Consider the following 72,089-nt stretch of genomic DNA (forward strand, 5'->3'; position numbering starts at 1 on the left):
ATTAATCTACCCAGCAAGGATTTCATTCAGATTCGACAGAGAAATTAAAACCTTTACAGACAAGCAAATGCTAAGATAATTCAGCACCACCAAACCAGCTTTACAACAAATTCTAAAGGAACTTCTCTAGGCAGGAAACACAAGAGAGGGAAAAGACCTGCAATAACAAACCCAAAACAATTAAGAAAACGGCAATAGGAACATATATATTGATAATTACCTTAAATGTAAAATCGATTAAATGCTCCAACCGAAAGATATAGACTGGCTGAATGGATGCAAAAACAAGACCCATATATATGCTGTCTACAGGAGACCCACTTCAGACCTAAGGACACATACAGAATGAAAGTGAGGGGATGGAAAAAGATATTCCATGCAAATGGAAATCAAAAGAATTCTGGAGTAGCAATTTTCATATCAGGCAAAATAGACTTTAAAATAAAGACTATTACAAGAGACAAAGAAGGACACTACATAATGATCTAGGTATCAATCTAAGAAGAGGATATAACAATTGTAAATATTTATGCACCCAACATAGGAGCACCTCAATACATAAGGCAAACACAAACAGCCATAAAAGGGGAAAACAACAGCAACACAATCATAGTAGGGGACTTTACAACCCACTTTCACCAATGGACAGATTATCCAAAATGAAAATAAATAAGGAAACACAAGCTTTAAATGGTACATTAAACAAGATGGACTTAATTGATATTTATAGGACATTCCATCCAAAAACAACAGAATATACTTTCTTCTCAAGTGCTCATGGAACATTCTCCAGGATAGACCATATCTTGGGTCACAAATCAAGCCTTGGTAAAGTTAAGAAAATTGAAATCATATCAAGTATCTTTTCCGCCCACAATGCTATGAGACTAGATATCAATCACAGGCAAAAAATCTGTAAAAAATACAAACACATGGAGGCTAAACAATACACTACTTAATAAACGAGATCACTGAGGAAATCAAAGAGGAAATAAAAAATACCTACAAACAAATGACAATGACCACCCAAAACCTTGAGATGCAACAAAAGCAGTTCTCAGAGGGAAGTTTATACCAATACAATCCTACCTCAAGAAACAAGAAACAAGTCAAATAAACAACCTAACCTTATACCTAAAGCAATTAGAGAAAGAAGAACAAAAAAACCCCAAAGTTAGCAGAAGAAATGAAATCATAAAGATCAGATCAGAAATAAATGAAAAAGAAATGAAGGAAACAAGAGCAAAGATCAATAAAACTAAATGCTGGTTTTTTAAGAGGATAAACAAAATTGAAAAACGATTAGCCAGACTCATCAAGAAAAAAAGGGAGGAGACTCAAATCAATAGAATTAGAAATGAAAAAGGGGAAGTAACAACTGACCCTGTAGCAATGCAAAGAATCATGAGTGATTACTACAAGCAACTATATGCCAATAAAATGGACAACCTGGAAGAAATGACAAATTCTTAGAAAAGCACAACTTTCCAAGACTGAACCAGGAAGAAATAGAAAATATAAACAGACCAATCACAAGCACTAAAATTGAGACTGTGATAAAAGGTCTTCCAACAAACAAAAGCCCAGGACCAGATGGCTTCACAAGTGAATTCTATCAAGCATTTAGAGAAGAGCTAACACCTATCCTTCTCAAACTCTTCCAAAATACAGCAGAGGGAGGAACACTCCCCAACTCATTCTATGAGGCCACCATCACCCTGATACCAAAACCAGACAAAGATGTCACAAAGAAAGAAAACTACAGACCAATATCACTGATGAACATAGATGTAAAAATCCTCAACAAAATACTGGCAAACAGAATCCAACAGCACATTAAAAGGATCATGCACCATGATCAAGTGGGGTTTATCCCAGGAATGCAAGGATTCTTCATATATGCAAATCAATCAATGTTATACAACATATTAACAAATTGAAGGATAAAAACCATATGATCATCTCAATAGATGCAGAGAAAGCTTTTGACAAAATTCAACACCCATTTATGATAAAAACCCTCCAGAAAGTAGGCATAGAGTGACCTTACCTCAACATAATAAAGGCCATAAATGAAAAACCCACAGCCAACATTGTTCTCAACGGTGAAAAACTGAAACCACATCCACTAAGATCAGGAAAAAGACAACGTTGCCCACTCTCACAACTCCTATTCAGCATAGTTTTGGAAATTTTAGCCACAGCAATCAGAGAAGAAAAAGAAATAAAAGGAATACAAATTGGAAAAGAAGAGGTAAAACTGTCACTGTTTGCAGATGACATAGAGAATCCTAAAGACACTACCAGAAAACTACTAGAACTAATCAATGAATTTGGTAAAGTAGCAGGATACAAAATTACTGCACAGAAATCTATTGCATTCCTATATGCTAATAATGAAAAATCTTAAAGAGAAATTAAGGAAACATTCCCATTTACCACTGCAACAAAAAGAATAAAATACCTAGGAATAAACCTACCTAAAGAGACAAAAGACCTGTATGCAGATAACTATAAGACACTAATGAAAGAAATTAAAGATGATACAAACAGAGGGAGAGATATACCATGTTCTTGGATTGGAAGAATCAACATTGTGAAAATGACTTTTCTACCCAAAGCAATCTACAGATTTGGTGCAATCCCTATCAAACTACCACTGGCATTTTTCACAGAACTAGAACAAAAATTGCACAATTTGTATGGAAACACAAAAGACCCCGAATAGACAAAGCAATCTTGAGAAAGAAAAACGGAGCTGGAGGAATCAGGCTCCCTGACTTCAGACTATACTACAAAGCTACAGTAATCAAGACAGTATTGTACTGGCACAAAAACAGAAATATAGATCAATGGAACAGGATAGAAAGCCCAGAGATAAACCCACGCACATATGGTCACCTTATCTTTGATAAAGGAGGCAAGCATATACAATTTAGAAAAGACAGCCTCTTCAATGAGTGGTGCTGGGAAAACTGGACAGCTACATGAAAAAGAATGAAATTAGAACACTCGCTTACACCATACACAAAAATGAACTCAAAATGGCTTAAAGACCTAAATGTAAGGCAGGACACTATAAAACTCTTAGAGGAAAACATAGGCACAACACTCTATGACATAAATCACAGCGAGATGCTTTTTGACCCACCTCCTGGAGAAATGGAAATAAAAATGAAAATAAACAAATGGGACCTAATGAAACTTAAAAGCTTTTGTACAGCCAAGGAAACCATAAACAAGACTAAAAGAAAACCCTCAGAATGGTAGAAAATATTTGCAAATGAAGCAACTGACAAAGGATTAATCTCCAGAATTTACAAGCAACTCATGCAGCTCAACATCAAAAAAGCAAACAACCCAATCCAAACATGGACAGTAGACCTAAATAGACATTTCTCCAAAGAAGATATACAGATTGCCAACAAACACATGAAAGATTGCTCAACATCTCTAATCAGTAGAGAAATGTCAATCAAAAGTACAATGAGGTACCACCTCACACCAGTCAGAATGGCCATCATCAAAAAATCTATGAACAATAAATGCCGGAGAGGGTGTGGAGAAAAGGGAACCCTCTTGTACTGTTGGTGGGAATGTAAATTGATACAGCCACTCTGGAGAACAGTATGGACGTTCTTTAAAAAACTAAAAATAGAATTACCATACGACCCAGCAATCCCACTACTGGGCATATACCCTGAGTAGACCATAATTCAAAAAGTATCATGTACCACAATGTTTATTGCAGCTCTATTTACAGTAGCCAGGACAGGGAAGCAACCTAAGTGTCCATCGACAGATGAATGGATAATGAAGATGTGGCACATATATACAATGGAATGTTACTCAGCCATAAAAAGAAATGAAATTGAGTTATTTGTAGTGAGGTGGATGGACCTAGAGTCTGTCATGCAGAGTGAAGTAATTCAGAAAGAGAAAAACAAATACCATATGCTAACACATATATATGGAATCTAAAAAAAAAAAAAAAAATGGTTCTGATGAACCTAGGGGCAGGACAGGAATAAAGACGTAGATGTAGAGAATGGACTTGAGGACACAGAGAGGGGGAAGGGTAAGCTGGGACAAAGTGAGAGAGTGGCATGGACTTATATATACTACCAAATGTAAAATAGATAGCTAGTGGAAAGCAACCACATAGCACAGGGAGATCAGCTCGGTGCTTTGTGACCACCCAGAGGGGTGGGAGGGAGACGGAAGAGGGAGAAGATATGGGGGTATATGTATATGTATAGCTGATTCCCTTTGTTATAAAGCAGAAACTAACACACCATTGTAAAGCAATTATACTCCAATAATGATGTTAAAAATTGTTTTTTAAATAAAAAATAAATAAAAGCCATCTGATTTGGCCACTTCTTTGGTCTCATGTCTATGAGTACTCCATGTGCATAAATTAAAATTTTTTTCCTTCTGTTAATCTGTTTTGTGACAATTTTAGTATTAATCAGCCACAAGGAGTCGAGAGGGGTAGAAGGGAAAAATTTCCCCCTTCCTGACAATGAGATAACATCTGCCAAATACCCAAAGCCAAATAGTCATGTTTTGTCCATCGGTTGTGTTTTCCATAAAGAGCATTCCTTGAAAAAGGTGGCTAGTACAGCTTGCAGTACAATCACATAGTAATTTTCATTGAGTAAACAATGTACTTTGTTCGGCAGCAGAAGTGTTTTATATGTACTTCCCGTTTCATCACACAGAAATACGTTAGGGGTTGAGGTCTTATAAAATAACTTTTACTGCTTCAAAAAGAAAATTCTTAAGTGTAACTGGTGTCACTGCGTGTGCATGTGTGTGTGAGAGTGTGTGAGTATGTGTTTGTTTGTGCATGTGCCTGCCAGGATGCATTTCGGCAAGAACATAGCAATAAAGAACGTAGTGACTACTAGTAGAGTTTAGCACCACTGGTTTAGTATGTGCTAAGGAAACAGAAGTCTTAGCTACTAATTGTGTCTGTACCATCAGTGTAAATGTCAACACAAAGGTAAATAACATTAGTGCAATTATGAAAACAGTTTTGATGTCACCTTATATATCCTTTGAAGGGGCCTCAGGAGTCCCTAGACGTCAATGGACCATATTTAGAGAATCACTGCATAGACCCATAGCCCTTAGAGAAGATAAAATTAAAATCCACATCTCCTGCTTGTATTTATACATTTGCAATATTAAACTATACCTTATATTAAATCAATTATTTGTAAAATATATCTCTAGTTTAAATATTTTACTTTCCTCCTGCTGTTTCAATACACTTTAATTGAATTATTTCCCCCATTCAATATTTTGCAAATTCTAATAAGAAAAGGCAAAAATTAAAATTTTTTCCTAAACATTTCATGATATAAAGCACTCAGAACGTCTTTATTTGACAAGATTCAGTTTTGTATGTTCTTCTTTGCACATTATAATGATCACTATGTACTGGTAACAATTTAAAACTTCAACTTTTTACTCCTTGTTAATTGCAGAAATTCTCATTATGACTTTAACCCATGGAAGATCAGACACAAATTTTTCTTGACAGTTTGAACATCTATTAAAAAAAAAAAGTGTGGTCATTTTATAACCTGAACTGTCAGAAGACTTAATCTTTCCAAAAATTTAAATTAGATTGAAATTTTAAGTATCTATAACCTCAGCCCTTAATGGATATTATTTCAGGAGCAAATGTAGGCATACAAAAAAATTAATTTGTTTTCAAGAATTGAATAAATTTACGGTAATTTTAGAAAAGTATTCTTATATGATGATGTTAGATTATATACCAAAATTTTTTTATTTAAAAAATATCAAGATAAATGTACATATAAGCATATATATGTATGTGTATTATATTATATATGTACATATGTGTTTATCTATCTATATCTATGTCTCTATCTATCTACCTATCTATCGATAATCATTCTCTATTGGCTACTCCAACCACTCCATCATTAGAATCTGTTTTTAATTTGGCATAAACTCTTTTCTGGAACCAATTTTTAATTAGTCTTGGTTGTAGTAAAATGCAACATCGCCATAAATGAGATCTGTATCCTTTGATTACTATAACTATAATTTTAGTATATCTATTAGATAAAAATTTGATAGTGATATCCTACAAATTGTAATAAAATTCAGCCATTCATTCATTCAAATATGTGTGTCTGTCTGAGAAGTTACCCTTATAGAGACCAAGAAGGGAAAGTTTGAGGCAGCAGTTTGTGATTTTTAGTAAAACCAGAGCAGAGAAATGGTCATTACATACGGCAACATGAAGGTCATTTTTACCCTGATGTAAGATGACTAAGTGAAATGGTGGGGCTCAAATTCCATTTAAGAAGGGTTTAGTGGAGAATGGAGTTACAAGCCTTGAGAGAAAATACAGAATTTTTTCAAGTTAACATGGGAAAAGATGTAGAGAAATATGGAGTAAACTGGAGTAGAGTGTGGCATCAATAAACTTGTTAAGATAATTATGCTAGAGCACGTTTTATGCTTATAGGAATTGTGGTAGGCTGGAAATGTTCTCCCAAAAATATCCACATCTGGGATGGTTAATTTTATGTATACTTAACTGGGCCCAGATACTTGTTTAAACATTATTCTGGGTGTGTCTGTGAGGGTGTTTCTGAATGAGATTAACAAGTAAAGCAGATTGTCTTCCCCAATGTGGGAGAGCCTCATCCAATCTGCTGAAGGCCAGAAGAGAAAAAAAGATTGATTAAGGGAGAATTCCTTCTCTCTGTCTGACTGTCTTACAGCTGGGTCATGGGTCTTCTCCTGCCTTGAGATACAGATTCATACTGGATCTTATACCATCTGCTATCCTGGTTTTCAGGCCTTCAGACACTGACTGGAACTATACCATTGGCATTCCTCAGGCTCCAACTTGCTAGATCTTGGGACTTTTCAGTCTCCATAATTATGTGAGCCAATTCCTTATATACATATGCACACACACACACATACACACCACACACATCTTATTGGTTCTGTTTCTTTGGAGACCCTAATACAACACCCTGTAAATACGTTACTTAAATGACATAAAGAACTTTGCAGAAGTGATTAAATTATGGATCTTGAGAGGTAAGTCTGGATAATCTTGGTGTGCCCAATATAATGACAAGGGTACTTATAAGATGGAAGCAGTAGAGTTAGTGCTATAGACTGAATGTTTGTGCCTCCCCACAGATTCATATATCTTGTGTATATTACACCCAAGTGAAGAAGGAAACCCAAGAATAGCTTACAAACCTCATGGGCAAGAGAAGCTTTACAGAACAGATTTGCATCTCTGTAGGGTCTTGAAGATCAAGAATTGGAGGGGGATAAATAGGCCTGGGATAAGAGATTTCCAGGGCTTCCCTGGTGGCACAGTGGTTAAGAATCCACCTGCCAGAGTTTGAGCCCTGGTCCAGGAAGATCCCACATGCCGGGGAGCAACTAAGCCCATGAGCCCCTACTACTGAGCCTGTGCTCTAGAGCCCACAAGCCACAACTACTGAGCCCATGCGCCACAACTACTGAAACCTGCGTGCCTAGAGCCCATGCTCCACAACAAAAGAAGCCACCGCAATGAGAAGCCACAACTGGCCGCAGCTAGAGAATGCCCTCACGCAGCAACAAAGACCCAACACAAAAATAAATACATAAAAATAAATTTTTTAAAAAAGAGAGATTTCCGTATAATTATTATCTTTACAATGTTATTCTAATGTTTGTATTGTGGGATTCGAGGACTACTAATCCTATAAATTGTATTTACTATTTAGTTTTTTATAAGATATTATAACATAGTGTTTTTCTAGGCATTTTCAAAACATTTTATGTTTTAGCCTTAAAGAGATCATTTGCTTCCTGATTTCTCTGATTTAATAATTGAAGTAAACTTCTTTCTCCGAAACTTCTTTCTAAAAAATATTGCAGTTCTTTCTTTCATTTATTCATTTCACACTAACTTATTGAGTGTTCACTTTATTCCACCAGGATAAAGAGAAAAATATGAGAAAATTTAAGAGTTCAAGTTATAATTCATTGTGTTTATAATTTATCCTTTTGATTTGTAACATTTTCTAATCTATGAAAGGGAACCCTAATTCATAATGAAATTGCCTACAGTCAAAAATTCAAAACCAAAAATATTCACAATAAAGCACACAGAGATGTAGCAATTAAAATGGCATAGTAATAAAGTGTCACTTTGTGATACTTTCTTTTAAAGTAAAAAGACCACACATTATGACCCATCATTAATTTTACATGAAAAGATTCATAAATCCTTTCTCTTTGCTATATGCCTACAGTCAAATTTCTGCACATTAGAAAATAATTTGTGCCTGAATAGATATAATCAATTTGACAGCAATTTCTTTTGTTGCTATTGTTAAGGGTTTTTTTTAAATTTTATTTTTATTTTTTAATTAGAAAAAGAATACATTTGTAACAATTCATGGAATACAGATATAAATTGTGTCAATAGTCTTACCTTTCCCCTCCTTTCCTCTCCCTCTACCTTGAGGTATGCTAAGTAGTGTTAGCAGTTTGCATTTTTGCTTTCAAACTTATTTTTTAACCTTGTATAGATATAGTTATAGAGGTAGATATAGATAATATAGATTAGATCTGGATATAGATATAGATGCATACATATGGTTTGTTTTCCTTTTTTAATTTTTATATTTTGCAAAAACAGAATTATCCACTGCTGAATAATGTGTTATAGACATATTTCTAGGTCAATGTATGAGTAACAAACTAATTTATTTAATTAGTTTAAATAAACTAACTGCTTCATTTTCTAACTACAGATGTAGCACAATTTATTTAACAATTCCGTATCATTTGACATCCAGGTTATTTCCAGTGAAATAACATGCTTCAATAAATATCCTTGTATAAATACACTAATCTGGCAGTGTTACTGTTTGCTTGTTTTGTAGCAAAATGTACTTTTAGTGGATACTGGCATATTCTTTTCCCCAAAGTTTGTTCCAATATATACTTCTACCAGCAACGCATAACTGTTTTTCTTCCCTCATACACCTAAAAGCAGTGAATGATTTCAGTCTTTAAAATAGTCAGTAATATACGAGTTTTTTTAAAAAGTGGTAGTTTTTACTGTTTTAATTTTCATTTCTCTAAATACCAGTGATTTTGACCTGTTTTCTAATATGATTTTTTGACTATTTTTAAATTTTTTGTATGTGAACTACCAATTTGTAAACTATTTTTTTATTGGAATCTATATTTTTAATAAATTTTCAAACATTTTCTTTATGTTTGTGAATTTAACTCCTGGCTTGTTATGTCTATATTTCACTTTGTTTAGCATATGAACAATTTAATTTATATAATTTTATATGACCATTTTACCTAGATGTTCCCCAATATTTAGTTTTCACAACTCAAGAATATACAATTTTTCTTAATTTTCTATTTACCTGTTAATTTTTCCAACACTTCTTATGAAAAAAATTGTATACCTTAAATTTAAAAGTAATAATAATACAATGATCCCTCTTATACAAAAGGTCTACATTTAATAACTGTTAGTATTTTACTATATTTTCTTTATCCATCTTTATTGTACTTGCTGAACCATTTAAAATTGTTACATAAATCTTGACACTTTACCCCAAAATACTTTACATACATATCCTAAAAATACGAAAAATTTCAGTGGTTCATTCAATCAGTTGCTCCATTTAGAATATCAATAATTTTCCCCTAATACCATCTACATCAATCTATATTAAATTTCTCCTTTTATTCTCAAAATTCATAGTTTTTTTTCCTGAATCAGAATTCAGCTATTAGTGATGTGAAATTTGATCACTTTATTTCAAAGAAAATGGTAATCAGATCTTTCTAAGGAAAGGCCCATTTATTTTTCTCCTTTGCAATTCTCAGATAATCTATGGAGTGGCTTTGGCACTGTTCAAAGTTTTAGTTTCTGAAACACTTTAATCATTGGTTTTAGCATCCATTTCTCTCTCTGTCTCTCTTTCATACTCCCTCTTACATACACACAGACACACATACACACACACAAAGGACTCATGGGTTTTTATTTATTTCTTTACAATCAATTACAGAAATGATAATAACAACTTACTAATGTTGTTGTTACTTAAATGTTCCAGAACAAATTGTTCTTTGTTTGCTTGTTTGGATAATGTTAGAGATATTCCACTTTATATAATAAATAATTTATCTAACATTATATATATATGTGTATATATATTTGTCTTGTATATATAGATGGTTACAAATATCCATCTGTTTCTATACTTTATCCATTTGCACTAATCTAGTAGCCTGTTCTGCCAATTCTTATAATAGATTGTTGCTACTTCAATAATATGTTCTACTTGAGTCCTCTCTCCCTTGTCTTCTTTTCTTCAAAACAAACTTGACAGCTCTCAAATGACTATTTTTAACCATGTAAACACTTAAATTATTTTACCCAGTTTTATAAAGGAATTCTTATTGGAAATGCATTTAATGTATAGAGCTATTTGTGAAAGCTGAAGTATTCTGGTATTGTATTTCTTCCATTCTAAAACATTGTACATCGCTTCCTGATTAAACTTTATGTCCTTCAGTAAAATTTCATGGTGTGATTCATGCAAGTAACTTACTTTTCTTTTTGAGTTTACTTCTACACGCTTAGTGTTGTTTGATTATAATAAATAGGACATGTTCCTGATTACATTTATAAACAAGCAAGGTGTTTCAATAAAAAGCTATTCATTGTTACGTATTTTCCTTCTATTTAATTAAAATTATCTCCCATTAAAAGATGATTATTTGTTGTTAAATATCTTGGATTTCTTACGGTGCAATTATAAGTGATTTTTTACAACTCTTCTATTTTCATAATGTTTATTTAATTTTCCTACTGTCTAATTTTAAATAATAATGGTAAGAGGACATTCACATTCTGTTCCTAAAATCTGTTAATAGTTTCAATATTTAATGTAGGTAACTTTCCTTGTTATATTGCCTGCACACATTTAATTGTTAACTTCTATTCCCATTTTACTTAGATTTTTAAATTATTAGTGATTTACTAAAATGTATGAAATAGATCTTTAAAGTATATTTTTATAATTGCATTGATATTTTTCTCTCATAATTTTATGAGTATACTAATATATTTTGATTTATTTTGTAAAGACAGACTTATTTCATTCCTTGAATAAACTATATTTGGTGATTGGGCATTATTCTTGGAATTTACTGCTTTTCTTTTTGCTAATATTATATTTAGGTTTTTTTCAACTATAGTTATAAGTTAAATTGTTAGACTTTTGTTTTTTAGTATTTTATTATTGTTATGCTTGGTTCTTAATTCAGTTTAGTAGCTACTTATAATTTTCTATGATCTTTGTAATAGAAATAGAATAGAAATTATTCTACTGAAGATTAGCCACAATTCAATGGTAAAGTCACTCCCACTGGGACATTTTACAATATGGATTTCTAATGTATTTTCTGATGTTATTGATCTTCTCAGGTTTTCCACCTTTTACTGAGTCCAAATTTGATATTTATACTTCTCTAGATTAATCATCAATTTCCTCTAAAATTTTGCATTCATTGACATAATGTTATATGTTACATGTAATATTCTTTATTATTTCCTTATTATTGTATTTTTATTTTGTCGATTTATTTTATTGTTTTTTCTTTGTTATTTGTTTTTGTTTTTAACCAAGTTGATCAGTGGTTTATCTAGTTTATTTGACTATATTTTGGTTTTATTTATTCTTTTTATTATTTTTTGTGTTATTTTCTTAATGTACTCTTAAATTATTTTATTTTTTGTTTCAGCATTTGGATACGTGATGTCTACTGCTCCATTCATTAATTTTGATTTCATAGCTTTTTAAATTAAAAAAAATAGTTTATCTGCATTTTTTTTAAATAAAATTATTTAAGGCTCTTAATTTTCCTCCAAATGAAGCTTCAACTCTATTACATATTTAGTTTTCTTGAAATGTCAAACCTAAAATAAGTTAATTAAACTTATCCACTCTAGTTGTGGTTTTAATAAGTTATCATTGTATTTTTAGGTGTTTAAAAAATATACAGAGTATAGCACTGTGATTCAACATTCTCTTCTTACCTGTCTAATATGTTGTCCGTATGGGTAAATAAAAAAGATTTCAGGATGAGGAAACAATAGAAAACTCAAATTAAGGGACATTACAAAATAATTGTCTATTATCTTTCAAAGTGTCAAGGTCGAAGTTCCCAGAGAAAGGCTGAGGAAGTGTTCCAGATGAAAGGAGACCAAAAAGAGATGACAACTGAATGCACTGAAAGACCCTGGATTAGATCCTGGACAATGATAACCAACAGGTATAAAAGACATTATTATGACAATTGAAGAAATTTGAATATAAATATATGGAGAGAGAGAATGATAAAGCAAATTGGGCAAAATGTGAACAATGGTTGAATTTGGGCAGAGAGTATAAGAATTCCTTTTACTACTCCTGCACCTTTGGTATAAATTTTGAATTACATCAAAATTAAAAGTTACAGGAAGAGGTTTTAGGATTTGAAAATAAACACAAATAAACCAACCATCTACATTGTTTGAGGATATTACTTATGGAATACATATAACAAATAGCAAACAAATCAAAAAAGGAGATTCAAAGCAAATTTTTATTAAATATAAATAGGATTATGATAACATACCTGGTTCTATAAATTGATCCCACACAACTGAAAGATGTATTAATAGATGCACTCATATGCATGAATACAAAGGTTTTATACTTTTCTAAGTTGTCGTGCAGTTTGTTATAGTCAAAGGTTTATTTAATATTTATGACATGCTTAGATAAGGTAACTTTTCAAACAAATTATTTCACCATCAATAATCTTAAGTACATATCTGATGCTTTATATATAGCTATGGTTATATATATAATACATAAAATGAGACAGAGTTTATAAATAAGTTATGGCACTCACTATGCAAATATAGCTTTTGTACTGAGGGGGAAAATATTTTTCCTGGAAAATTTTTGTAGATAAAAGTCAATTATTGATGATAACATGCAGATTTTATTGATGATAATGCTAAGAATTCTTGACATGACAAGTGCAAGTTCTGAGAAATAAAAAGAATTGACCAATAACAGCACTGTTATAATGCACACATTTAATATTTTTAATGTTATATTTATTTATCTTTCAAAAACAACTTACATTTTATCTATTTTCACAAAACATTATTTGGACTTCGTAAATATTTATGTAGTGTATAAATGCAGAAGGAAGAAAAGAATCCCCAGATATATCATCAAATTTAATTGTAAAATTCAATTTAGTACTTTTTCATTTGACATGCATATATTCACACTCACACCTAATTTTTTCTTTAATTAAGTATTGGTGTTAAATGATAAAAGCTTTTATTTAAAATTGATAGAGAAAAAATAATGTAATATTTGACATTTTAAATGTATTTAAGACAAGCTTAAACATTTTATTTACTAGTTATTTATGCTTCTCCCTATAGGTATTCTCTTTGTTTTCTTTGTCCTCTTTTCTTTTTCTACTGTGATATTTACCTTTTTCTCAATGATATTTAAGAATTCTTAATCATTAGAGTCTATTGGGAAAACTTATAGAAATCTGTCTGTAACTGTAAAAATTAGAATATTTATAATTTCACCTAACAAGAGATACAGAGTATCACATATTCAGAGATTGTTCATCACATCGTATTTCTTGATTCCTTCCTTATTGTGTTATTTTTGTCCTTTGTCATCACTAGAAGGCTTCCAGAACCAACTGTAACAAAAAAGTCTCTTGTTCAGTAGAAAAGAATAAGAAAGACAGACAGCTATAGAGACAGAGAAGAAAAAACAGAGATAGGACACTCCTCAAATATTTAAGTTTTTCCTTCCATCTGATTTGATCATTTTAGGTCATATGCCCACCTCAGGATATACCATGTATTGTTCTTCCACCTATTTAGGAAAGTAAACTACAAGTTGAAAGAATAATCATTTTTGGCAGAAAAATGTGAAGCAGTTTTATATATTTAAAATCATTTGCCTTGTAGCTACATGTAAGAAAATGATAACTCTAACAAGTATTTAAAAATTTCAATGGAATTATGTGTGTAGCCAGAACTTTTTTTTTTGATACAATAAAATAGAACAAGGTGAAGGAGCAAAGAAGTAGATCAATTCTAATTGGTGAAGGAAATTTTGATAGCATTGTAAGAAAAAAAAGTATTATGAGATGTGTAAATAGAGGATATTTCTGATCCATGAGCTGAAGAATTACATGATCTTCATGTTAGACATAGAAGATCTTTTTGTCCCATTATCTTTTTCATTTAAATAAGCCAAATTCTAAAAAGAGAACATCTGCCCCTTTCAAACTGCCAAAATTATATCCCTGAGATAATTTCCTTATGCATATATTTGCATAAATTTTTGCTGAAGATTAAATTACTATTAAAAGCTAAATTCTTACCTATGTGAAAATATTTTCTAATTGTGGAAACCAGTGAAAAATTAGACAAATCATACCCTATGTTATTCAACACAGTAAAGATGTCAATTCTTCCCAAATTTATCTATAGATTTAAGGCAACTCATCAAAATATCAGCAAAGTTTTATGAAGACATAGACAACTTTATTCTAAAATTTATATGGAATTGTATAGACCCTAGAATAGCTAACACAGTCTTGAAAGAGGAGAATAAAATGGGAGTAATCATTCTAAGAATTAAATCCTGCTACACAGCTAAAGTAATCAAGACAATGTAGTATTAGCACAGAGACCTATACATAGATAAATGGAGAACAATAGAGAACCCCAAAATAGACCCATACAGATATGCTCTACTGATTTTTGACAAAGTTACAAAAGCAATTCAATTGAGCTCTGTGTTTTGTGACCACCTAGAGGGGTGGGATAGGGAGGGTGGGAGGGAGGGAGATGCAAGAGGGAAGAGATATGGGAACATATGTATATGTATAACTGATTCACTTTGTTATAAAGCAGAAACTAACACACCATTGTAAAGCAATTATACTCCAATAAAGATGTTAAAAAAAAATTGAGAAAGAACAGTCTTTTCAAAAAATGATGATGGAGAAATTGTACATCTATTAGCAAAACAAAACAAAACAAATCTAACCTCAGGTATCATACAAAAATTAAGTCCAAAGGATCACAGCCTTAAATATAAAGCTATTGCATTTTAGAGAAATTACATAGGAGAAAATCTTCAGAATCTAGAGTTGAGCATAGAGTTCTTAAACTTGTCATCAAATGCATGATCCATAAAAGGAAAGTTGATAAATTGAACTTTATCAAAATTAAACTATTTTGCTCTACAAAAGATCCTGGTAAGAATATTAGAAATAAAGTTAAAGACTAGGAAAGTATACTTGAAAACCACATTTCCAACAAAGGATTAGTATCTAGAATACATATTTTTAAACACCCAAAATTCAACTGTAGAAAAACAAATCAATACAATTAGAAAATGGGCCACAGACATAAACCGAAATTTTGCTGAATAGAATATACATATGACAAATAAATACATGAAGAGATGTGTCGTATCATTAGCTACTATGGAAATGTAAATTAAAGGAAACTGAGATATCACTACACATCTATTAGAATGGCTGAAAGATAAAACAGTGACAACACCAAATACTAGTGATGTAGAGAAATTCAATCACTTATTCATATTGATGTGAATGTAATATGGTACATCCACTCTGAAAAACAGTTTGGCAGTTTCTTATAAAGTTAAACCTGCAATTACCACACCATTCAGAAACTGAAGTCTTGAACACTTATCCCAGAATAACAAAAAATTAGGTTTATTTAAAAATCCATGCACAAATGTTCACAGCACTCTTATTTCAAATAGCCCCATTGTAGAACAATACAAAGTTCATTTGATGGGTGATTGGTTATAAAAATTATGGTACATCCAGTCCATAGACTATTACTCAACAATTAAAAGTAATGAACTATTGATATACAAAATAATACAAAATGATTGGATTAAAAACACCATGAATTTTACTATGTTAGGAACAGGATATTTTTGTATTCCTATACATTTGTTGAGTTTTGTTCCATGATTCACTTAGAACATGTTTGAGCAGTTAATTTACTTAGAGCATGTTTGATCCTTTTGAGACTTGTTTTTAAACTTTGTTAGATATGATCAGAGCAGACTTCAGTTCTTGGGCTGATTTTATCACATTACTGAGCCAGTACCCTTTTGACAGTTCTACTCAGTGGCCCATGAATTATGACATTTTCAACTCTGGCTAGTAGTAACATAAATTATTCTCAACCCTATGCAAGCTCCAGGATTTTATCTTTGCTCTACTTCAGTAGATTTTCCATGGCATTGGGTAGTTTCCTTAGACACATTCACTGATCAGTACTCAATTAAAGACTTGAAGTGGACTCTCTACAGGTCTCTAGGACTCTTTCTCCTTGGAGCTTTTTCCTGTCTGGTGCTGTCCCCTATAAATTATAGCTGCCTTGCCTTCCCTAGACTTCCATATCCAAATCCTCAGCACAGGGAAACTCTCAGGCTCTAACTCAATTCTTTTTCCCTGGTCCACTGCCAGAAACATCCCTCCAATTAGCAAGTTGAGGCAATTTTAGTGATCACCTCATTTCTTCCCCATGTCTAAATTGTCAGTATTCTACACTGTCTTAATAGCCAAAAAAATTGTGTATTTTATATTAAGTATTGGTTTTGTTTCAGGCAGGAAGTAAATTGCATCCTTGTTACACCAATTTTTCTGGGACCAGAGGTCACTTGAAATAGTCATGTTGCAGTGCTGTAATGAAGATCTGGGAGAAGAAAAACCAACCAGCAAAAATGTTCAGAGGTAGATATGGAATGTATATATTTGAGGAAGTGAAAATTAGTGTGACTGGAGAATGTTAAGCAATGGTTGAGAAGAGAATGAAATGAAATTAAACAGACAATGTTTCAAAAATATAGTAAGTAATGTGGGCCAGTGTACAATTAAAATTAAGCTGTAGCTTTCCTATAAGTAAACTCTAAAGCACTTATGACTGTCCCAGAGAGATTAGATTAAGTAGTTTATGAATTTTCTGGTTTGTTATTTTAAAAAATATACTATACATATCTTCTACTGGTAGTCTACTTGACAATGTGCCAAATGTAATTATAAATATACCACCAATAACTTTAATAGAAATTATGGAGATATAATTTATCAGAATTTCTGTTATCATAGAGCACAAAATTATACTATGTACTAGCAGTACTATGAAAAACGTATCATTGTATACTTCTCATATATGCAAAAAACTTGATAGAGAATTTTTCAAAATTTGATGACAATTTGAACTAGTTTCATGACAATATCAGTTGTTATGGGCTGAATTTTCTGCTCCCCAAATCCATAGGTCAAAGCTTAACCGTCAATGTGACTGTATTTGAAGATAAGGCCTTTAAGGAGGTAATTGAGATTAAATGAGTTCATAAGGGTGGATTGGTAATCCAACTGGACTTTCCTTAAAAAAAAAGGAAGAGACACCAGAAGTGTGTGTGTGCAGAGAAAATGCCATGTGAAGACACAGTGAGAAGGCAGCCAACTGCAAAGCAGGGAGAGTTCTCAGGAGAAACCACCAACTTGATCTTGGACTTCCAGATTTCAGAACTGTTCTGTGGTTTAAACTACCCTATCTGTAGTATTTTGTTATGGCAGATCTAGCAGACTAATACACCAATAGTGAGTTGTGAAGCTCAAAAACTTTTGCAAAATCTTTTAAAAAAGACAAATATGATCAAACTTGATAGTAGAAAGACTGAATAAACTGTCTATTATCGCTAGAGAAAATAACATAAAATCTTTGTAATATGAATATGAAGCCAAAAATGTAGAAAAAATGGTATTGTGGAGGTATATGATACTGATATTTAATTTAAAATGCTATTTTTCTGGATTTTGTAATGCTTATTTTGTTTGCACTGCTTATTAAAATATGTACATTTTGTTTTTTGTCCTTATTCCAAAAAATACTCTCATAGTTAAGTATCATTTATAATTTTGAATTGTTTTTCTTACAGTAGCCTCACCAAATTGTGTAAGATTCAGATTTCACATAACCTGAATCTACCTCTGGCTTTGAAACCAGAGTGACCTGAATCTGAATATTCAGCATTCACTGTCATCAGTTTTTGTTCTGGATTAGCCCAGTGTGAGAGAGAAACTAGCCCTATCATCTCACAAATGCTTTTTCTCATGTTACATCTTCTCTGATCAAGAGTCCACCTAGTACATACAGTATTAGTTAGAACTATTTAGGTCAAATTCCCATTTTACAGAATTATAAGAAATAAAACATAGTTGCCTGTGTCTGTACATATTTGTTTGTTTTCTGATTTAAACAGAAGCCAATTCAGATTCTTCTCTCTTATTTATGTGAAGACAGTTGATTCATCATTTAGTTTTCTAGGATTTAATGGCAAATCTATAGTAACTTTATCTATGCAATTGCTGTTGCAAACTCTTTACTATGTTATTTTCCTCACTTTCACTTTATTTCCTTTACTTCTGTCTAAGAACACTTTTAGGTCTAAAGTGTCTTCTAAACTCAGTATTCCTTGTATTTCAATCTTTTTGACACTTCTGTCCATTATAATTTTTTTCTTCTTTTTTCCCTTCGTGGGTTCACTTTCAGTTGGTGTCTTCTCTCATGCTCTAGAATATATTTTTTAAAAAGTTTTAGATGAATTGGAAAGTATCAAACATGTAAAAGAAAGTAGCATAAAAATGATTTGAAAACTAGAGAAGGTAATGGAAGGAGACATTTTAAAATTAAATGCAAACAGTGGTTCATAGAGTACAAAAAAAGCAGGTGGGAAGAAGACATTCTCCAACAACCAAGACCAGAAGGGATACTAAAAGGTCAATGCATGGAGTGTACCACCAGGTTAGCAAACATCCCTCTCTCCCCCCATGAGAGAAGTAAATAGAAAATTCACAGGAGACTTGACCAGTAAAGGAACACTAAATAAAATTCCTACTGAGAAGCCAAAAAACCAAGGTTTCCACCAAAAGATAATTTTAAGTTGAAAAAATACATGAAGGCACCTGAGGCTATATCCTTTAAAATTTCTGAAGAAATAAATGTGCACATATGGTCCAAGATATTGCTAAGAGGTCAGGTTTTCTACCACAAGAGATATGAATTTAAATTTTTTTATGTTCTTTATTAACTGTGTAACCCGTTAAAAGTTAATTAACCTCTCTGGGCCTCAGTTTTCCATTAATCAGTAACTAGATATCTCTCACTAGTTCATCATATAAATTAAATACATGAAGATTGCTAAGAACAGTGGACACAGCAACTACTTAACAAATTGTAGTTTGCTTCTGCAGAGGCTGGATCAAGTTAAGAGTCTGTTTTTATGGTTGATAAACAAGAAGAAAGCATGATCTGAGCACAGGTTTTAATTTTTATTGGGAAGGTATTCACAATTATAGATGGGCCATCTCTACTGGAAAGCAACTTTCTTTGGTTCTTACATAACTCAGGATTTCCATGACCAAAAATGAATTAGAGAAATGAACAAGTTCTGGGTAAAATCCAAGCACCTACTCATTTGGGTACTTTGGAATAAGAGTAGGATTGACCTGAGCTATCATTTTTTTCCCCTAGGATAAATTATATTCAATCAACTCTAATGGGCGACAGGAATAACCCTGATGAATGAAAGGTACCAACTGCTTAGTCAGGACCCTTGGTTTTTATCAACCACTCACAGCTCATCCTCCATCAAACCCTTTACCAGAACTTATACTAAACAGCAACATTCCAGTATATCAGATTTATTTTCTCTCCTCTCTTCTGTATACTTGCTGTGTAATGGTAAGAGACAGAACAGGAGTTCCTGGCTTAGAAAATCTTAAATGGGACATGACGTCTCTGAATAAATGGGAGTCATCTCTGATCCATGGACTTTAGAGGTATTCACATTGACAGTCAACATCATCCAGAAAGCAGTGTTCTATCCAGGTCAGACTGTCTGCAGAAAAGTCGTCTGCAAAACCAGCCTTAGCTAGCAGATGTGTCAAGTTATTGACTTTTCATTCACTAAACACTCACTGAATATTTCTTTAGCAGCATCATGCTAGGCCATGAAGGATATAAAATACATACATGGTACACCACTCAAATAACATATGGTATTTTTGTATAGATAAGGATAACAAGAATAGAACAAATGGAAATTACTTGGAGCCTATATTGAGAAGAATTGTGAGTGAAATGACCAAAAACAATGGAGAAATCACATATAGGAAATTTAGTATTCAAATCCAATCTTATAGATCAGTGATCCTTAAACTTAAGTGTGCATCAGAATCACCTGGAAGGGTTGGTAGGTTTCTGATTCTGATGATTCCAACATGTCTGCCATATCTGAGTATGGTTTTGATGTTTCCTTTGTCTCTTCAAACTTTTTTGCCACTTAGTATACCTTGTGATTTGTTTCTTTATAGCACATGCACTAGGTAAAAGAAACTTCTCTAAAAAGGCCTTCAGTAACAAGGTGGAAAGGTGTGTGGGGAGGGGAAGTGTTCTGTAGTCCTATGATTAGGTCTCACCATTTTAGTGTGCCTGTGTCTCTGGACTGTGACCTTCACATGGGCTTCTCAGTTCCCCACCAACATCATCACCCTTAGGTGGGACGGGATGGCTACAGTGAGCTGGATTGGGGTATTTCCTTTCCCCCAGGTAGGTGAAGCTCTGATAAAACCCCAGCAGGTTAGTCTCTGGTTGAATACTTTCTCTTGTGAGCAGACCTTGTTAAGAACAATATACTCTGGTGTTTTTCAAAATGGTAACTTTTCCACTCTCTCTGCCAGAAGTATGAGGGAATTTCTCTCTGATATTCACTATAAGAACCTGATTGAGCTCCTGGAGGTAAAACGCAGAAAGGTGTGTGGACTGGATCTACCCGGAGCTTTTGACTCTCAGACCTATCCACACTGAGTCTCCAGCAATTTATCAAGTACGCTTTAGGTTTTTCTACACTGGCACTGGCTCCTGTAGAGGTTTCTGCTGCTGTGTTTCTGCTCTGGTAAGTTTTGATTCCATGTATCCACCTGTCTGTTTCATTTTGGGGTTAGTGGTTTGCCCTGTGAACCCACTTCTCTCAAGGATGTAAGAAGAGTTGCTAATTTTTCAGTTTGTTCAGCTTTTTACTTGTTACAAGGGAGTGGTGAATTCCAAGCTCCTCACTTGCCAGTTGGAAAATAGGAAGTCCCAAGTCAGCTTTTTATATTGCAAATATTATCATGCCATTTCCCCCACCTAGCACCTTTCAATGGTTTTCCATTTCTTGACAATAAAATCCAAACTCTTTAGCACGACATGTTATATCCTTGTCTGCTTGTCCTGCTTTTGTACATCTCTGTCTAACTTCTTAAAAACCAGCCTCATACAAATATTTCCAATTACCTAAACTCACCCTGAATTTCTAGCCCTTTTGCTTTACTTATTTCCTATTGGCTCAGTCCCAATGGGTCAACTTGGAAGAGTGTGGAGTGAATATCAATCATTGTGAAATTCAGCCTTATGTAGAGACATATGCAAAGAAAAGTGAGAAAGACCCTGAGATTAAAATACCAGGTTAGATTAAAAAGAATAGAAAAGCAGAAAAGATAATTGCAAGCATTTAAAAAAATATTGTAAACATTGAATATTTGTTCTGGTGGGAGATTAATGAATATTAACTCATTTATTTTTCAGATATGGAAACGGATTTTTGGAGAGCTTACATAGATTTAACAAACACCTAAATCTAATTAGAAATAAAATCACGGGCAAAACATTTCTTTGGACTTTCCGTCTATCATGCATTCCTCTACATCACTGCCCCTCTACATGTACAGCTAGAGTAGCTTTCCATTTTTTGGATGGTGTTGTAATGATTAAAACAGAAAACTAGGGCTTCCCTGGCGGCGCAGTGGTTGAGAGTCTGCCTGCTAATGCAGGGGGGCACGGGTTCGAACCCTGGTCTGGGAGGATCCCACATGCCGTGGAGCAACTAGGCCCGTGAGCCACAATTACTGAGCCTGCGTGTCTGGAGCCTGTGCTCCGTAACAAGAGAGGCCGCGATAGTGAGAGGCCCTCGCACGAAACGAAGATCCAACACAGCCATAAATAAATGAATAAATAAATAAATAAATAAATAAATAAATAAATAAATAAATAAATAAAAATTCAAATACAGACTTTCAATCGCTTCCCTTCTTTAAAAAAACCCAGAAAACTAATAGAAATAAAAGAATGCAATCCTGTCCATACCACTGAATGGTAATAACAATTATTTCCCATACAGTAGATTTCTCACAATTCTTATGGCTCTAACCTCAACTTATCCTTCAAGGCCTGCCTCAAAGTTTCTCCATGAAATTTTTTCTAATCAATGCAAAAGTATGTATTTTTTCATTCCAAAATTCTGTACTTCTGCTGTTATGGGAGTTAAAGTTTTCTGCCATATATTATCTCTTGATTATTGTCTAAGTGCTGTAATGTACACAATGGTATTTACCAAATAGTTATAAGGACTACAGGTGCCACTTTAAAACAAAACACGCTGATTTTGGAAATGCATATGTCTATGAAATTGAATGATATTAATCCAAGGGAGCTATGGAGAATAGCTCTACTTGAGCTCATTCACTGGAATTGGGCATTGCCTTTAAGATTGCCTTATTAACCATTGGATATAACAGACTTTAGCTTAAAGCCAAAATAGGAAAATGGGAAATTAAATATAAATTTGGATTTCAGTCTTTATATAATCCATTTGAGAAACCATCCAAATAAAATATCATCTGTGAATAATAATACAAAGCCTTACTATGTTTACCTTTTATGGAATTTAAGCGTATAAAACCCCAATGATGAATGTAAAATGGGATTCAGCATATACTACTCTATTTGTGTAATACAGACAATAAATAAATACCATAAATATTCAGAGTTAAAAAAATAGATTATTAACATTTGAAGTGGTCAGAGATGAAAGATATTTGGCTCTAGAGAGATGGTAATATTTTAATAGGATTTTATCAATCATTCTCAACTTTAAGCCAGGTAATAATGGATTTAAGTTGTATTCAGAGAAAATGTTCAGAATTAACTAATTTTTCTTTCCAAGGATGATTAAATCTAGAACACACAAGTAAACAGTCTGCTGGAGTCTTAAAAAAATGTTAAGGATGAATTGTTTAGTATTTGAGACTTTGGATGTGTTTACTTATTTGGAGGATGTTAGACCAGACTTAACACACTCCCTCCTTACTCTATGATTCTCCAAAAAATGTTGTACATTAATTAATTAAAATTGTAGAAATAATATAACTCTTTATATGTTAAAATGGAAGAAACTACTGGGACTTCTTGATAAAGGAAAAATAAAGAGAAAAAGTGTGTAGAGGATCTAGAAAATGAACAAGCAACCCTTACATTACAGGGAACAACTGCAAAGCATGAAGCAGTGAGTATAGAATTACACTTAAGTTCCAATTGCACTACTTAGAAGCCAAAAATACTTGTAAATATACTTATGCTCTTGGAGTTTTATTCCTTCAGATATAACATGGAAATAATGATAATAACAATTTATACTTTTTCATGGATCATAAAAAGGATCAATTAGATGTTTTTAAAAGCATTTCATATATCATAGAAAAAATTTACATATGTTAGCAAATTTTATTAGTGTTAAGTTAAATGAAAATAAATTCCAATAAATCTTAAAGAACCATTTATATTTTGTTTATTGCTATATACTCAATTTCTTTCACTCTGCCAGATACATAGTAGATGCTAGACAAAAACATGTTAAATAAGTTGGAAATATTATCTGACTATATCTTGTAGTGAAACTTATGACAAGTAGTCTAAATTAGTGATGAAATCTAAAGAATGTAGTTCATGAAAGCCCATTAGTGAGCTATATTTCAATTAAAACAAAATGAGCATTTTTTGTAAAAACGTCTTTTTCTGCTAGTATTTTATTTCTTTTTTAGACCTTAGCCACTGATTGACCCCTGTATTTGAAAAAAACTACATAAATATATGCTCAACATAAATAGAATAATTTTTTATTTCCCCCAATTTTTTTTAACATCTTTATTGGAATGTAATTGCTCTACAATGGTGCATTAGTTTATGCTGTGTAGCAAAGTGAATCAGCTATACGTATACACATACCCCATAACCCCTCCCTCTTGCGTCTCCCTCCCACACTCCCGATCACATCCCTCTAGGTAGTCACAAAGCACCGAGCTAATCTCCCTGTGCTATGCAGCTGCTTCCCACCAGCCATCCATTCTACATTAGGTAGTGTATATATGCCCATGCCACTCTCTCAACTCGTCCCAGCTCACCCTTCCCCCTCCCCATGACCTCAAGTCCACTCTCCACGCCTGTGTCTTTATTCCTGTCCTGCCCCTATGTTCTTCAGAACCATTTTATTCTTTTATACATTCCATATATATGTGTTAGATAACGGTATTTGTTTTTCTCTGACTTACTTCACTCTGTATGACAGACTCTCGGTCCATCCACCTCACTACAAATAACTCAGTTTCATTTCTTTTTATGGCCGAGTAATATTCCATTGTATATATAGGCCACATCTTCTTTATCCATTCAATTGTTGATGGACACTTAGTTTGCTTCCATGTCCTGGCTATTGTTAATAGTGCTGCAATGAATATTGTAATACATGACTCTTTTTGAATTATGGTTTTCTCAGGGTATATGCCCAGTAGTGGAATTGCTGGGTCCTATGGTAGTTCTATTTTTAGTTTTTTAAGGAACCTCCATACTATTCTCCAGGGTGGCTGTATCAATTTACATTCCCACCAACAGTGCAAAAGGGTTCCCTTTTCTCCATACCATCTCCAGCATTTATTATTTACAGATTATTTGATGACAGCCATTCTGACCCGTGTCAGGTGATACGTCATTGTAGCTTTGATTTGCATTTCTCTAATGATTAGTTATGTTCAGCATCCTTTCATGTGTTTGTTGGCAAATTGCATATCTTCTTTGGAGAAATGTCTGTTTAGGTCTTCTGCCCATTGTTGGATTGGGTTGTTTGTTTTTTTGATATTGAGCTGCATGAGCTGCTTGTATATTTTGGAGATTAATCCTTTGTCAGTTTCTTCATTTACAAATATTTCTCCCATTCTGAGGGTTGTATTTTCATCTTATTTATGGTTTCGTTTGCTGTGCAAATGCTTTTAAGTTTCATTAGGTCCTATTTCTTTATTTTTGTTTTTATTTCCCTTTCTCTAAGAGATAGGTCAAAAAGGATCTTGCTGTGATTTATGTCATAGAGTGTTCTGCCTATGTTTTCATCTAAGAGTTTTATAGTGTCTGGCCTTACATTAATGTCTTTAATCCATTTTGAGTTTTTTTTGTGTACGGTGTTAGGGAGTGTTCTAATTTCGTTCTTTTACATGTAGCTGTCCAGTTTTCCCAGCACCACTTATTGAGAGGCTGTCTTTTCTCCATTGTATATTCCTGCCTCCTTTATTGAAGACAAGGTGACCATATGTGCGTGGGTTTATCTCTGGGCTTTCTATCCTGTTCCATTGACCTAAATTTCTGTTTCTGTGTCAGTACCATACTGTCTTGATTACTGTAGCTTTGTAGTATAGTCTGAAGTCCGGGAGCCTGATTCTTCCAGCTCGTTTTTCTTTCTCAAGATTGCTTTGTTTATTTGGGGTCTTTTGTGTTTCCATACAAATCGTGAAATTTTTTGTTCTAGTTTTGTGAAAAGTGCCATTGGTAGTTTGATAGGGATTGCACTGAATCTGTAGATTACTTTAGGTAGTATAATAATTTTCACAATGTAGATTCTTAATCCAAGAACATGGTATATCTCTCCATCTGTTTCTATCATCTTTAATTTCTTTCATCTGTGTCTTATAGTTTTCTGTATACAGGGCTTTTGTCTCCTTAAGTATGTTTATTCGTAGGTATTTTATTCTTTTTTTTCCAATGGTAAATGAGAGTGTTTCCTTAATTTCTCTTTCAGACTTTTCATCATTAGTGTATAGGAATGCAAGAGATTTCTGTATCCTGCATTAATTTTGTATCCTGTTACTTTACCAAATTCAGTGATTAGCTCTAGTAGTTTTCTGGTAGCATCTTTAGGATTCTCTACGTTTAGTATCATGTCATCTGCAAGCAGTGACAGCTTTACTTCTTCTTTTCTGATTTGGATTCCATTTATTTCTTTTTCTTCTTTGATTGCTGTGGCTAAAACTTCCAAAACTATGTTGAATAATAGTTGTGAGAGTGGGCAACCTTCTCTTGTTCCTGGTCTTAGTGGAAATGGTTTCAGTTTTTAACCATTGAGAATGATGTTGGCTGTGGATTTGTCAAATATGGTCTTTATTATGTTGAGGTAAGGTCCCTCTATGCCTACTTTCTGCAGGGTTTTTATCATAAATTGCTGGTGAATTTTGTCGAAAGCTTTTTCTGCATCTATTGAGATGATCATATGGTTTTTCTCCTTCAATTTGTTAATATGGTGTATCACATTGATTGATTTGCGTATATTGAAGAATCCTTGCATTCTTGGGATAAACCACTCTTGATCAGAGTGTATGATCCTTTTAATGTGCTGTTGGATTCTGTTTGCCAGTATTTTGTTGAGGATTTTTACATCTATCTTCATCAGTGATATTGGTCTGTAGTTTTCTTTCTTTGTGACATCTTTGTCTGGTTTTGGTATCAGGGTGATGGTGGCCTCATAGAATGAGTTGGGGAGTGTTCCTCCCTCTGCTATATTTTGGAAGAGTTTGAGAAGGATAGGTGTTAGCTCTTCTCTAAATGCTTGATAGAATTCGCTTGTGAAGCCATCTGGTCCCGGCTTTTGTTTGTTGGAAGATTTTTTATCACAGTCTCAATTTTAGTGCTTGTGATTGGTCTGTTTATATTTTCTATTTCTTCCTGGTTCAGTCTCAGAAAGTTGTGCTTTTCTAAGCATTTGTCATTTCTTCCAGGTTGTCCATTTTATTGGCATATAGTTGCTTGTAGTAATCACTCATGATTCTTTGTATTGCTACAGTGTCAGTTGTTACTTCTCCTTTTTCATTTCTAATTCTGTTGATTTGAGTCTTCTCCCTTTTTTTCTTGATGAGTCTGGCTAATCGTTTCTCAATTTTGTTTATCTTCTAAAAAAAACAGCTTTTAGGTTTATTGACCTTTGCTATTGTTTCCTTCATTTCTTTTTCATTTATTTCTGATCTGATCTTTATGATTTCTTTTCCTCTGCTAACTTTAGGGGTTTTTTGTTCTTCTTTCTCTAATTGCTTTAGGTGTAAGGTTAGGTTGTTTATTTGAGATGTTTCTTGTTTCTTGAGGTAGGATTGTATTGCTATAAACTTCCCTCTTAGAACTGCTTTTGCTGCATCCCATTGGTTTTGGGTGGTCGTGTTTTCATTGTCATTTGTTTGTAGGTATCTTTTGATTTCCTCATTGATTTCTTCAGTGATCTCTTGGTTATTAGGCAGTGTATTGTTTAGCCTCCATGCGTCTCTATTTTTTACAGATTTTTTCCTGTAATCAATATCTAGTCTCATAGCATTGTGGTCGAAAAAGATACTTGATATGATTTAAATTTTCTTAAATTTACCAAGGCTTGATTTGTGACCCAAGGTGTGGTCTATCCTGGAGACTGTTCCGTGAGCACTTGAGAAGAAAGTGTATTCTGTTGTTTTTGGATGGAATATCATATAAATATCAATTAAGTCCATCTTGTTTAATCTATCATTTAAAGCTTGCGTTTCCTTATTTATTTTCATTTTGGATAATCTGTCCATTGGTGAAAGTGGGGTGTTAAAGTCCCCTACTATGATTGTGTTACTGTTGATTTCCTCTTTTATGGCTGTTAGCATTTGCCTTATGTATTGAGGTGCTCCTATGTTGGGTTCATATATATTTACAATTGTTATATCTTCTTCTTGGATTGATCCCTTGATCATTATGTAGTGTCCTTCTTTATCTCTTGTAATAGTGTTTATTTTAAAGTCTGTTTTGTCTGATATGAGAATTGCTACTCCAGCTTTCTTTTGATTTCCATTTGCATAGAATATCTTTTTCCATCCTCTCACTTTCAGTCTGTATGTGTCCCTAGGTCTGAAGTGGGTCTCTTGTAGACAGCACATATACAGGTTTTGCTTTTGCATCCATTCAGCCAGTCAATGTCTTTTGGTTGGAGCATTTTATCCATTCACATTTAAGGTAATTTTCAATATGTATATTCCTCTTACCATCTTCTTAATTGTTTTGGGTTTGAAAGCTGGTTTGGTGGTGCTGAATTCTCTTTAACTTTTGCTTGTCTGTAAAGATTTTAATTTCTCCGTCAAATCTCAATGAGATTCTTGCTGGGTAGAGTAATGTTGGTTGTAGGTTTTTCCCTTTCATCACTTTAAATATGTCCTGCCATCCCCTCTGACTTGCAGAGTTTCTGCTGAAAGATCAGCTGTTAACCTTATGGCAATTCCCTTGTATGTTATTTGTTGTTTTTCCCTTGCTGCTTTTAATATTTTTTCTTTGTATTTAATTTTTGATAGTTTGATTAATATGTTTCTTGGCATGTTTCTCCTTGGATTTATCCTGTATGGGACTCTCTGTGTTTCCTGGACTTGATTGACTCTTTCCTTTCCCATATTAGGTAAGTTTTCAACTATAATCTCTTCAAATATTTTCTCAGTCCCTTTCTTTTTCTCTTCTTCTTCTGGGACCCCTATAATTCAAATGTTGGTGCATTGAGTGTTGTCCTGATGTCTCTGAGACTGTCCTCAATTCTTTTCATTCTTTTTTCTTTATTCTGCTCTGCGGTAGTTATTTCCACTATTTTATCTTCCAGGTCACTTTTTCGTTCTTCTGCCTCCATTATTCTGCTATTGATTCCTTCTAGAGAATTTTTAATTTCATTTATTGTGTTATTCATCATTGTTTGTTTGCTCTTTAGTTCTGCTAGGTCCTTGTTAAACGTTTCTTTTGTTTTCTACATTCTTTTGCCAAGATTTTGGATCATCTTTACTATCATTACTCTGAATTGTTTTTCAGGTAGACTGCCTATTTCCTCTTCATTTGTTTGGTCTGCTGGGTCTTTACCTTGCTCCTTCATCTGCTGTGTGTTTCTCTGTCTTCTCATTTTGCTTAACTTACTGTGTTTGGGGTCTCCTTTTCGCAGGCTGCAGGTCTATAGTTCCTGTTGTTTTTGGTGTCTGCCCCCAGTGGGTAAGGTTGGTTCAGTGGGTTGTGTAGGCTTCCTGGTGGAAGGGACTGGTGCCCGTGTTCTGGTGGATGAGGCTGGATCTTGTCTTTCTTTTGGGCTGGAATGTGTCCAGTGGTGTGTTTTGGGGTGTCTGTGAACTTATTATGATTTTAGGCAGCCTCTCTGCTAATGGGTGCATGTGTATTCCTGTCTTGCTAATTGTTTGGCATGGGGTGTCCAGCACTGGAGCTTGCTGGTCGTTGAATGGAGCTGGGTCTTGGCGTTGAGACAGAGATCTCTGCGAGAGCTCTTGCCGATTGATATTACGTGGGGCCGGGAGGCCTCTGGTGTTCCAGTGTCCTGAATTCAGCTCTCCCACCTCAGAGGCTCAGCCCGGACAGCCAGCCGGAGCACCAAGACCCTGTCAGCCACATGGCTGGAGAAGATGGCCTATGAGTTCGTTGTCAGCCACTGCCCTGTTGTAGCGCTGTCTCAGCTGTCTCCGAAGGTCAGCCAGCTACATTGGGTTATTCCACCATTCCTCAGAACTTGCACATGCCAATCTGGGATTTGTAGATGTCCTCCTGATACTCTTCATTGAAATACCTTGCGTTTATGGTGGTGAGAGATATGCTAATAGTGTTGGTTCTCTTCAGTTCAGAGACTGGGACAGTCTGAGCCTTCATGTGGCCAAGTCAGGAGCAGCTGCCCAACGATCCCAAAGTGGTAACATGTCAGATTCCAAGAAGGCTTCTGCAGCGCCCAAGCTGTAGTTCCAAGCAGGTGCTCTGCTCAGCTGTAGCATCTGACCGGGGAACTCAGTGGGACCCTCAAACGAGGATTTCTGCCAGCCCTAGAGCCTGACTTGCCCACCCAGGCAAGGAGCTGAGGATAGCGTCTCCTGGTCCCGTCTCACCAGAGGAGCAGACACCTGGAAGCCTATTCCCCCAAATAAGAGAATAATAAGGCATAAAATAATTAACCTTGGTATTGCCACTTTTATTAACCTCTTAAATTTACTACTTTTATTTTAATAGTTTGTTTTTACCTCATGTGTACATGTACATGTACTTTTATTCATCACTGTCACAGGGCAATCTCAGTCTAGGATTTCAGGGACAGTGTTAGAAAATTTATTTTGTGATTGACCAAGGAGATACCAAAATTCACTACATAAACAACACATCATCCTATTTTCTTAGACCATGTAAACAATCCAAAAGACCTTTCCTTTCTCTGAATATCAATTTTCCTTAATTTTACTCCAAGGGCTTCTGGGACAGAAAGCAGTGCAGAAGTACATCTTTAGAGATGCTTCTCCTATGACAATGGTGTGAAAGGTAGCCAATTATGTAACACCAAAGATATTGGCAAAAGCAATATATTATCTTGTTTTCGTTGACTCTGTCATTTGCACTTAGTCTATTGCCTTAGCGAGGAGCTATAAATAGAAAATATTACATCATTTATTTTATGCAGTTCTGAGAATCTCTTTTTAATATACATGTTCTCTTAATTTTTGCTTAAACTAAGTTATTTTCCATTTGTTTTCAATAGTTCTTCATAAAAAAAACTGCAAATATAATTGTCAAAGGGATAAAATATGGATATCTATAGTGATATTTTAAATGCAAATGTATGAAAATTAATATCAAGAATAAATATGTGTGAGGGCAGTGGGTTGCCATGTTGCTGTGGCTTTTGTTGGATGAAGAGAATAAAACACTTAAGAAAAAAAATGATGTAATGGTTAAGATTTCTGAAAGGTTCCTGTCTGAATTAGAAATTCCATTCATTCCCAAAAAGTGATATGTCATTTATCTTCACAAACCTACATCTTCCCAAAGACCTAAGGTTCTAGCTGTAGAGGTTGAGCCAACCCTACATGTGTCACTTGACCATCATTGAAATGTTGAATGAGTGAGACCCATCCATATTTAGAATCGTTATTCCTGGTACTCAGACATGATAATTTTTCTTTCCCAGTGAGATAGTGTCTGGCCTTTTGAGTCATCCCAGTATGATCCCAAGTCAGACTGATGCAGAACTTTTAAATTCCAAATGGTTAGGCCTCTTAGATTTAAGGCAAATAATCTACTGTCAGATTTATAGAAAGGGAGATCTTTAAGGCTATGTAACAAAGAGAGCACTCCCTGCAAAGTCCAAAAATGAAACCCTTAAGTCACCTTTGTCATTCTTGTTTGAATCACAATGAAAATCTTTGATTCTCACAAAAATGTAGAAAAATTGCATTTACTTGAAATCTCAGATCTCAGCTTCACAGACCTCTATGATGGAATGGTATTTGTTCCAAAAAATCAGTTTTAAATGGACCAGCTATATACAATACCTAATACAATCCCAAGTCTTTTAAATTTTTCAAATTAACCATTATGTCTATTCAATGTACAGCTGGCTATATATGCATATATATGTGCTTGTGTAAATATAAATATCTAATAGCATATTATCAAAAGAGTTTTTGATTATACTTGAAAAAATATGTAGGATTCTCCTTGTAGAACCTATAGTACAAAAAGAGCAAGTCTACTATCGAAAAGGGAGGAAGGCAAGAAAAAGAAACACAAAAGAAATGGAAAAAAAAGGATTCAGATCATTGTTATTTTCTCAGATTTTCTGATGACAAGAATATTGAAAATATTCAGCTAAAACTTTGTCCATGTTATATTATCTTAGGTATGTATGTGTCTTTTTCTTTTCTCAGTTTTAAGTCACCCAGAAAAATATCTCTTGAATATAAATCATAAAATACAGAAAAGGAACTATGTTAGTAGTTAAACTACTGCTACAGTCTCTCTGATCAGGAAAATGTCTTTGTGTGTGTGTGTGCGTGGGTGGGTGGGTGTGAGCACGTGCGTGCACTTACAGTCTGCTCAGCTTAATTCATGTTTGTTTTTTGGTCAAACAAGCAGTTAACATGTTTAATCTTATTATTATTATTTATTTATTTATTCATTTATTTTGTGAAGACCTTGTTTCATTGTTTGTGTGTTTGACACCTTCCGCTAAACCAGAAAGAAGTAAGCTGAGTCCCCCTGGCTTACAGTAGGGTCATTTCCTTCCTTTCTCCAGGTCAGACTCTGCTTCAGTGCTGAGCCTCAGTATTTCACGCAGAAACTACAGATTTGTAGTGGGACCAAAGTCCATTTGGTAAAATGATCCTTTCTCTCCTTAGTCTACCTTCGAATGAACAGAGTTGTTGAGAGGTAAGAGGGCAACTTTAATTCAGCCAATAGCAGAAAACCGGTAGGTTTTCTAGCACAATATTCAAACACAGTTCACTTTACTGCAAATGAGCTAGATGCTTTCTTCTCCAACATGAATACTCTGATATCCAAGCTCAAATGAAGTCAGGGTGACAGGCTGAAGCTTTCTTCTGGTCACGAATGACTGTGAGAGTTGGTGTGAGGTCCTGTCCTAGGCTAGACACTTTTCCTGACTAGGTGCTTGTGCTGGTTTTCTTATATAAATGACCAGGAAATGTTAGCAGATACGTTTGTTAAGAGGATGGTGGATAGAATCCTTGAGAAAGGAAAAAATTGGAAGGTCATAGTCTTTCTTCCTCTTTTTCTCTTATTTGCACATTTCCTAGCAGCCCTTCCTTCAACACCTGCCACAGGCTGCCCCTTGTGCACACATCCAGGCTAGTCCCTCTCATTTGAGAACCTTCTTAAAGTAGATTATAACCTCCATCATAGGAAATCTTTCCTTTGTGCCCTCATCGCCTTGCAACTCAGAGCCTGCTTGTACATCAGGCACTGCAGTGTTGGACCATTATGAAAAGAGAAAACAGTATTTTCTCTATTCTCTACCCAGAGACCATCTCATTTTACTGCAGTTTCAAAGGAAACCTTGTAAATGCAGCTGGGGAAATAAATGAACAAAACATAACATGTAACCAACCAGCCATTCTTTATTTATTGACTAAACATGTAATCAGTTCTTTGTTTTGCAAAGACCATCACTGTTTTTGATTCTCAAAATTGTTCTATTAAAGGAAAAAAGAGCAAACAATTCCTCTGGTTTCACCAGTTGTATAATTAAAAGACTGCCAATATACGAATACAATAAATAGTTTTCTTCTCACACCTTTTAGCCTGCTTATTTAATCATAATATGGATTTGCACTGTTTTAAAGGATAGGTTTCAAAGCTGAAAAAAATCATTCTAAATTTAATCATTTTAGTAAATGGTTTAATTTCAAAATCATGAAAAACATCATTGAAATATTATAGCAAGCAGCTTATGAAATTTAAAAATAAAAAAATTTCAGAAAGTCATTGTTTTCAGTAGAGCCATAAAACAGACTGCATATTTTAGATATTATTTAATCTGTCTCTTGCTGATTAGCAGCTAAGACTCCGGATCATTCATTTCAGTATAGGATTTATAAAATAATAAGATAATAATAAAATTAGATGTAATATGATCCTATCTGGCCCACATATATTCCTGGTAGTGTGACTTTCACTGGCAGAAATAATCCCTTTAAAGGCAAGAAAAGGAGGGGGAAAAATATATATATATGTGTGTGTGTCTGTGTGTGTGTGTGTTTGTAATACATATTATATACATATACATACATACATATATGTTAATGCTTAATTTATTAGTTTTCCTCTTCAATCTAATTTTAGGAAATATTTAAGGCCATTTGTAAGAAAATATACAATAGTAAAATAACAAAAGTTACAAGTGGAAATAAGCAAATATAAACAATGGTAATATCAGAAATGAGGCTTAGGAATGTGTGTTAAAACCAACTAGCACAGCACTTCCCTCCATGCTAGTGTATCTTTTCTCCACTACTGACAAAATGTATACTTAAGCAAATATATATGGCCAGATTCACTCGTTTCCTTTTCTTTTAGCTTCCCACAGGAATGTCTTTTACCTGTAAACCTCTCAAAAACTTTAAATTTAGAAAACAATTTTAAAAGTTGCTGAAAATATAAGAGAAATAGAAATATATATATATGTTTCTATCATTTAAATATTTCAAAGCCATGAAAACATACATTTTTATGATTACATACACTTATGTTATTTTTGTAAATTTTATAAATGCTGTCCTCTGCATGCCATACAGTGTCTAAGAGAATGCTTGGCTTATAATAGGCACTCAGCAAATATTCGTTTGAAGAAATAAATTATGACTGACGGAAGAATGAACAACCGATGTAAGGTATGGTTAATTCTGGGGAGAAATGGAGTGAGGTAATAATCTGATGAAAGTGTACCCAGCTAACCTTTTCCTCCTGTATCCGTAGGTTTAGTTTCAATTAATACGCACCCATATATATTGTATAATCTGAAACAATAATATTAGAGGACTTGTATAGTATGAGTATTTTTATATTTCAAATATTTATTGGAAATTTTTAAACAATTCACAATAAAAGAAATAAAATTAAACAAGCAAACAAATATTTAAAGCATAAAAAGAAATGAAAAGAGAAAACAGATTTCACCATTCTATAAAAACCTAGACTATTTCATAAATTGAAGAGGGCTGGCTTAAGAAGTAGTGAGTTTTGTTTTTTAAATTTTTAATTAATGTCATTGAAATACTTGATCCTGACATTTAAGTACTTCAGTTAATGATTCACTCAACATATTAACAGTATAGTAAAGGCTAGAAGCATAGAATACAAGTAGAGATTTATATTTGTTTACAGATAAGCATACATATAAAAAGCCAATAACTAAATCAATTGTTAGTGCAAAAGTTCATTCAGAACTCAAAAATCAAAAAATTTGGTTTAATAAATAGATTAATAAGTATAAAGTTATAAAATACCATGGCTAAAAATATTTTAAAAGAGGAAAAAGTAGATTGCCCACTTATCTCTACCACCCTTTTGGATTTTAGGTGTCTTCATTCTTCAAATCTAATGTCTTTGAAATTCTATAAAAATACCATTTCTCTATATTATGTCCAAAGGGGATGGGGAAATAGTTGTTTAGTTAATTACAGGATGAATTTACAGTTTACTTCTCTAAACACTGATTGGGCACCTATTGACCACCAGTTCATGTGCATGTGCCTGTGCTGGAAAGACAATGAAATAAATCTTACTCATTAGTGTTTGGAGGAATATGACATTATAAGAACAACAGGAATTTAGAAAAAAATATTTCAATGCAATGTGGTAGAACCTATGAGAATGTATACACAGGATGCTATAAAAGTGAAGAAATGTGTACTCTAGACAGGGAACTTTGGATCCCAATACAGTAAGCCTTTCTTGTCTAGGTGTTAACAGGAGCTTGGGTTGAAAATAGTTGTGTGGTTTTATGCAGATTTTTACCCAGTTCCTATTACCCAATCAGCCAAAACCTTAGGCAGAATTTTACTCTTCTTATTCTAGAATATATAACTTCACTGCTTACCGGTTTCTCTCCTCTGAAGAGAAAGTCTCTTTAAATATAAATTCCCCATATCTCATTTGTTTCCTGAGACATTGACCAGTTCCTTCCCCTCTTAGAGGCCTTTTTACCACAGTGATTCATGAGTAAACTATTCCTTTTACTCCTAACATTTCTATTATGCACCATTCTCACTAATCTATAACATTTCCAATCACTCTTAGCAGGAAATCATTTTTTAACCCATTTCATCTTCTTTCCCACTAAGATATAGTCAGAAATCTCAGAAATTACATTTTTGAGACAGAAGTTATAATTTCATTGGTGCATAAAATGTGTGTTTTTTTTTAATAGATCTTTATTGGAGTATAATTGTTTCACAATACAGTGTTAGTTTCTGTTGTACAACAAAGTGAATCAGCCATATGCATACATATATATCCATATCCCCTCCTTCTTGAGCCTCCCTCCCATCCTCCCTATTCCACCTCTCTAGGTCATCACAAAGCACTGAGCTGATCTCCCTGTCTATGCTGCTGCTTCCCACCAGGCAACTATTTTACATTCGGTAGTGTATATATGTCGATGCTACTCTCACTTCGCCCCAGCTTCCCCCCCCCGCTGTGTCCCCAAGTCCATTCTCTATGTCTACGTCTTTATTCCTGCCCTTCCACTAGGTTCATCAGTACTTTATTTTTTTTTTTTAGATTCTATATATATGTATTAGCATACGGTATTTGTTTTTCTCTTTCTGACTTACTTCACTCTGTATGACAGACTCTAGGTCCATCCACCTCATTACAAATAACTCAGTTTCATTTCCTTTTATGGTTGAGTAATATTCATTGTGTATATGTGCCACATCTTCTTTATCCATTCATCTGGTGATGGACATTTAGGTTGGTTCCATGTCCTGGCTATTGTAAATAGTGCTGCAATGAACATTGTGGTACATGTCTCTTTTTGAATTATGGTTTCCTCAGGGTATATGCCCAGTAGTGGGATTGCTGGGTCATATGGTAGTTTTATTTTTAGTTTTTTACTGTTCTCCATAGTGGTTGTATCAATTTACATTCCCACCAACAGTGCAGGAGGGTTCCCTTTCACCACACCCTTTCCAGCATTTACTGTTTTTAGATTTTTTGATAATGGCCATTCTGATTGGTGTGAGGTGATTCCTCATTGTAGTTTTCATTTGCAAAGGAGGCAAGAACATACAATGGAGAAAAGACAGCCTCTTCAATAAGTGGTGCTGGGAAAACTGGGCAGCCACATGTAAAAGAATGAAATTAGAAAAATCCCTAACACCATACACAAAAATAAACTCCAAATGGATTAAAGACCTAAATGTAAGACCAGACACTATAAAACTCTTAGAGGAAAACATAGGATAAACACTCTTTGACATAAACCACAGCAAGATCTTTTCTGATCCACCTCCTAGAGTAATGGAAATAAAAAGAAAAATAAACAAATGGGACCTAATTAAACTTAAAAGCTTTTGTATAGCAAAGGAAACGATAAACAAGATGAAAAGACAACCCTCAGAATGGGAGAAAATATTTGCACATGAAACAACAGACAAAAGATTAATCTCCAAAATATACAAACAGCTCATGGAGCTCAATATCAAAAAAAAAATTCAGACCTGATATGCGTTTTAGAATAACTACAATGACAAAACAGCCTTAGGAATAATGGCCATCTACTTATTTGCATGGTAATAACTATACTACGTATTGCTTTTTTATTCTCCCTATGGCTTATGGCACTCTTAATTTTGGTCGGTGAAAATTTAACATTATCAATGCATGCCATTGTCATTATGAGACTATTAGTTGCTTTTGTGAAATTTCTGAATTAGTGAAATGGGTTGATATATATACATACATACATAATTTTTAGAGCAGTTTTAGATTCACAGAAAAATAATTGAGAGGAAGATATAGAGATTTCCCATATATCTCCTGCCCCACAGATGCATAGCTTACCCCTCTCCAGAGAGGTATATTTGTTACAATTGATGAACCTACATTGATATATCATAATCACCGCAAGTCCATAGTTTACCTTAGGGTCCCATTGCTTTTCCATTTTGCAATAATATTAATTTTCAAGTGCATGCAAAGCAAAACCATGCAGACCCTAATGTACCTTACATAGAAATTTGTCTTCATTTCAATTTGCTCTCAATTTTTCTAAGTCTAGACACAAATGTTCAGAATGTACTTGGAGTTTAAAAAATAATATTTATCACTTAGTTTATTTTAAGCACATAAAACAAGCATAAACATTATTGAAGGATTAGTAAACTCCTAATTATCATTTTTATAGGGTTTGGCCATAATGAATTTTCCATTACTCAATATTTCATTAAAAGGTCTAATTAAAATGATTTACAGACTCTAATTAGGTTCCAGGAAGACAACCATCATGCACTTCCTTACAACAACAAAGTAAAATGGAATGGGTAAAAAGCCAGAGCCAAAGAGGAAAATATAAAGATCTGTTTTAACTGAGAAAGAGTGTATTACTCTGCTCAGGCTACCATAACAAAGTACAAAAGACTGGGTGGCTTCAACAACAGAAATTATTTTTCTCACAGTTCTGGAGGCTGGAAGTTTGAGATCAAGGTAACAGCAGAGTTGGTGTCCGGGGAGACTTCTCTCCTTGGATTGCAGACGGCTGCCTTCTTGTTGTGTCCTCATGTGGCCTTCCCTCTGTGCTTATGTGGAGAGGAGAGAGATATCTCTGGTGTCTCTTCCTCTTCTTTTTAGGATATCAGTCCTATTCGGTTTAGATACCACCTTTATGACCTCACTTAACTTTAATTACCCCCCTAAAGGCACTATCTTCAATTATAGTCACATTGGGGTTAGAGCTTCAACATATGAACTTTGGAGAGACACGGTTCAATCTTTAACAGGGAGGCTTTGATCTCATGCAGTAATCTTGAATATTTAAGTTTTACAAAGACTTGAATTACAATTTTAAGCACAGACTTAAAATATATTGCAGATTGCACTAGACAAAACTCATCTACACATTAATGTGCTATATCTACCTTACTATTCCTAACGTATTCACTGATGCAATAGTCCATTAGCAAGAAACCACTGTTCTTTGTCCTCTAAAGGGTTGCAAGCATCATCCCTATTTAAAGGAGCCATGATAAAAATTGGTAGATCAGGTTGTGAATCTAATCGGAATATGACTGAACCTCTTTGAACAACCTATTTTTTATATATGTCTGCTTAAGATAATGTTGCACTGTTGCAGATCCTACAAATTACAAATCCAACTCCAAATGTATGAGCAACTGTAATGGATAAGAAACTCATTTATCCAGTATTCCCTTTATACAAGGAACCATATGTCTTCCAGTCAACACAAGTTCTGTTCATTCAGTGGGCTGAGGTCAGCTGTTTCCGTCCCCATTCCTTGCATAACCTCCTTGGTATCAACATGACCAACATATGGCGCATCTCCCTTATACTCTTTTTCCACTATAAGTCACTTGTTCATGTATCAATACCAATTAATTCCAGTCCCTTCTTGACATTTGGGACATGATGTCAGCTGGGCTTGTTTATGCACCTGTGTTTAGCTGGCAGATCAGCTGACTGCTATATAATCTAATGTGGCCTCATTTACAAGTCTACTGGTTGACAGGGGCCACAGGAGCAACTGGGTCACCACATGCCTCTCATTATCCAGCAGGCTAGCGCAGGCTTATTCACATGGCAGCACAGGGGTTTTAAAAACAGCAACAGGGCAAATCCTGAAACGCAAGTACTTTTTAAGTCTCTGTTTGTATCATATTGTCTGTTGCCCATTAGCCAAGTCAAATAACATGGTAAGCCCTAAGTCACTATGGGAAGGGGCTACCGAAGGTGTGTACAAAAAGAAGAATGAACAACATGGGACATTACAGCAATCATACACCACAGCAGAGAAAAAGCCAGGATCACTTTGAAGCCTTTTGCCTAGAACAGAGGGTACATAAACAGTTTGGGGAAGCTTAGAAATTAGATTGGGACTAGATATAGATACCAGATGGTAAAATACTGGATTAAGAAATGTAAAGATTGGGGCTTCCCTGGTGGCGCAGTGGTTGAGAATCTGCCTGCCAATGCAGGCGACACGGGTTTGAGCCCTGGTGTGCGAAGATCCCACATGCCGCGGAGCCTGCGCGTCTGGAGCCTGTGCTCCGCAACAAGAGAGGCCGCTACAGTGAGAGGCCCGCGCACCGCAATGAAGAGTGGGCCCCGCTCGCCGCAACTAGAGAAAGCCCTCGCACAGAAACGAAGACCCAACACAGCCAAAGATAAATAAATAAGTAAATAAAAGAAATGTAAAGATTATCAGTGGAGAGCTGCAAAGTTAAAGGAGCCCTGCCCACAAGACTATACTCATTTCTGATATCAAATGCAAATTAGGGGGTTCCCAAGACCACTGTGAGACTCATTAATCTGCTAGAATGACTCATAGAACTCACTGAAAGCAGTTATACCCATGGTTATGGTGTATTACCCGTAAAGGATACAAATTTATATTCACTAAGGGAAGAACTGCATACAGCAGAGTCCAGGCAAGTTCCAGCTCTGAAACTTCAAGTTTTTTCCCTGTGGAACAGTGGACAGTGTTACTTTCCCTTTAGGGATGCACGACTATACACCCAGAGTGTTGCCAGTCAGAGAAGCTCACCTGAGCTTTGAGATTTTTATTGGTGTTCCATTGCATAATCATGGTTGACTGACCACATGACTGATCTCAGACTCTAGCCTCTCAAGATGGCAAGGAGATACCACATGACCCAAAGTCCCTGCACTAAATCACTCTTAGACTATCAAGGCCCCTAGGCAAACAAAGACACTCCAACAACCATGACACATTGGCTTTTTTCTCTGCAGAACCCTAACTGATATAGTAACTGTAATGATTTTAAGGAGGTCACCCTGGAAATAAAGTGAAGATTAGGGTATTAAGGTAGGCAGAATAATGGGCCCCCAAAGATGTCCATATCCTAATCTCACAAACCTGTAAATACGGCAAAAGGGACTTTGTGGATGTGATAAAGTTTAGGAACCTTTAGATGAGGAGATTATCCTCTGTTATCTCGGTGAGCCCAGTCTAGTCATATTAGATCATATTAATCTCTATTTAAAAGTAGAGAATCTTTCCTGAGTGAGGAGGGTCAGAAAGATTCAAAATGAGTGAGATCTGACCCTCTATTACTGGCTTTGAAAACAGAGAAAGGAGGGCATGAGTCTAGGAATGTGGCAGCCTCTAGTATTTGGAAACAACCCTTAGTTTACAGCCAGCAAGAAAATGGGGACATCAGTCCTACAACTACAAGGAACAATTAAATTCTGCTAACAACCTAAATGAGCAGAAAATAGATTCTTCCTTAGAGCCTCCAAAGAGAAGCACAGCCCTGCTGACACCTTTATTTTAGCCTTTTTACACACGTTCTAGTTCTAACCCACACACACAAGTTTAGAAGAAAAAATGTGGTGTTTTAAGCAACCAAGTTTGTGGTAATTTATTGTGGCAGCAATTGAAAGCCTAATGAAGGAGTCAGTCTTGGAATGTATGCCACTTTCATCTTAGAAGCCAGTTTTCTAAAATTAAATATAAGTATTTGAGGCATAAGAAATAATGGAAAAGGTCCTTTTTTTACCTTTTCCTGGCACTGAGCTACTAAAACCCTTTGATTTCCTGAGCACACCTGAATTTATCTAAAGAGGTAACCTAGGGTGGGGTGCAGCTTCAGAATGGAGCTGTTCGCCAGAAAGAGCAAGTGATTAGATGGTTAGAAATTTCAGCCCCGTCCTGACCCTGGGAAGGAGAGAGGTAGGGCTACAGATTAAGCCTCATGAAAACTCTTGAACAAGGAGTTTAAATGAACTTCTATATTAGTGAATATGTTCACATGCTGGGAGGGGGGCACATCCAAGTTCTGCAGACCTCTCTCTATGTAGCTCTTTATCTTGCTATCATCTGTATTCTTGATAATATTCTTTATAATAAACTGGTAAATGTAAGTAAATGTTTCTCTGAGTTCTGTGAGCTGCTCTTGCAAATTGGTTGCCCCCAGAAAGGGATCATAGGAATTTCTGATTTATAGCCAGTTGCTCAGAAGCATATGTGACAATATGGACTTGTGATTGGTGGCTGAAATGGTGGGGTGGGGGTGGGGCAATTTTGTTGGGCTGTGTGCTTAACCTGTGATGCTATCTTTTGGGTAGATAGTATCAGAATTGAGTTAGATTGTAGGATACAGTGTCCCCTGAGAATTGGATAATTGCTTAGTGGTGTTGAAAAACACATCTGAGTATTGAAGTTCATAGATATTCATAAGTGATACACCTGGAGACTTTCCAATCTTCTAGTTCACCTATACCAAAGCAGCATATTAGTTTCCACATACAAAAGCTTAGAAAATATATGCTGATAGGTGTTGAATACAAGATCAGCAGAGGCCAGTAAAGAGAAGTTTCAATGCAGGTGCTGGGAAGATGTCTCAGCTCTTCCAGGAGCTGAGGCATCCACTCTCCCTCACTAATCTCCATTTGCCCAGATTGCATCTCACTCCACATCCCACTCTAGAGCCAAAAGCTGATGCGTCTTCTAAACCAATTGCATAAACCCATTCTTTTGTCCCTGTGATTGTTTCAGGGATGGCACTAACCTAAACTTAATCAAATCTCTCTGTGCTTTTTTCCATCTAGAGGGATTGTTTCCCAGGTGGACCTAACTTGGAACATTAATCTTGATGTCCAGGATTTATACCTGATGGTTGGAGTAAGATAAGCTCTTTCTTCTTCTAGACCTTTTGTTGTACAAATGGGTGAACTGGAGCAGTTGAAATCATTTTACTGCCCCAGGAAAAACTACCTGAGTCTGAAACATTCATATAAAAAAAGGCAGCAGCAGAGGACACAGAGCACAGAGCTAAATAAAGCAATACAAAAAACAAAAATTCTAAAGAATGCATGATAGTCTGAAATTACTTCCTTTATTATTTAAACTGGTTTCACTTGAGTTTTCAATTATTCCTATCAGCAAGCAATTTAACTTTATTATTAGATTTTTCATAAACCTTTAGGGTCACTCCTCAAGACCTGGACTTAACACATAAGAAATTTACAAATGCCAAGCATTTATTGTAAAATGGTAGTCATGGAAATAATTAGGAAAATGATAAAGGGAGTTAATTCTAGTAACTGAAGGGCTACCCATCTGTATTTTTCTCTACTTCTCCTCAAGCACCATCTCATCCAGGAAACTGTCCCTGACTTCAGGCTAGACTGGAGCCCAGTCCTGTGCTTCCTTAGTAACCTGTGTGTATTTACAGTGTGTAATTTAATGTGAATTGGAAGTCTCTTTTGGTATAGCTATCGTTTGCATTTGAATAAACTGAACTATGTTAGGATACTATCCAAGCACCTATTAGTGTCTGACATATACAAGGTGTTTAACAAATATTGGTTAAATTGAACTACCATTAAAAAGTGAGTATGGCCCATTTTCTACTTGCTGTGTTAAGCTAATCATCTCATGTATAGATCTATAGAAACAAATCTATAAGGCATTTTGCCAGTCCCTGAAGCTTGCCTTGGCTCTCCTGAGGTAGAGACCCTAAGAGATTTACCTGGAACTCTTAAGGTGGCTGCTTCCACATTGAGCATTTTACCACTAATTCAAGATTCTTTTATTCAGCCAGATTATTTATAGAGTGTCATCAAGAGACCTCAAAGGCATGGTTGCCCATCATACTTACATTACAAATACTTCCCACTTAGAAGAAAAGCTCTAAGTCCACTTCAGTTCTATTTTGCTTTTTCAAAAAAGCCCAGAGCTACAAAGGTTTTGCATTAAAGGAGAATTAGATAAGAGGACAAGGAAGTTGTGCATCAAGTGACCTAAATCTAGACAATAGAGTGGTTTCCTCTTAGGGTTTATTTGCTTTTATTCTATTATTGCTATCACTTCATCTTTTACTTCAAACAAATCAACCAAATAACAAATGAAAAGTCCAGATTATTAGTGAAAGGAAAGCCATTCAAACAGAGAAAGGAGGAATTATGCTTCATACTTCTTTCAGCATAAAATACTAGGAATTCCAAGTTCGTAATTCAAATGTGATGTAATAGTTCTCTACAACCATACATTAAGGGCCAAAAACTTAGCTTGTTAAAAATTACATAATCATGGGACTTCCCTGGCCATCCAGTGGTTAAGACTCCACTGCAGGGGGCACAGGTTTGATCTCTGGTCAGGAAACTGAGATGTCACAAAAAACAAACAACAAAAAAATTACATAATCACATAGGTCTATTCTAAACTAGTAAGGAAGATATAGAAAACATGAATAATATAGAGCTAGGATTTCAGAATTCTAAAATAGAGGCTAAGATTTCAGAAGTCAAGGTCAAGATAGGAAACGGTTCGAAATCCAATTTATATATAATAAAATGTATAAAGTACTTTTCTGAAATTTTTACTAAAAGCAACTCTTAGATTACATATATATTACTAGTGCTTTTTATTCTCCTTTGTATACTATTTTTTAGTTTTTTATAACCTCTTGGAGCTTTTTTTGTAATAGGAGAATGAATGATTATACCCTATTTTGTTTATACTGGGAAATTATATTTGCATTGAGTTTATTTGCATATTTTATAAAATTCAATAACATGGTTAATACATTAATGGTTATTTCCATTAATATTTAAAACTATTTTTAATTGTGAAAGTAAAACTTAGAAGCAAAATAAAATACAGTCACTGAGTTAAATATTGAGTTCATGCATGAGAGGCAGAGAGAGAACATCCCCAAATTCATTTAGCTCCATTTACCTTTTATGCCTCTATAACTATTCTCATATTTCCTACCTTCTGAACTAAATTTCTCCATGTTTAAACAAAGGCTTACATTTTCCAAAACCAGCATTCTCTTTCCTTTCTGCCATCTATAAAAATGTAATGTCAAAGGGATGATATATAATTTACAAGATAAAACGTGCCAGTGATAAACCTGGGAGTCAGACACAGAGGTCTGACATAGAAAGAGTAAGATTTTTCATGGCATGAAGTGGCATGGAATAATCAAAATGCATCTTTATCAAGTCTCGATTAAAATCACTATAATAAATGTTGAGCCAATAATTTGGAACCAACATTTAGAGAGAAAAATTACCTTCATTTTTCTTTGCATTTTAACACCTTTAATGGAATATAAATCCAGCACTATTTGCTAATGAACAAAATCTGTGTTAATTTAATTTGCTTGCTTTTAAGAAGGGTACACATAAAATTATTTTTTAGGAAAAGTGTTTTCCAAATTGTAATCAATTATACTCACATTTGGATCAATCAGCTTCTGCTATAAGTTGGTTTTGGGTTTTTTTGTTTGTTTTTTGTTGTTGTTTTTTATTTCACTCATTTGCTTTTATCTGACCTGACCAATTTAGACAAGATATCTTCTAACTTAACTTGGCCAATTTTAGTCAGTCTTCTTTCCTCCTCACAGGTCCTTAGACCTTGGCTCACCCTTGAATTTAAGAAAGTATTGGAATTGGGAACAGCTCCTCCTTAATGGGGTCTCCTGAGAATTGACTGGCCTCAGGGAAAAACATTACTGACTCAACTATCAGATCATGCTATCTGTTCATCCCATTCCCCCACACCCATTTCTTTCCAGCCTAATTTACTCCTCTATGGACAAGAGTCCTTTCTGCCTAGCCTTTGAGACAAGCATAGATCTTACCCTGGGAGTGTTCTCCCTATTACAATAGTCTATTTGAATAAAATCTCTCCTTACCTACATCCAGATTTCTTTTTCCTTGACAGTCTCTAAGGTATTCTGTAGTCAGTTCCATGCCACAGTCCAGAAAATGATGCACTGGTTTCTTGGAATATCAAATGAACAGGTCAACATCTAATTTTTTTTTTTAAAAAGAGTTACCTTGTGCCAGGTTCTTTTATGTATTTATTTATGTATTTATTTATTTATTTATGGCTGTGTTGGGTCTTCGTTTCTGTGCGAGGGCTTTCTCTAGTTGCCGCAAGTGAGGGCCAGTCTTCATCGCGGTGCGCGGGCCTCTCATTATTGCGGCCTCTCTTGTTGCGGAGCACAGGCTCCAGACGCGCAGGCTCAGTAATTGTGGCTCATGGGCCTAGTTGCTCTGCGGCATGTGGGATCTTCCCAGACCAGGGCTCGAACCCGTGTCCCCTGCATTGGCAGGCAGATTCTCAACCACTGCGCCACCAGGGAAGCCCTGTGCCAGGTTCTTAACACAAACTGTTTCAATAAGACTGTCTGTAGCTTTAAGATGTATCCATCTTTATTAGCCTATTTTTTATTGATGAGAAAACTGATGGGTTTAACATCCACTTAGACAGGAGGAAGTTCTAACACCTGTGCTCAGCCACTACACTATACTTCCTCCTAACTTCCCCCCAATAATCTATTTATTCTTTTTCTTCCTCCAGGTTGTGCTATCCAGGAGAGAAATACTTCCACATCATCCCTCAAAACATTATTGTGATGGGCTTCTTCTAAAATTCTGTTTTAATTTTGGACTTGAAAATTGAACTTTTAATTCAGTTTTTAAAGTTGTAGCATTTTATTTTACCTTACATACTTGATGTCAAACTCCTTTAAAGTAGTATGCAAATCGAGTAAATCTATATGTATATTTATGTAAAATAAAATGCCAATGTATCTACCTAGTGCCTTCATAAACAGCTGGTTGCTTTAAGATAGAAATGATATTAAGAGCCTGCTCATTTGCTATAGTTTATCCATGAGTTCCATGTGAATTGAGAAACATAACCTAATAATTCCAGGTTTGGAGTTATCAATATAATTTTGTCTTCTCCTATAAAATTTTCTTAGGTTAAAAATTCAGAAAAGTAAGTAAATAATATAATGATTTAGATACCATATGATTATATTAGAATTACCAATATATATTTTTAATTGTTCAGACCTCTTATACAAATGAACTTATTTACAAAACAAAAATAGAGTCACAGATGTAGAAAACAAAACTATGGTTACCGGGGGGAAGGGATGGGGAGGGATAAGTTGGGAGATTGGGACTGACATATACACACTACTATATATAAAATAGGTAACTAATAAGGACTTACTGTATAGCACAGGGAACACTACCCAATACTCTATAAAGACCTATATGGGAAAAGAATCTAAAAAAAGGTGGGTATATGTATATGTATAACTGATTCACTTTGCTGTACACTTGAAACACAACATTGTAAATCAACTGTACTCCAATAAAAATTAAAAAAAAAAATATTTCATACCTTTTAAAACAAAGAAATAAGGTATTACAGGAAAAAAGAGGCCTTTGTTTCTCTCATCAGCCCACTTCCCCTCCATCCAGACCCAGCTTGATTTTCATAAAATTGCTTTTTTGTTTGTTTCATCAATTTTTTAAAAAAATCTTTATGCTTGCATAAACAATGCATGCCATTTCTTTGTATGTTTAAAAAATTACATCTAAGCTCTCTTTCTGTAACTTGTTTTTTCCACTCAACACTGTGTTTTGGCAATCTATCTACCTTGAAACATATAAACTTGATAATTTTGAATGCTGTGTATATGGTGCACATAGACTTGCAAATAAGTATCTACTACCATATATATGGATATTTTTCCTCAGTAGTTTACTATGAAAAGCAATATAGAAATGAATATCATTATACCTATGTTCTGATACAAGTACGCAATACTTTTTCTAGTATATTCCTAAAATGGAATATCTATCATAGGGTGTTAATAGGTTTAATTGTGTCCCTCTAAAATTTTATGTTTAATCCCCAAACTCAAGTGTACCTTAAAATGTGACCTTATTTGCAGATTGGGTCTTCAGAGAGAAATAAAATTAAAATGAGTCATTAGGGTGGACCCTAATCCAATATGACTGGTGTCCTAATAAAAAGGGGAAATTTAGACAGAGACACCTGCACACTAGGATGACATCATGCAAAGATGAAGGCAGAGATAGGGGTGATGCTTTTAGAAGACAAGTAACACCAAAAATTGCCAGCAAACCACTGGAAGCTAGGGAAGAGGCATGGAAGAGAGAACTGTGAAACAGTAAATTTCTATTTAAGCCACCCAGCTTGCAGTGCTTCGTTATGGCAGCCCTAGAAAACTAATAGATAAGGTATGTAGTTTTTTCAACTTTAATAGCCACTACTAAGTATCCTTTAAATCAATTTTTACTTCTATGAGCAGTGGTCATTCTTTTTTTTTTTTTTCCAGTATCCATTTGGGACAACTTAACTCACCAAAGGAATCACTAGGCCTAGAAGAGCTCACCTAATAGATACTTTTAAATGATAAGGTTGGTAATGAAAGGGAGTTTTTCTCTCTCTCTTGCCCCTTTTATTTAGTACTACATATACGAAGAAGTTAGAAGAATTATTGTTTTTATCCCTTATCATGGTCACTGTCTTTCTTTTCTCTGAGCAAGGATTGCAGTGACATTTTCCTTTCTTATTCAACACATAATATAAACATTTATCGTATTACTACTCTATTTGCACTTTTCTAAATACTTCACACATTTAATTTTCAAAGCACTCCTATAAGGTAGCCCCCATTGCCTCTATGTTACGGTTGGTTACAATTGGGAAAGCTGAGGCTCGGAATATATTAATACATGCCCGAAGTCATACAAAAATGAAGAGGCAGGATATGAGCCCCATTTTTCTGTACTTCAAAGCCAATTCTCTTGACCATTACTCTAAGTATTCTTAGCGCCTATGGTAGACATAGTAATGCCTGACAAGGCTGTCCATGTTCTAATTCCCAGAACATGTGAATATGTTAGGTTACAAGGCAAGTGGAGAATTAACTTTGCAATTGGTATTCAGTTTACTAATCATTTGACCCTAAAATAGAGAGATTATTCTGGATTATTTGGGGCCCACTGTAATCACAAGATATTTAAAAGTGAAAGAGGGAGGCAGAAGAAAAGTCAGAGGGAGATGTGACCATGGAAGGAAGTCACAGAAAGATGGAATGTTGCTGGCTTTTGAAGATAGAGGAAAGAAGGCACAAGTCAAGGAATGAGGATGTCCTCCAGTAGCTGGAAAAGGCATGGAAATATATTTTTCCTTAGAGCATCCAAAAAAGGACATAGCCCTGCTGGACCTTGATTTTAGCCGAGTGAGAACTTTGTCAGACTTCTGACCAACAGAGCTGTAACATAATAAATTTGTGTTGCTCTATGTCACTATGTGCAATAATTTGTTGCAGCCTCAGTAAGAAAACACAGTACTCAACACTAATTCTTTTCATTTGTAAGTGACAAAAACACATTTCTGTCTAGCTTAAGAAAATAATAATTTATCATCCCGTATCAAGTTTAGAACAGTGCCTATGGCATAACTGGACCTTAGACTCAAATGCCTTAAGTTTCTCCATCTGTCTTTGTTGTTTCTCTGTGTATTAGCTTCCTTCTCCTTTCCCTCATAACTTTAAGCAGATCTCCACCCTATAACCCAAGGAACACGGTCAGAGGCACAGAGTGTTGAATTGGCTGAAATTTGTTACATAGCCATCTATCCTAAAACAAACAAGGACAAAGGGGTTAGGTTGTACTAACATCTTGACTCTTTAGGAAACCATGTAGATGAACTAAAGAAAGTTATAATATGCAGTTTGGAAGACCACTCAATTGTCTTAATGTGTTTTTGTCTTGATTGGGTAGTGATACATCTTACTGCATGGCCTCCTCTGCCTGTTGAAGAAGATAGATACAACTAGAAAAATAAAATAAAATTTAAAGTAACATGGATCAGATCATTTAAGAGAATCTGGACCATTAAAATTATTGCAAGCAAAGCTTACCTACTGTATTAGGGTTTCTTTTGCTGCCTTAGCAAATGACCACAAACTCAGTGGCTTAAGCAACATCAATTTATCTCACTGTTCTGTATGTCAGTGGACTTGGCTTGTCTGCCTCAGTCTTACTGTTACGGAGTTCAAGCTCATTGTGCTTGCTGCAGGAGTGGCCAATAAATTGAGAGAAGAGGTGTTGGGGCAAGGAACAATGACTTTATTCAGAAAGTCAGCAGACTGAGAAGATGGTGGACTAGTGTCCCCAAAACCCATCTTCCCTGAGTTATAATTCAGGCTCCTTTTATACTAAAAGGTTGTGGGGCAGGGGGGGAGGGGGGCGCGGGAGGGGGCGGGGGCGTGTTGGCTGGTTGTTGCAAACTTCTTGGTGCAGGAATCCTTTGTTCTTGCAGCTATCCAAGAAGGTCTGTTTACAATGTTCCTATAAACCTCCAGTAAAAACAGATGTTATTCTCTGTTCTGCAACTTTTTATCTCTGTATAAAAGGAAAAGTGTTATACCTTTAAAGGTCAGAGCCTTGAGAATGGACGACCCTGTATATTTCAGTCTATAGGCAACATTCTTTTACAAAGTTGCAAAACCAGCATGACCAAGCACAGGCAACAGAGCACAGGGGTTACACCTAAAGGAATAGATTCAATAAAGAGCCAGCTCTGTTACATTTCAAGTTTGAAATAAAGATATCTGCAAGGCTTGCTTCCTTTCTGGAGCCTCTTGGGGAGCATCAGTTTCCAGGGACATTCAGGTTATTGGAAGATTGAGGTCCATGTGTTTGTAGGAATGAGGTCCCTGTTTTTCTGTTTGTTTTCCGCTGGTAGTCTTTTTCAGCTTCTCAGTGGCCCCCTTCCCCCATTTTCAAAGCCAGCCAAGGAGGCCCAGTTCTTCTCATAATTTGAATCCTTTTGCCTCCCTTTTCAGCTGCATCTGTGACTAGTTTCTTCTGTCCCCCTCTTCCACTTTTAAGGGTCCATGTGACTGCTTTGAGTCCACCTGGATAAACCAGGATAATTTCCCCATTTCAATGTCAGTAACCTTAATAACATCTGAATATGAATATACAATGTATTCCCAGATTCCAGAGATTATGGGGTAGGCACTTTTTGTTGGGGAAGCATTATTAGGCTTACCACACCATCATAAATTTAGGTCAGATTTAAGATATAGTATGACTCTATATTTTACTTAACCATGTGTGAACATTGAAATATCAATACATTGGGACCTCTGGTAGAATTAACATGTACATTACACCAATGCCCATCTTTATCTTAAAGATATCTTAAATTTTTTTAATAGTTATATAGGTCTGTGCTTATCAAATTCTTTATTTTATAATACATTATGGTCATTTCTATTACATATCTAATTCCAATCCTAATGAGGATGATGTCCAGTGTTTTAATGTGCTTCTGTAGGAAGTTACAGTGTTTTTGCAGTGACATACTTTCAGACTGAGATTCACAGAAAATGCCCATTCTTCTCTGGTTTAAAAAGCCTAATTTAGCTTTAAAATGTTAAAAGGAATTATACAAGCATAGAGATAGAGTTCCACAAGACTTCTGAATCTTAGTGCTGAAATAAACTCTGAGAAAGGGATAATTGCCAACCAAAAGGAAGCGGACTCCTCCAGGGCAGAGAAAACTCACTTCCTAGCCAAAAACTGATGGAACCCACAGAGAGAAGGAGCACCCTGGAGAAAATGGTATGCTTTTTTGGAAATAAACAATTGTCCTGTTTTGTCATTTTCAATAAGTGAATAGATTGAATCTGTTTAAACATAATGTGGTTCCAGTCTCCCAGACAATAGCATACGGAACATTTAATAATAAGACGATGTAAATAAGGAAAAGTGGTCCTCACTTGGCCATATGGTTTTATTTTCTGTGAAAATATAATTTTTCTCAGAGTTATGTTATTCCTTGTAGCTTTCAATATAGTTTATTTCTTTTGTTAATGCTATTTAACACTTCTCCAGAATACTTATGTAATTGGAAAGGCAGTCCAATGATTTTATTAGAACATTCTGATAATAAATATATCAATGGGAATTAAGAAGATGTCAAGAGACTGAAAACATGTGGGTGGGCTTATTCAAAGTTCCCATGAAACTGAGTTTACGAAAGTGAAGGGCAGCTACACAAGGAAGAGAATTCTTGCAGATGCCTGAAAGTTGAACAAAGGAGACAAACACCCTGCTAACCCATTCTCAGAGTCAAAGATGGCCTCATTCCATCCCCACCCCAGACAAATATTCTATCTGTTCAAAGGATACATTAGTCTATAGGAAAGACCCATAATCAGCGTTATCAGCAGTGGTTTCGTAGACTCCAATATGCACTATTTTTAAGAATTGTTAAGTTTTAAAATTCAGATATAACTGACATGTATACTGTTGTATAAGTTTAAGGTGTACAATGTGTTGATTTGATATGGTTCAACCTTCATCCCAGTGGTAATGAGGCCCACCTGCTCCTTGATTTTTTTTTTACTTTCAAGTGATGCACAGTCTTTACTGAGGTGGTAAATGTGCTCTGTTTTACTAGTTAGCTATGAAAGGATTTACTTTAAAGGAAATCATTGACATATGGGACTGGAAGAAAAGAATGACTTTCCTTTCTGGAAGGTGAATAATTTTCAATCCTGTGGTGACATTAAATTCTCATTCAGTAGATTCTGAAGTTGTGGAAAATTTTTTAAAAAAATGAGTGTGAATTAAACTCTTTTGGTGATGATAAGCATTTCCATTATAGATAATCTTTACTTTTCATTTGATAGCCTTCTAAATTTTACACTGTTTAAAACTCACTTTATTTATTTTTTAAAATTGAAGTATAATTGCTTTACAATGTTGTGTTAGTTTCTGCTGTACCTAGAAGTGCATCAGCTATATGCATACATATATTTTAGCACAGTAAATCTTTATTGTGCTAACATGGAAAAATCTACAAAATATGTTATTAACTAAAAAAAACAAGGTTGTGCAGAGAATGCTACTAATTGTGCAGGAAAAAATATATAAAAGCTTCTATAAGTAAGCAAATTTCTGGAAGCTTACATAATAATTTGTATCAATCAGGGTCCAAACAAGAAACAGATGGCATACTCAAATTAAGGTAATTTGAAGTAGGTTTATTTACAGAGAAATTAATTACAAACGTGTGGATGGTTATAGGAAACTGAAAGAAAGGGAAAGTGCAAGATTCCTGACTATTTGCTAGAGGAATGTTATCACCAGCAAAGGGATAAGGGGAGAGGCTTCCAAATGCCCAAAAGAGGAAGAATTTTATAGAACCAGCTGTCTTTTTACAGACAAAGACATCCTAAGTGGCTTTCACTGAGAGGCAGCAAGTTGAATAAGGACTTTGGCCTCACTCTTCTTTCTCCCTTGTCCAACAGGGACCCAACACACCCAACCCAAAAAAAACAATCCTGAGAGCCTGAGAAGGAGTAGGAGGTGGCAAGAGGGTCTGGAGAAACATGGAGGAAATCTGCTGTATGACAGCTAACTTTGCTTCACTTAGTGTCTCATAGTGTGAATAGCTTTTCCCTCTACATTTGTAGTACTTGGTTACTTATTAAAAATTGCTTATAACAAGTGTTTGCCAGTGAAGAATTAACAGCACCAACAGAGTAAATAATTTCTTTTAGAAAGTGCTTCACAGTTTGTCTTCCTTGAATTTAGTTATTCATTAATATGAAGTCTGGAATTGTACTTGAGAGAAAACATTTTAATTTTTTAAGGATATACACCATCAAAATGATTTGGAAATACTTTCATGTTATCTTCAGGGAGAGCAGAGGAATTGCTCTCATTAGGAATATCAAACTAGTTTACCAATCCATTGCATTTGTGGGCATGGTTCCCTTAGGAGGAGTAAGCATGGTGGTTACTCAATTGGTTATCCCCATTTCATAGAAGAGAAAAGTACATCTTGTGTGCTAAATCTGAATCCAGTTCTGCTGATAATACTAGAATATTAAGAGATTTAAAAGAGGAAAACTTGATTTCAAATCTCTCCTCTGTCACATTAATTGCATATTTTTGGCAAGTCGCTTTACTTCTCTAAGCCTAATTTTTAAAATAGAGATTACAATTAAAATATTTTCTCACAAGGGCTGAAGTGAGAATAGAGCAGTACAGTATCTGAGAAAATAACTGATGTGAACTACAGCATATTGTTTCATGAATAATGCAGTTTAGGTTTCTGTCCATCTCTCTGTGTTTCTCTCATATACACATACACGCATACGTAGACTCACACACGTGTGAATTCTCACAGCCTAATCTTAGAGTTGTTATCTGGTATATTTTAACTTCTGCCAGAGTACACGCTGACTCTACTGGTCTTGCTCACGATGTAGAGCAAGTGCAATGCTTCGTAAGGCACTGCAGCCTTCAATAGGTTTGTTCATTGGATTGAACTTCGGAAAATGTTTTAGCAAATGCCACCAAAACAGTTTGGAAATCAAATACTTTGTGTCCTTGAGAAATGTTTGAGACATCAATTTTTCTCTTTCTCCTTGCATTCATAATTTTTCCCCTCCTTTCTTCTGTTCTGCAGATAACAGGCTCTGAGCTGCCTTTTCTTAAGAGGCATTTTTGGCAGGAAGGAAAAGCAGTGGTCTGCATGACAATCTCCTTATTTGGCATTTGTTTGCTAAAACCAAAATCCACTGAAGCAATCAGTCTAGGTTCCTAGAGGAAGAAGACACAAAGAAACATGAACAGAAAGAAAGGATTTCTTTCAGCCTAAAGGCAAAATCAGGAAATTGGAGAAAGCAAGCTGGGGTGCAGTTCTATGGTGAGGACAATCAGTGGGGGCCCTTAATTAATCTCATGAGTAGAGATTTTCTAAGAAAACGTCAAGAATTCCAAGTGGAAAAAGTAGTGTGGTTCCAGCCTTAGCAAAGATTTGTGAGTCAGAGAGGCAGCAGGGCTGAGAGAACTAAGGGAATCTTGGAAATAAACCTGCAGTTTTCTTAGAGGGAACCAGTGCACTCTGATGACAAAGAAGTACAGGAGACACCCCAGAACTTTTTGCTGCTGCCTATGGCCAAAGTTGAATTTTCTACTTGCTAAATAGGAAGGAGAATCATAGTTAAAATTGGATTGTTTTTAAAATAACTAGGTTGAAATAAAACTATTACTTGCTTGTGGAAAGTGAGTCTTACCGCATACATTTATATCAAATACAGAGTCTGTGCTTGTGACTTGAGGGCCTTAGGAAGTGAGAGTTACAGGTAAGAAAAATATCAGTTTAGGTCAAGAGCTTTATGTCCTGCTTTTCTCCGCAGGGGAATAGCTAATGGGGCACTCCAGGCTTTGGAGACATTGACCTGCAAAGGTACTTTAGCAAGCCTGCACTGAGTTTTAGACATGGCACTCAGGTGCATTTGTTCGAGTTAAATAAAGATCCCTCATGACACTATTGGGTGATTCTCTTCTATTGTACCTTTATATCATCCCTACCCATTTCTTTTCTTGAAAAGCACAGCTTTTTTGAGGCAGTTGACAAACAATATACTATATATTTAAAGGTACGATTTGATAAGATTTGACATATGTACCCATGAACCCAACATGAAACTCAGAATAATAAACATATCTATCACTCCCCAAAGATCCCTCACTCCCCTTTGTGATGCCTCCCTCCTGTCCTTCCTGCCCATTTACCATCCCACCCACAACCCTCTCCCCAGGTAATGATCTGCTTTCAGCCATGATAGATTAGTTTGCGTTTTCTAGGATTTTATATAAATGTGGCTGTTCAAATGTACTCTCTTTTTTTGTTGTTAGACTTCTTTCACCCACCATAATGATTTTGAAATGTATGTATCTTGTTGTACGTAGCAATAATTAAATTTTTAGTAAAAATAAAGAAGCTATGAATATTTGTGTGCAGGCTGAGTATAGACATATGCTTTAACTCCCCTAGAAGTAAAATGGCTACATTATATGGTGGGTGTATGTTTACCATTTTAAGAAACTGCAAAAATTTTCTTCAAAATGGTGGGAATATTTTATATTCCCACCCAGATATATATGAAAATTCCAGTTTCTCTCCATCTTCACCAACACTTGGTATGGGTACTCTTTTTTTTTTTTCTTCTAATTTTAGCCATTCTAATAGGTGTGTAGGGTTATCTTACTGTGCATTTCTGTGATGATTAAGGGTGCTGCAGATCTTCTCGTGTGCTTGCTTGCCGTCTGTATATTTTTTTGATAAAATATCCATTTCTTTTCCCATTTTAAAAATAATTTTTGCTGTTGTGTTATTACTGAGTTTTGAGATTTTATACATATATATAGGTTATAAGGCCTTTATCAGATATATGATATCCAAATATTTCTTCTTGATATATGGATTGTACTTTTATTCTTATCAGTATTTTTCAAAGAGCATAAATTTTAAATTTGGTGAATTATTTATGAGTTCGTTCTTTGCAGATCATGAAATAGGAAACCAAAAAATCAAAATTAAGCTAAGCTGATTCTTTGAGATCAAAGACTCTCTGACTGTGGTCCCAGTTGTAAGACCTGGAAACGGCCCTGTACCTTGAGAACTCAGCTACAACCCTGTTTGGTTTTGGTTCTGTCACCAGCACCATGCACCAAGGGACCTGGGAGTAGTCTTACCCACCTGTACCTTGGGCAATAGGCATATGAACCTCAGTCAATGCTGTAGACCCTGAAGTGCTACTCCTTTTCAAGAGCATAAATGAATAAACATTTTCCTTTTCTTTTAAACCAATTATGGTATAAACGATTTGATTAATGAATGCCTTATTCAACATTTATTATTTGTCAGACACTATGATATTAGATGTATAAATTATACCAAAGGTTTTGAGTCATGGATTTCATGACTTCATCTTTTTCTACTGTATTTGTTTAATTCTGCATAACTCTGAGATGTATTTGTACAAAATGGGACATATATTTGTGTGTGTATGCATCTTCCCTTGATGAGAGAGATGCTCTCCTAAAAATTATTGGTCCCTTTTTTAAAAAAAACTTCAAATTAAGAGAACGACTTCATCATACTACTCATGATACCATATCATTATTGGTCCATTCACATTTCCTCTCTTCTTTTGCTCCAACCTCCCTCCCACTTTCCTTTCATTAGTCCCTTTCTTCCTCCCTTCCTCCCTCCTTCCTTTTCTCCCTCCTTACTTCCATCCCTTCCTTCCTGGATTTCTTCCTTTATTTCCTAGATATTTTTCTTCCATTCCTCCCCAGAGACAAAAATTCTAATGTTTATTATGCATCTTTGTTTATGTGTTCTTTTAAAACACATATTGATTATATGCAAGTGTTTTTTAAATTTACGTAAGTAATATTGTGCTCTGTATCTTATTTATTTATATATTGATTGATTGATGGATTGATTGACTGATTGATTTATCTATGTATGTATATACGTATGTATTTAACTCAGAGCTGTATTTGTAAGATCCAGCCATGCTCTGTTATGTGTGTGTTTGTTCCTTCTTCTGCTGTGTGATGTGTATCCACTACACTTCTCCAATCTACTTTCCAAGTGATGGGTACCTCAATTGGCTGTAATTCTTCACCACCACTCAGGACACTGTATTGAACATCCTAATAAATGCCCACTTCTGAACTTGTGTAAGAAATTCTACATTATGAATTCCCAGGAGTAGAATTGCTAGGATAAAATATATGCATTAGAGCAATTTGACTGTGTCCTGGCAGGTTGTGTAGAATAGATTTCACAATCTATAGTGCTACCATCTGTGCTTGAGAGTTGCTATATTCTAACAGCCATCCACATACTTAGAATTGTCCTGTTTTTAAAGTTTTGCCAGAGAAAGAGGTATAAGCTAATATCTCATTATTACTTGCATTTGCATGTTTCTGATTTCTAAAGACATTGTGCATCTCTTCCTATCTTATTAACACTTTAGTATTTCTCTTCTGTAAATTACCATTTATAACCTTTGCTCATGTGTTCCTTGGAACTGCTGCATAATTCTTTTTGATTGACAAGATCTCCTTAATTTGGAGGGGAAGGAATATTCAATAATTGTGAATTTTGGAAATGCAAATATTGTCTCCCGTTTTGGCATTCTTCTAATAATTTTTTCTATAGTGTTCTTCATTGACAGAAGTTATTATTTGTGATGGGATTCAATTAATCCTTTTTAAAAAGCTTTATTGGTGAGAAGTTTTGCATAAGAATGCCTTCTCCCTAGGGAAGAAATAATTTTCACATTTTCTTGTACTAACTTCATAGTTTTATCTTTCACTTTTAAGTAATTAATTCAATAGGAGCTACCTGGTGTCACATAAAGGTAGAATGTTAGTTTTTTTTTTTTTCATACTGTGAGCCAATTTTTATAGACTGAACAACCCGCCCTCATCCTTTTGATTTGCAGCAACATATTTACGGTATTTTATGCCCCTATACATATGATTCTGTCTCTAAGTCCTTTAATCAATGCCCCCAACCAAACGACACTGTTTTTATCACTAGGGCTTTGTGGTATGTCTTAGTTATTTATCTCTGGCATAGAAAAATGCCATTAATTTTTATAGTTTGATCTTTCATGTCTTAGACTTCCTTATATATTTTCCAACTCTATCCTTTCCTTAAGTTATCTGGGAGTTTTTCAATCTGATATTCCAATCCACTAATTTCTTCTTTACTGTATCTTAACTATTATGAGCTCCATCTACTTTGTTTTTATTTCAACCATTACATTTTTATATATAACATCTCAAATTGTTTATTTTCATTGCTAGCATCTTTATTTTCTTTAAAAAATGTTTGTCTCTCTGTTGCAATAATTTTGCTTCAAATCTTTCTGTGGGCCAATTACTTTTATGGTGTTTGTCTTCCTCAGATATCTAGTTTTTGGTCTATGGACTTAAGTTGCCTTCAGGTTGTCAGATATGGTCTGCTAATATGGATTGAATAAGGCTTCAAAGTCAGAACTCTTTTTTTTTTTTTTTGGTGACAATTTTAGCCACTTTGATTATTCCCATTTTCTATCAGGCCATCAGGGAAATCTTATGGTCAGGGTTGAAGCAATAATACCCAAGGGGTACTAAATTCTCACCTGTTTTTGTCAACTCCAGGCTTTTCAGTGCACAGATATAACCCAAGGAAACTACTACAAATGGCTTAGGCAATTGTTGTGGGTTTTTTTTCTAAAGATATAAAGTTACTAGGGGCCAAGGTGGGAACAAAACGTAAAACAGTTCTTCAAGCTATTTTCTCCCTGCAGGCTCCAGGTGTGTTCTTTTCCAGTTTGCAGTCACACATGCCTAAACACCCTGGTGTAAGACAACACTTAGTCACTGTATAATTGTTTTAATTGTGTTGTTGGTTGGTTACTCATATTTTATTGTTATTGTTTGTTTGATTGATTAGTTCTTGGAGTCCATGTTTCCCTCCTGTCTTTAATTTTCCCAGAGTTGAGTTCTGAGGAGGGAGTCATAAACTGCTTTGTGCCATCTTTGCTTGAAACTTGAGCTTTCTCCTTAATCATCTTTCTTATGATATTCATGCCAACTAGTCAAGGCAGAAAAAGTAGCTTATTTCACCATATACTCATAAACTTTTAATAAATTTGAATTCACTCTTACTTCATTTTGAGTTTATTTTTTAATCCCCAATTGTGGGGTTTTTTTCTTACTTTAAAGTAATATTTTATCCTCAGTTGTTCTCATAGTACCTGTCATGCCATATAAAAATTAAGGTGCATCTTCAATGACAATAATGATAATAATTGTAATCAGTATTTTGTTCTCAAGAATTATCTCATTTAGTCCTCATATCAACCTATTAGTTTAGGTGTTATTTTTACCATTTCTTTGAGTGAAGAAACTATTAGAAAACTAAAGTTTCCTGGATCCCAGATTGATGTGCAAAAAGCTCTGAGAATTGTCCCAGAATCTGAGCTTGTAACCAACCACTACAGTCTTACTTTCTGATGCTAAGTAAATGCTGGCAAACATTTACTGGTAATAAGTAAGAATGTTAAAAAAGAAGCTAAAAGAGAGAAAAAAAAAAAAAGAACAAGCAAAGAAAGTTCATTTTCTTTACCTCAGTTTGCCATAGATCACAGTTCAAAATGTTTCTAAGCTCTCTCTCCCAACAGAATTAATCTACTTTGCCTTATTGACTTTATTCTCTCTCATGCTACCTGCTGGGCCAGCACCAGAGGCATATGAAAACAGAGACCTATCCTACCAGTCTTGATGAAGATGAAGTCTTCATACTAAGATCCAGAACCAATTAATTACACCAGGAATGCCCTGATGTTCGTATACATGTTTATAGAGTATTGCATGCTGATAGGAACCGCTGTTCTACCATTGAATGTCATATACATTATTCATAACACATGGCAGTAAAACTGAATAATTAATATCTCAATATCACTGATAATCTACCCTCTTCTTCCACATGACAATATAAAATTTGGAAATTCTTTTTGATGTATGCCCAAAGCGCATATCATACTGTGCAGAGTTCTGCATTCTGAAAGATATATGCATTCACTATAAATCTGAAACATAGCTATTGTGAGTCTTATAACTCAGCAATTATTTCTTCCAAGATCCCTTAAATAAAAATGAGAAAGTTTACCTATATACTTATTTGAAAATTGGAGAGTTGGTGCAAGTCTAGTAGAGTATTCATTTTAAAAGAATGGTTATTGAACTTAATGCTACAGCTTAATATATGTGAAGAAATTTTACCCTCTTGACAGTGCAATTTAAAAGCTGCCTTGTTACAGAATTAGACTGGTAAAAATTATAGGAAGGGATTTTTCAGTAAGGGATAGATCTCTCAGTTTTTAAATGACTCTCTGTGCCTGAGAATTAATATCTTTTTAAAAAAGGAGTTGGGCAGGGAGGACTTTTTCCTTCCTCAAGTAGATAAAAGTAGCATATCAATTATTATTATATTAAAATCTAAAATTTAAGTTAAAAGATATTATCTGCTCCTTTTTAGCCAGTATCACCTTTTACCATTCATTAATATATCTATCACCATCAATTAATATTCATTGAATACTTAAAGCATTGATGTCACTCTAGCAAGAGATCTGATCCCTCCAGAATACTGACTTTTGACCTAGAGTCAAATAAGCTACTATTGTAATCATGAGATCACAGTTAATTACAGGAATAGTACAAATTATTTATTTGTAAGAAACCGTCAGCGTTTCCTGAATTCCAATTGTGTATAAGGCACAGTCTGGTGTACTTATTATTCTCATATCTAGTTCGGATTACAATTGAAATTAAAGACACAAAATACGAAGGAATAGAGAGGGACTAGAAATGGAAACCCAAAATAGCACCCTTGTCAAAATGACTTTAAATTAGGGTGACAGGCAAAAAAAAAAAAAAATAGACATATGGAAATAGCCAAGTTGATTAAAAAATGGATTTCTGAATTAGTGCTATTTGGAGGTTAATGTCAAATTCTGATTCTGTTCTGTCATATTAGGAAATGTGTCATATTTGCACCCCAGGCCATTTAATGTCCTTTATCTAATGGCACCCAGGTTTCCCAGGGAGGCATTTTCATTCCTCTTGAGAGCCCAAAAGCCCAAGTCACCCCCAATAGAAAATCATCCCCAATATGATCAAGACATGATTCTTTGTACAAGAGAGCTCCCTGCTGTTCTCAGCATTGTAAGTGTCTTGGTGCTTACTCTCCCTGAAGTTGTATAGGTGTTTTCTTTTTTTTCCATTAACAAGAGAACATTTCAATTCAGTTGGTGTTCCTTTAGTTACCGAAGGGGCATTACCACCGTTAGCACTTTGAAATGGTTACAGTCAAGTGTTAGATCACAATCCTCATACCATTACTGAGGAGTAATGGTTTTCAAACAATACAACTGTAAGAGAGAGCCTGGGAATGGCCTGGGAAAGGAGAGGTGGGAAAGTAGCTCTATTGAAAGGTAAAAACCTCCTGTGACTGAAAAACTTCCTTTACTCATTGAGTGAACCCCAAATACCTTTCCTATTGACAAGCTAAAGGTATTTCTGAGAACGGGGTAGTCAAGTAACAAAAACTCATTTCCTCAAAACTGAAGTGAATTGCTAAAGCTGCTGCTTGAAAGAATGACCTCTCCAGAAGACAGGGTAAGAAAGTTTAGCTATGTTCCTTCTCCAACTTTGTATAGTTAGCAGAACTGTCAGCCATTCCTGGCATCACTAGGAATAGCCTCTTTGAGCGAGAAAGGGAGAAGAGGTCCAATACTCTAGTATGATCCTGTGGAGAATCATTAAATACTTATTACTGCTCTCTTGGTCATTCAGCTTCATCATTTCCCAAATAATTTAGGTCTTTGTAAGGAATATATGGATAATTGCATGAGTTTAATTTAACATTTTACTTTTCACATAAGTGTAAAAATATAAGGTGTCAATGCCCCAAGTGATTCCCCATGGGGCTCTAATATGTTTACCAGATACTTGTACTATGCCATAGACTGATGGACAGTGTCTCCAGGTTGACACTTCTTCCTGTTATTTTGCACAGGTTGGCTCAAAAAGGTTAAAAAAAAGTGACAGTTAAACATTTCAGCATTCCTTGATCCAACTCAAAGCAAAGTTTAGAATTTGATTCACATTTTTTCCTTTGTATGAATATGGATTCTCAGTATTAACTACGGTTTTCCATTATAATCCAAAGGACATTACATCTGTTATTCTTAAAAAGAAAAAAAAAAATCACATAAAACCATATGATAACATTAACCAGTTTCTCATACATAAATCCACCAGAATGACAGCAGTATGCATATCTAATCTTCGTGCATTTGTCTGGTTTTGCAATGAAGAGGTATGTCTTGATGGATTTGATTATATTTTCCAAATTTTATAATTGTTTCCTAGACATTAGAGAAGACAAGTACTCTCAGACTACTAAGAAATGAAATGAAGCTATTTCATCAAAATATTTAGGAACGATAAAAAAAAATCAATCACCTGAAAACTGTTGGTAATTCAGTCAACAAATGCTGATATGCATTAAGCATTTTGCTATGGGCTGGCTATACAATAGTCTACACAGACCTGAACTATGATCCTTTCTAAGAACAAAGCACTCAGAATAGAATTTCATGATTAACATTCTGGATTTTAAAATTGTATTCTTCCTCTTGTTGACTATATTAATTAAATAGCTTGGACACCATTCCCAAATTCTTACTTAACTGTAACTTTCCCATTCAACGCATTCTCTGAATCTGTATTAGTAACCAAATAGTTGCATGTTAGTCATGAAATGGCATAGCAATTTTTACCTACTCTTTTTTTGCTAAGATCCTTTCCGGGTTTAAATTTCTAAGGTGGACCAGGATAAGCATCGGCAAAAGTAAATTGAAGGTGATATTAAGCCAGTTTATTTGTGCTAATTACTATGCTTCCGTAACGAAGGTCACCTCAATGACATGTAAAGTGGAAATGAAAGGTTAAGTTTGGGGTGAGGGCACATCAGTGTCAATGAAGAGATCCAGGGCTCCTGAGGAAAGTTTTCATTAGAGTTTAACATAAATCAGTCAGTCTTACCCAAGACATTTTCTTCCAGAGGTGAAGGTAGGTACTCACTTATGATGGTGAGTACTATATGAGTTTGATCTTGAGCTCTCTTGACATGATTTTTGAGACAAATTATCAGTAAAGTGGCATGGTCAGGAGAAAGGCATCAAGGAGAACAGGGAAGGCTAATTTAATTGCCTTTGTTCCTCAGTGACATAGCTTAAATTGAGCTTGCATTTCTGAGAGCACAGGGATATTTGCATGCTTGGATTTTCATAAATGGAAAATGAACTCAAAGCACTTGGCCTACAGATAATGTATCACTTTATATTTGAAGGACAAAAATACAAGAGGGAGTCAAGGGAATCTGAAAATTCCTGTTTTTTTCTCTCATTTTCTCCTGATTTTTTGGGGGGATGGTGTCAAGGTTTAGTTTAAATGTAAAATAAAATAAAGTGAATACAGTACAAAGGCTAAAAAAATGGGAAATCAAAATACATACCCTAAACCTATGTTCTTGAGGAAGAGCAATAAATAGCAACTATAGGTAAAGGAAATCATTTCACTTCCTCATGATTCATTTATTGATGAATTAAACAAAGACATATTAAAGATCCTTTGAAACTGGTTTGTACCCAGATAAATTCTGGCTCTAAAATGTTATATAGAAGACACTTTGTCTATATGACTGAATTTACAAAAAATCAGGGAAATGTCAGGATAATGATCCTAAGCTGTTCTAGGAAATTAAGGAAAAATTGGAAAATTTCCAGTAGTATTCAAAGACTGAAAAACTTGGAACTCTTTCCACTAAAAATCTGGTAGTACTGTGTTCCTGGAAGTGGACCTAATTAGAACATTTTTAAAGAAAAGCAATTTACACTCCTGACTTCCAAATCATCCAGTAAATTTAGATGTTATTTGAGTTGACTTCTTCTGCACTTCTTGTAGTTTGTTCTCCCTAAAGTTTCCTATCTATGATCATTGTTTGAAATTTTATTAGTATTCAATTTCATCTAAGTAATGAAAAGTTAATAAAGCTATTATAAATATAATGAAAACTATAACTTTGCTATAGAGGTAAATAATTAAGTGTTTGTGAAACATGAATCATAATTCAGTGGAGTTTTTGAGCAATATAAATTTATAAAATTCAAATAAATGAAACATCAATAAGTGTTGCAACTTGAAAAAAGAACAATAAATAGCATCCCTTTTTTTTCTCCCTGCTCCAGTTGGAATCAACTGAGAGACACAGGGATCAGACAGATGGAGATCAAAAGACCACCAAGAATACTGATAAAGCCTAAATTGAAGAAATTGTTTTTCAGTTTGTTAACCATGTGGACTTGCTCAGATTATACCCTGAAATTGAACTTGCTCACCCAGTTTCAGCTGGGGCTAGAAACTTACAAGATTTCTCCACGGGGTCCTGCCCTTGTAAAATTTTAAGGAAGGTGATGCAGAGAGCATGTGCTTTCCTCTAGCAGGTGTATCAGAGAGAGAGAATGGGGCTGGTCACACTTGTTAGTTCTCTTCTCTCAGTCTCATCCATGAGAACAGTGACGCTTCCTCCTGTGGTCAAAAGTGAACCTAAGGACAGAGAGAGGTCCATATTTTACTCTATTGGAAGAATTATTTTTTTACTGGAATTAAATAACAATAACCTCTTGAGTTTTGGAATGAAGTAGATTTGGAATGAAGTAGATGAACTATCTGAATATTTTCAGTTTTGCCCACGTAGTCTCAGTTTGACTTTTAGAGTAAGTAGTGATAGGATAGTAGCTGCTTCATGTCACCTTCTCACATGAACATTCCTTGAACTGTATTACAAAAGGAGACAGCAATTAATCAATATTTTAGCCATTGTTATTAAATGCTTAACAGCTAACCATATAACTCTAGACTCCTTTGTCTGCTGTGCTAAGTATATGCCAAGAGGAAGGAATGAGATGTGCAACATAGATTGCACATTTAAAAGTTGTCTCTGCAAATTAAAACTACAATGAGGTACCAATTCACACCAGTCAGAATGGCCATCATTAAAAACTCTACAAATAACAAGTGCTGGAGAAGGTGTGGAGAAAAGGGAACCCTCCTACAAGGTTGGTGGGAATGTAAGTTGGTATAGCCACTATGGAAAACAGTATGGAGGTTCCTCAGAAAACTAAAAATAGAATTACCATATGATCCAGCAATCCCACTCCTGGGCATATATCCAGACAAAATTCATCCAAAAACATACATGCACCCCTATGTTCATAGCAGCACCATTCACAATAGCCAAGACATAGAAACAACCTAAATGTCCATCAACAGATGAATGGATAAAGAAGATGTGGTGCATATATACAATGGAATACTACTCAGCCATAAAAAAGAACAAAATAATGCCATTTGCAGAAACATGGATGCAACTAGAGATTATCATACTAGGTGAAGTAAGTCAGAAAGAGAAAGACAAATACCATATGATATCACTTATATGTGGAATCTAAAATACAACACAAATGAACCTAACTATGAAGCAGAAACAGACTCACAGAGAAGAGACATGCTTGCCAAGGGGGAGGGGGTTAGGGGAGGGATGGAGTGGGAGGTTAGGGTTAGCAGATATAAGCTATTATATATGGAATGGATAAACAACAAGGTCCTACTGTATAGCACAGAGAATTATGTTCAATATCCTCTGATAAACCGTATGGAAAAGAATATTTTTAAAAATATTCTTATAATCTGTCCCCATGGGCTTTTGCTGCTCTTATATGTTTGATGGATTGAGGAAAGGTGAGACAAAGGTGTTGAAGGCGATGAGGAAAGTCTATGCTGCTTCACTAAGAATAATTACAATAAAACTCCATTACTTCTCAGGTGAGATTTTGAATAGAGACAACAAGATAATATTCTTTTAAAAACAATGCTGGGATAGGAGACTTCTCTCTTAATGTATATTCTTTTGAGTGGTAGGAGGGATGAGTTTCAAGTGTGCAACACTGAAAAGTACAAAAAACAGAAAACAAATGTGAAACATTTAAGGTTTATTAATCTTTTGGTTGTCGTATTAAATTGTAAGAGCATGACAGATATAGAAATCATCTTTTATGTTGTACGTAGAGCTCATTAAAGCTAAACAGATATGACATATCCATATTGCTTGGCTAGACTATCAGTGCAAAAGTAGATGCTGTATGAGCAATACGTATACAAGACAATTGTTAATCTAAGTGAAAAACTGACACCACATTGGTGAGAAATGATGTTGCTGTACCATAGACTTTGAGATGGGAAGATATTTGAGGCAAAATCCTAGCTCTTATTGGATTGAATGAAGATATTGTTTCACTTCCCTGTAAAAAAATAATTTATTTTCATGTTCTTGATTGTGTATCAATCATACCAGGGTTTATAACATAGACAATGATTTAGAAAGAGTGAAATCTATGATATAGAATCATAAGAGTTGTAATGAAAGCACAGACCTCCACAGTAATAGGAAGACACATCTATTCTATTTTGCATCTATTCTACTCTGGGTGTTACTTAGCAGAACCACTTAGCTCCAACACTAAGTGACTTTTTCCAGCTTAGTCTTTATCAGTAGATGAGATGACATTTGGCCTCCATCTCCTTTTCCTTTGGTTTAGACATCAATTTAAAACATCTGGGCAAGGAAGAGAAGTGTTATTTATTGAGATGCATCAGAGACTTCAGCTCTTTTTATATATACATATTTGTCTTTCAATAAACCACTTTCAATACCTACGAGCATTCATCAACACATGTACCCAAATACACACTTACAAACACGTATTTTTTTATAGATTAACAAAATAACTTAAAAACTTGAAAGTCTGTAATTTTGAATCGTCTCTTATTTGGAAAGAATTGAATTTTACTTTTTTCCCCTTATCAATGAAATGGGATCAGAATATAATCTCAGAGCTAAAATTAATGACCCAGAAGTAGAATGTGATTATGTTTTTTTCACCCAATTTAACCTATGTCATACTGTGGCATATTAAAACTAATTTTTTTGCATAAATTTTTTCATCTTAGTATTTTCTGAATTTGGGCCTATTTTTATTTTAAAAAGCTTACTTATTTGGCTTCTGAAATCTTGAAATTCAGAAGATTTGGGATGATCACTGACACTCAGATTATAAATTATCTTTATATTTAAAAAAAATTATTAATGTCTGCTTGTTGCAATTTCAGCTAGTAGTTAATCTAATTGTTTAAAAAGAAATACATCTATGTAGTTGTGTGTGCTTAGCTTTCAGTCTGTCTGTTCACATATTTCTTTGGCAGCTCCCATTATAAGCTCTCAGATAGCATTATAAGCAAAATGAAAAAATTAATCAAATACAACTTCCAGCTTGTGGTCTTCTCCTCATGCTTCACTTCTGGAAGAGAAATGTTATTCTTTCAGTTTGTTGAGACTACCCTACTCTTGGCCCTTGTTCTAGGGTCCTTTACTTAGCCTATTAACATCAGTTCAGTCTTGTTGAGTATTGGATTTTTTTTTTTTTTTGAGTATTGATTTTTGAGGCTGCTCAACTTCATCCAGCATTAGTGTCCAACAGCACCATGTCCAACTGCAAAAGCAGCCTGAGATAATCCTAAAACGTCATTGGAATCTCTAGAGCAATATCCAGAGGTAATTGGCCACTACTCCTCTATATCCTTACTTGAACAAAATAGCACAAAAATGGTAGCATTGCCACTAAACAGTGAGTAAAATGCTGAGGGAATTACCTACATTCAAGTGTCTTACATAATACAACTCCTGCAGCTAAATGTTTAATAGGAAGTGATCCAAAACTGGAGACACATGTTCAAACCCCAAGGCTATTCTAATTCTTAATATGATCCTTGGCAATTATTTAAATTATTTCAGGCTAAGTTGGTTCATTTAAAAAGAGCGGAGAGGTGGGCTGTTTATAATAGCTATTGTGTATTGAGTACTATGTCTAGACTTCTCTATATTATTTATATCCATTATATCATTTAATTCTAATGATAATTGAGTGAGAGATGTATTAGTATTATTCCATTTTACATTTGAAGAAATTGAGTCCTGGAGAAGGTAAAATATTCTCGTGGGTGTATACCCAGTAAATGGTGGTGGCAGAACACAAATTCAGGTCTGTCTCTCTTCAAAGTCTGTGCTACAGGGATAAGGCTCTAGTTGGTGTTAATATTCTATGATTACCAGTTATTTGGGTGCTGTGTGTTCTCCGTGGGAAGTAATAAAGGGTCTTGACACGCAGGATGACCTAGAATCTCTTGCATTACTTACGTAGTTTAAGGCATGAGGAATAGTATTTTTCTCAATAGGCTATAAGCTAGATGTATTTTCATCTGTATCTTTTCTTTTAGATTGGAAGCTTATTGTAGCCCTGTTTCTGGAATAAATATGGTACAGGACTTAGTATATTACAGTGCCTGAATATAATTTGGGGATAATTGAAACAGGCAAGGAAATCATCCCTGATTAAATTAGTAAATGGCTGTCTGGAGAACCATTATAATTTATGAGGATTTGTTGTTCAGAGTGTAAATAATACCAGTGACAGCATTTCCTCAGAGAACAGAAGATCAAATCTGTTGCAAAGTAAGTGCCAATACTTCCTCTCAAAAACACAGTGGAAGAGACAGAAGTAATAAATGATGCTGCATTCATCTCGATGCTTATGACCCTCCTGGCTGCTTAAGAGCAGAGGGGCAGCATTTAATTCTTGCAGTGTGGTTCAACTACATATTCCTGCTGCCTACAACAGCCTCACATTCTCAGAGGATAGCTGGATGAGGTAAGTGTCTACATAAGTGAACCCCATATAATCACATCTGCCATTTTTGGCATATAGAGAAATCTTTGCTAATTTCATGTAATAATCTTTTTATTTACCTTGTAATAATAATGATGATAACAATCTCCATGCTATAAATTACAGCAATACTGTGTTTATGTCACTTAGAATAATGTGAGGTACTTTGCAATTAGCATTTTTGAGTGTCTGCTAATGCAGCTTGCTTGTTGAAAATTATAATTTGTGGTCCTCTATTTCAGAGCTAACCCCAAAATCCAAGGTGCAGATTCTAGCCAATTTAATTCCACCTTTAGCTCTCCTACAGCATGTAAATTGAAAGCTAGGCAGCTTGTCACTCAAATGAGTTATTAAAAATTGATACCCTTCATCTCATCACTTTAAAATCTGGTAGTGTCAGCACATATTAAGAAAAATTTATGAAATAAGAACAGCTATTGGTCAAATGTTAATCTTATATACTGGTGTTGCCATTTTAATTAATACATGTCCTTCTTTAAAGAGGCATTTGTTATATGAAGTAAATTATTGTTCTATTCATCTAGCAATATCTGGCCCTTATTGATATCTTATTACATAGCCTTAATGATCACTTGACATTTAGTATTTTCTAGCTAACAGTGGAATGCAATGATTCATGTCTCTCGAATGGGTTATAAACTCCTAGAAGGAAGTCATTACGTTCTACATTCATTTTATTAATTGATTAATTAATCTGACACAAAGTTAGAACGTAGTAGGATTAGTAAATACCAGCAGATTGATGAACCAAAGTTCATACTTAATAGGCATAGCAGTATATATTTGTTACTTGTATTTTTTGTGATAAATTTGACATAAAATGAAGTAATATGTGTAAAACACACAATACAGTGCCTGCAATAAAATAGATGATGTAATATATATGCTTTCCTTTTATTCCCGTCCTTAACTTTATGTTCTCATAAAAGTGTGAGTATGAAAAACATGCACACACAATTTTCTCTCTTGGCAAGATGCTTGCTTTTGTGTAGGCACAACAGATACACCGGGATGGCTTCATTACAGGTAGTACTTATAATAAACTTTGCGTATGTTCAATTCTGTTTGTAATAGCCAACCTAGAAACTCATATATACGCAGGCTAAGAAAGTAAGAAAGAAGAATAATATCCATGTATTTCATTGGGAAAAAAGCGTCACAATGAATTGCTTTCTTAGGAGATAATGTAACACAGGTCCAGCTTCAGAAAAAAAAAAAAGCCTGCTGGCTCCTCATTTTGCATTTTACATCAATTTGTCCAAATTTTGTTTGGTTGATTGCACTGAATTGTCATGTTTTTGAAAAACAGCAACAGATTAAAAGAAAGCTCTCTGCAGGAGAAAAAATATGCTTCAGGGAAGAAGAAGAGCATAAAAGGAGAGAAGGCATTATTAATATGGCTACTTATATGAATATTCTCTTTATAATTTGTTTTGTTTAGTGCCCAGTGGCACCTTTTTGAACTCACTTTGTTGGTAACACACTTAATAGATTACTGAGTAATCAAAGCAGTTCTTATCACACAAAATTAGAATATACTTGCCACAAGGAAACAAAATAATAAACAAACAAACATACACAGAGGTCAGCAAAAGTTGAGAATTAATTTCACTTCCTCGGATGCTATGTGTGCAATAATTCAAAGTAAATGATAATATATTATACTCCAAGTCCATAACCTTAGGAAAAAAATCCTAGTTGGTGCTTGACTTACACAAGCCAAACAAGCTTACAGTGCATGGTCTGTGTTGTTTGGCAAGTAGTCAATAAAACTGTACCTTATGACTTTCTCTCCTAAAGGTTCTAATCAAAACAATTTATTTCAGGCATGTAAACCCTGTTTTTCAGACCGCAGCTATTGTCAGCAGGTGCAGCAGCAGCAATAGCAGATGCAATTTTGGGATTGAGAGTCTCAGAGCTCCCCCATCTGTCTCAGTAATGGTTGGATTTTGTACTAGATCAATACACCATGTCAAGTAGACTGCAAGGATTTTCCCCCTAACCTTTATAATAGCAATTTCCCTGCATCCAATCTTGCATAGCATAAAAGCAATATCCGAGGATATTATGCAAAGGATCTGGAGCTAATAGAGCTAGGAGGACATTAGCTACCAGGACACTGTGGGAGGCCAACTGTTCAGAAATTACAGCCTGTTTGATATCTTAAACCTCAGCTACAAAAAGAGAATGTCTTTTCATGCTAGATGTTAACTTGCTTGCTTCTATGAGCACAGGACAGTGGGTAAAGACAAGAAAGAGATCTGTAAACAAAGCCACCATCTATTTTTGTGTAAGAATAATCTGGCTGCTCTGGTTGGTTCTCTGGATGTATTTCTCATCAGCGGTGGGAGAGGAGAATTGAATGTGATGTGTTTGTCTTAGTAAAAGGTATTACCAGACCTGGGGGGAGACAAAATGTTTTGCTTTGTTTCTGCTCCAGTTCTCTACTGAGAAAGAAAACCAAGAGGATTCAGTTCTTTTCCTTGCAATGGACTTGGAGCTGCCATGGCTCACAGCTCAGAGTCGTAATGAGCCGATCGCTGTGTTCCACTGCCCCTTAGTGGTTGGCCAATAGCAAACCTTTTTAACACCTACTGAACATCACAGGCTTATAGGTAAATAGAGAATGCAGGCTCTCCTCTCTGTTTCCTAAAGCAGGCAACAAAGACAATGTTCACAGCCACCCCTTTTAAGATGATGTTTTGTTTCTCTTTGTCGGGTAATGCAGAGGAAAGTGTAAGTACTCTGGGGTTGGAGATCTGAGACTATATCTCCCTGCTGTAAGATCTTGGGGAAGTTGCTTAACCTCTCTCAGCTTCTTTATTTTCTCCTTCCAAAATGGAATAAGCAACTGCCTACCTAAATTGATGCTGTAAGATTAATTGAGATAATGCAGGAAAACAACTAGCAAAACATCTGACATGGCTTGGCCTCTATGATGATGATAATTATTGTAATAAAAATGTATGACGCACATGATCCTCCCACAATTTTGTAAGACCAAGAAAATGTGGACATGTCAGATAAACATCACTGTAGTCTCTATGAAATTACTTATATAGCCTGCCTTGATGGGTAAC

Source organism: Eschrichtius robustus, chromosome 4, assembly GCF_028021215.1.
Source record: "Eschrichtius robustus isolate mEscRob2 chromosome 4, mEscRob2.pri, whole genome shotgun sequence".
Taxonomy (NCBI): Eukaryota; Metazoa; Chordata; class Mammalia; order Artiodactyla; family Eschrichtiidae; genus Eschrichtius; species Eschrichtius robustus.